This window comes from Sphaeramia orbicularis, chromosome 24 (assembly GCF_902148855.1).
Source record: "Sphaeramia orbicularis chromosome 24, fSphaOr1.1, whole genome shotgun sequence".
NCBI lineage: Eukaryota > Metazoa > Chordata > Actinopteri > Kurtiformes > Apogonidae > Sphaeramia > Sphaeramia orbicularis.
Window position 1 is genome coordinate 13,886,645 of NC_043979.1, and position 68,463 is coordinate 13,955,107.

The 68,463-nt window shown below is 39.3% G+C and overlaps 1 long non-coding RNA gene across 2 annotated transcripts; it reads right to left on the minus strand.

Moving 5' to 3' along the window:
- Positions 1–19,578: 19,578 nt before the first annotated feature.
- LOC115415429 (uncharacterized) lies at positions 19,579–34,163 on the minus strand. 2 transcript variants are annotated; one of them, XR_003934808.1, is made up of 5 exons: positions 33,970–34,163; positions 30,724–30,794; positions 30,392–30,468; positions 29,754–29,823; positions 19,579–19,620 (listed from the first exon to the last, which is right to left on the minus strand). It is a non-coding gene; the product is annotated as an uncharacterized LOC115415429 (long non-coding RNA). The 2 variants fall into 2 exon arrangements; XR_003934809.1 differs by lacking the exons at positions 19,579–19,620; positions 29,754–29,823 and adding an exon at positions 30,058–30,145.
- Positions 34,164–68,463: the final 34,300 nt, after the last annotated feature.

A 68,463-nucleotide genomic window follows, 5' to 3' on the forward strand; every position in this document is an offset into this window, starting at 1 on the left:
CCCTTATGAAAATTACGTCACGCCTCACCCCTCCCACCCCAAAATTCCACCTGAACGTTCTAAAAAAAAAAAAAAAAAAAAAAAACAGTAAGTAGTAAACAGTAAGTAAAATAAATAAAATAAATAAAGATTGAAGTAGCCAATCGCGGAAGAGCCTTTCTAGCCAATCAGAGGCAAGGGTACGTGCAAATTCATGTCTTTGCAAACGGGAGGAAATACCGGATTTAGACCAAAGCAACTTTATCATTTTCCTCAACACTACTTTTATTGTCCTCCATAACTTTTCCCCTCACCAAAATCTTATCCAGGGTGTCCCTAATCTCCATACATAGAAAATAAACGTTCTTGACATAAACCATTTTGATTCTACAATATCTCTATAGTGACTGCCATTTTGAGGAACACATTCAATGGTGTCTCCACTGCTGAAGAACTAGAAAGAGAATAGAAAGAAATACATGTTCGAACCATGGAATGGATTATGTCTCCTATTATGGACTATGGGCACCCTGTATGTGGAATAATCGGATATATGTTTCAAACATAAGTCGTTTTAAAGAATTGGGTTGATTACGGAACACTGCTTGTCTGTCAGTTGTTTAACAGGGGAAGGTCACTTATTTACTTACAGTGAATTTTGGTTGGAATATAAAACTCCGGTACTCCCTAGAGAATATGCAGTTGTGTTTGATGCTATCTTCTATTAGTCCTTCAACAACCCAATAGCCTCAAAACTGCACAATCACAATTATACACTGGAAATTTCATCCATTCTTGAGTAAAAAAAACTCATAATAAATGCATGCAGAGAAGTGATTCAAAGGGATACAATTTGGAAGCCAACTTCCATCTTTTTTTGAGTCATTATATTCTGATGTGGAATGGGAAAAGGTATGGTTATTACCAAGGAAGTTTCATTTCCAATAAAGTGACAGAGGTGTCTTTAAAACTGTTCCATAGGTGTTATCCAACTAATTCAGCTCTGATTAAGTAGAAGATCAGTGTCGACCCCTTTTGCTCATTTTGTCATAATTCAGATGAAACATTAACTCATTTGTTTTGGGAATGTGCCTTTTCTTCAACTTTTTGGTGTGATATCTTTTTTTTTTTTAATAGAAAGCTGGATATTTCTTTTAACTTCAAAATTGAAGATATTTTATTTGGTTTCTTTATACTGATTTGCCTGTTCGGAAATCGTTTTCTTAATCTCATTTCCTTATTAGCTAAATTTCATATACATACAAGTCTGCCAACCAGAAACCCAGCTCTGTGGTCTTTAAATCTTATTTGAAATCCTATCTAGACACACTTAACTTTTGCACTAACCCTAAAGCTGTGAAGACTAAAGCCTTATGTGAAGAGTTTAAGTTGTAATTTATTTTTATTTTTTTCTCTTTTGTTTATTCCTTTACTTTCATTTACTTACCTATTTATGTAATTGTATTTAATTTCTTCCTGCCTCACCTCGAGCAGTTTTTTTCTCCATGCCATGTTCTGGCCTATGTGTATACATATACATATATATATAATATATATATATATATATATAATATATATATATTGTAAGTATGAAAAATAGGAGAAAAATGAAAAAATAAAATAAAATATTTATAAATTAAACAAATATATGCAAAACTGTCTTTCATTTTGAGGTCAACAATCAACTAATAACCCTACACAAAACCTAATGCCACTGGAATAAACCTACCTTTTACATGACTGTAACCGAATATTTCATATTAGTTTGGGCTTTGATCTAAGTTTATGACCGGTGCGGTGCTTCTGTTTGGCTACAATAACGGTTTACGAGGGCCTTAAGCTCTCATTGCTGGCTCAAAGGAGTCACAACATCAACTCAACATTTTCAGTATAAAAAAATATAGTAATGGAAAAACAAATTTACAACAGCCTTGAACTAAATAATTCAGGCTTTTATGTACATTACAATAAACAGCATTAGATTTAAGTCCAAATTACAATATTATTGCATCTTTTTAAAACAAACATCTGATTGGGTTTGAATTCATGTTTTGACACTTATCTAATGTATGATTGTTCATTTCCATATTTTGAAGTTTAACATGACACTGAACTCCACCATAATAATTAGTTTACTATTTCAACAAAAACTTCCAAAGGCAATAATTAAATCAGTGGTATCTGGTGGCAAATATTTGATCCACAAGCACCAGGCTCATTGATTCCAAAGTAATTAACTATACAATAAATATACAATAGATGTAAACAATGTGAAAAAACCAAAAAAGTAGGACATACCTCTGCAGAAACTTTCATTTAATTCAATCAAAATCTTGCAATGAGAAAAAAAAAAAAGTAGTATCCAATTTGTAATGTCTGCTCCAGAAAACTACGGGTTCATCCATGGCCGACGCTCTACGCTTCATCCAGGTTTCATGAATATATGTGCAGGGATATTCAGAGAAATAAAATTAACAAGCAAATGGAGAGAAAATAACATCTTCAGAGGACTGAACAAAAATATGGCAGACAAAAACAGATTTAATGAACAAAACATTATGAGGGTGACTCAGGTGGTGCAAGTGGTTAGCACTGGTGCCTCACAGACAGAAGGTCTGGGTTCCATTCCAACACCGTCGATGGGGGGTGGGACCTTTTCTGTGTGGAGTTTACCTGTTCTCCCCCGTGTCTGCGTGGGTTCTCTCCAGGTACTCCGGCTTCCTCCCACCATCCAAAGACATGCACCGATAGGTTAACTGGTTAATCTAAATTGCCCACAGGTGTGAATGTGACAGTGATTGTTTGTCTCTATATGTTCAGCCCTGAGATGAACTGGAGACTTGTCCAGGGTGAACCCCGCCGTCGCCCCTGTGTAGCTGGGATAGACTCCAGCGACCTAGTGAGGATTAAAGCAGGTTCCAGAAAATGAATGAATGAAACATTATGATGGGCACTGAAGGCCACAATTTCATCTCATTTATATTCAGAATGAATGTCATTTTAGCTAAATTGTGTCAAAGTTATTCTTAAAGCAGCGAGCTAATAATTAAAACCATTTCACGATACAGTCTGAAGCCACAGACGTCAACAGGGTAACTGCTGATCCAACTAAATAATCTGCTACAGTGCTGTGTAAAAAGTTGGGCATTAAATCGTATCACCAACAGATATGACACAATTAAAGAAAAGCAGTTTCTGTGAATTACAGGCTTGTTATTTTAACCAGAATAACAAGCCAGGCATTGTAGTTTTGTCCTCCGTGAAGCTGTGACAGCAGCTCAGTCAACGTGAAACTGCAGAGAAGTTGTTCATCTGTTTGACTTTTCCTTCAGTTCATCAGCATGAGCTTCTCCTCGCAGACAGATGGGAAAGCACCACATTCCTCTTTATCCACCTTTCAGCGACTTTTAAAACTCACTTTTCTAAACAAGCATTTCATTAAATCCGGACAGTGTAGTGTGTGGTGTGTGTGTGTGCATGTGCATATATTTGTGTATGGAGGTTTGTTTCCATCTATATTGTGTCTGTGTGTTGTTGTATTCAGTGTTGGTTGTGGGTCTGTCTTAGGGGTTGTTTGTGACATATGTGACCATGGTGTTCGTTCAGTGTGTGTGCTTGTGCCAGAAAGTTTCTATCTGCATGTTGAAACTGTTTTCTTATTCTCGTCTTTCCTATTTGTTCTTATCCGTCTCCTTTATGTGAAGCACTTTGTAACATGTTGTTTTAAAAGTGCTATATAAATAAAACTTTACTTACTTACTACAGTGTTGACCCATTCAAACAAAACAGACACTATTGTGGTTGCATGTCATGTCACTTTAGCCAGTCCAGATCATAGTCTTCGTCGTCACTGAACGGGGCAGGTGGAGAAAGCCCCTTCAAGCTTTGAACACAAACAAGAGAGAAAAAAGAAATCAATATGAGTGATTGTATGAGGAAAGATCTGGCACAACGCTGTCTGACTGAACACATAAGACGGAACACAAGGCAGGGGTCGGGGTTTCAAGCGGTGTTTCCCACCAAATCTGAGAGCTCAGTCTGGACTCTACAGAGGGTTTCTGACCAGTTCCTCCTTCTCTTCCTACTCGCTGGCCGGCACAGGGGTTTGGCAGGAGTTGTGGTCTGGAAAAATGGCCCCCTCTCCATTTTCCTCACCCATTCCCCCAGTCAGACTGAGAGAACAGTAAAGAAGAAGGGATGACAGAGACACGAAGCGAAGTAGGGGGGTTAGACAGGCAGTTAGAAACACATGCAGAGAACAGAGTGGAGGGAGAAGATTCAACATTCCTTTTATTGTCACTGTATACACCAGGGGTCACCAACCTTTTCTCTTCTGTGAGCTACTTTTACCTAATGAATTTGCTAGAGGGCTACTCTAATTAGCAACGTTATTTGCATAGCTAATTTTCGTACATACGTATATTTTGTATAATACGTTTGTAACATTGTGTTCTTTATTTATTTATATTTCTTTGTTTAACATTTGCAATACTTAAAAAGTGTTAATATGAAACTATTATTTTACTTTAAGAAAATCAAAAGTAGAAAAAAACAAATACAAGCACTTGCATGCTGTATTCCTAAATATTTTAATATTCTGTCAAAAATCAAGAAATGGAATAATCCTGCATATTTTTATAGAATTATTAAAAACAAATAATACACACCTGTATGTGCATTTTTAATACTTTGAAATTGTGAAAAGGAATGTTGTCACTCACACAATAAACTTCACCTGGATGTACTGCTGTATTTCTGAAAGATTTGACCTTTTCTAATTCACACATGCTGTCAAAACATATCAGTTAAAACCAGAACTTTGTGCACAAAATCCACCATCCCCGTCACTTCTACAAGTCATCACACTGGAGTCAAACGCAGAGGGCACCTGTTAAGGTCCGACTCCAGCTGTCTGAGCGCCATGCGCAGATAGTGTACATATGTTTGCGCTTGTCCAGGATGTGAACCACTTTACTGATGCCTCTGTTGAAGCGCTGGCCTTGGTCAGTTTAGTGAACATGGACTGTTGTTTTTGGACTTTAGTTTTCAGCTCTTTTACCTTCTCTGTACGGAGGCTGATTCCCACTGGAGAATCTCCAGAAAGTTGCTGTGAACTTTGGTGAAATTCCGCTCCACGTTGCATCTTTTACCGACTGCCAGGCTCCACCCACAGATCACACACACACACTCGTCTTTCACATTTGTCAAACAGAAGTCCGTGTCTCACTGTTGGTGAAAATAACTCCCTGACTATATCAGCGGACATCGTTGCGGGGCTAAACCCACTACCTGCCTGGCATCCGGCTCATCCTGGGCCCCGCCCCTCTCCAATGACAGGCAGAAAACCAGCGCTAAAGTTTGATTGACAGCTAGTTGACCGTTTCATCTCGGGAGGGGAACAGGACACTTGTAATTCTGATTGGGTGGAAATTTAGACCTGTTCTACCAAATGACGAATCAACTTTGTGTTCTTATATTAGTGACCCTTGGCGAACCACCGGTAAATCGCGAGCAACGTGTTGGAGAACCCTGAACTAGTTCTAGTTTTAGAACAGGCCGGCGGGCAACTCGCGTGGTCCCTGCGGGCGACCTGGTGCCCGCGGGCACCGTGTTGGTGAGCCCTGGTATACACAGAGCATACACAATGACATTCTGATGTGCTTGTTAAAAACCAGTCAGTGTATCTTTTGGTAATTGGATTTTCTTTTCAGTAACAAAAGGAAAACTAGTGGGTAATTGATTCTCATTTTAAAACAGACAAATTAAAATGGAATTTCAAGGTGTTTTTCTTTTTCAGTGTCAAAACAGAGAAACCAAATTTAAAAAAACAGATTTTCATTTTCTTTCTAGTAACAAAAAGAAAGTCCAGAAGTGTCTAACGATATTAATTTTCCTAATTTCATTGTACACACAATGACAATAAAGGCTATTCTATTGTATTCTATTCTATTCTATTCTATTCGTTCATCTGGCTGTTTCTAATCTGTCTGTACATTTCAAAACCAGCAAAACATCAGTTTCACATCAGTTGCTCCTTTACTGTACTGTATCTTGGTTGCTTCCCAGACAAACTGGATTTAGACAATGTTTATCTCCTAAAGATTCTGTTGACATCAGCTAAAAGAGTCACAACAAAATGTTGGCTACAGAAAGAGTCACCCGCAACAGGCTTTTTTTATTTCTATCGCAGAAAACATTTGACTGATAGAACAGCTGACTTTTACCCTGCGGTTCCAGGAGGAGCCCTGAAAAAGGCGCTGGAGAAAATGGACAGACTTTACAAACAGTGACAGTACTAGTAATAAACGCATTTGATGTTGTATGCATGTTTGATGTTATAATCGCCATACCTAGACCTCAATTTCATGTTCATGTTTTGTAAAACTAAAATGTTTATAAAAGTGTCAAAAAAAAACAAAACTCAAAAACAAAAAAAACATTTTTGGGTTTGTGCTCACCGTTAACATAAAGCCTGGATGGACCTTGGCAGCGGTCACTTGTTTCTGATGGCTCAGATACAGAAGCAGCTTGTTCTGAAGGAAAGAAGAGATGCATTATTCATATAAATCAAAAGTTCATGTCAAACAAGTGACCGTCTGGCAAAGCTACCACCTCACCTCTTTTGTTGTGTGGCTTCCCAGTCCGGCTGCTCCCAGCTTCACATACTGTCAGTTAATGCTGCACCAGACACAACAATCTTTTAACTGGACTTCATTATGAGATGATTTGGTGGATTGTGACTTGATTGAAGTTAGAAAAAGTGACATCAAAGCTCCTGACTGAAATGTAAAGTGGAGTACTCACTACCTGAAGGCTCGAACGTCTGTGGCAAACAATAGAGGGTCTGCACGTGACGTCAGCGCTAGCGGAAGTCACCGCAGTTCCACCCACTGAGTGGCAGAGAGAGGGAGATGAGTGACAGCGTTGGCTTCAATCCTGTCTAAACTGAAGAACAACATTTAATTAAAATGGGGAAAGAGCTGTTGTGTGATTGATTGTATGAACAGGTTCTTAAAGCAGTCGGAGCTATCGTTTTACAGACACCCAAAGACGAATAAAAGAGAAGGAGATGGATCCACAAATCCAGGAAACCAAACCTAGATCTGTGGATCCTGTTTGGTGTCAGCTAACATTCATTGATGCTGTATTTTTGGGTAAAATTATACCTTAAATGACCTATTGTTTTGGCTAACGTTCCGTCTTAGTGCAGCTCTTGGTTTCATGATCAGATCTTTCCTGGTTTTTGTCTTCATTTTGTGATTGTGAACCTTGTGCTCCTACATGATAAGTAAACTAACGGAAACTGAGGCCAACCTAGTTTTACAAAAACATGGGAACTGGAGAATAAAGCTACGACGGAGTATTAGGACCACAGAAGAAAGAAAAACACTTTGTGACTACGAGTATAAAGTCATAAAACATCGATATAAACCTGTCATTTTATGAGAATAAAGTCGAATACAAAAAGAATCACAATGTCCTGAGAATAAAATTGTAGTTCTAAAAGAACTCAGAAAAATGTCATTCGTTTATGAGATTAAAGTCGTCATATTCCAACAATAAAACCATAATATTACAAGAATAATGTTGCCAATTTAAAAACAGGTGGTGTAAATCTGCTAATTTCCCAGAATCCAGTGGTGCCCTGCTGGTCCACAGCAGTAGTATCTGTGTTGGATAAAGGACTGGATCTGAACAAGACTCAGTAAATCTGCTCAGTCCAAGTAGATCATGCATATATTCACTGGGGTCAGTCCCACGATCGACTGGAAATGACCTTTGGATAAGCTGGTTCTGTGCCCTAGTTTTGGGAGCCTTTGGATCAGCTGGTTCTGGGCCCTAGTTTTGGAGCCTTTGGATCAGCTGGTTCTGGGCCCTAGTTTTGGACCCTCAGGATCAGCTGGTTCTGGGCCCTAGTTTTGGACCCTGGTTGTCAGTCCTGATGAAACCATGTATATCTGTTTCAGGTCCAAATAGCGATGATCCCCTCCCCCCTGGATCAGGTCTGGATCCTCTATTTGTGTCCACATGTCAGTGTTCACGGACCACTTGTTCTTTGGTAGCTCATACAGATCCATGTCCAGTCCAGTTGTCCTTCATTTATGACGTATGTGCAGACCCTCTATACTGTAGGAGCTCCAGGTGGTGGCGCTGGTGTCGTTGCTACAAAGAACCATAATGCTGTTCATTTATTGTTACTTCTTTGATGTTCGTTTTCTCTTTCTAGTAACAAAAAAGAAAGTTATTACCTGACAAAAATGGAAAATGGACCAAAAGTGCCCGTCTTTTTCATTTTCTGAGACCGGATGTTGTCATTTTCAAGGAAAGAGCGCTAATACCTAGGTCACAAAGATTCTTAAAAACGATGGGTTTGTACAAAATCTGGACATCGTAGACATGCCCCCTCCACAAATGTCTACAAACTCCAGATTTCATATGACCTGGAAAATTTGTACATTGTGTAGCTGTGTTTACTCTCATTTTTGTGCAGTGGAATGACTTTTGCTATTTTCATTTTATTTGGGAAACGACCTGAATGGAAGGATAAGTTACAGATATGGGTTAGAGGTTTTGCAAAGTTATTTATGACTCTTTTAACAATCAAGTCAATATCATGACAGTCAGTGGATAGCTTACTTTTGCACGTTAGAACAGTGTTTATCACCTCCTGCTCATTTGTTGCACACAGAAAAATTGAATATGGATTCCTTTTAATGGTTTCATTACATTGGTCATCACCTTGGTTGGGAATATCTGCAGCCAACTCCAGGCACACATTTACAAAAAAACTATTAAATCAGTTGACTATGTTATTCATGCTGTGATTACACTATTTTTATCAATAAAGTAGTCAGAATATGCTGCTTTAGTAGGTCCTTGTTTAATTAAGTTGTTCAATAAATCCCAAGTTCCTTTTATATTATTCTTACTTTTATATAATAATTTATTATAATATTGCTTTTTGGTAGTTCTGATTATGTTTGTTAATTTATTTCAGTAAGTCTTATATCTTTGTTCTGCTTCTTTAGTTTGTAACTTAATGAACGATTTATAGAGATTATTTTTCTTTTTACAAGCATTTATTATTTCTTTAATAAGCCATGGGTGTTTTTATTTTCTTTTTCTTTATGCAGAGTTCTTTGGCAGGGCAGTGTGTGTTATACAGAGAAATAAATACATCGAAGAAATTACCATATGCACTCTCCACGTCTGATTCCCTGTAGACTGTACTCCAATCCTTAGAGTGAAAACAGGGAAGTGATCAGTGATGTCACATATAAGCAGGCCACGGGTGGTTTGATTTCCCATGATGTTAGTGTAGATATTGTCTAGAATCGTGGCACTGTGTGATGTTATTCTGTTTGGTTTAGTTATTGATGGAAAAGGACATACTGTACATTATGTCCAAGAAGTCAGCTATAGTTTTTAGTTTAGTTTAGTTTCTTTTACAGGAGAAAATTGTTTCTCCATCCATTCACTGAAAAGTTCAATACTTGAACCAGGTGATCGATATACACAGCTTAGAATTACATTTTTCTTCTTTTCATTGTGGATCTCTACAGTCACACATTCCATCGTTTCATCTATTTCTAATGTCATCTCTGTTAAGACCATACATTTTACTGATTTATGAATATATAGTGCAACCCCACCCCCCATTTTCTTTTTTCTGTTCATATATCTCGATTCATAATCCTCTAGACAAAAGTCAATACCTTTATCAATGTCAAACCAGGTTTCTGAAATTACAATGAAACTGAATGGATGAGTGCTGTTGAAATATTCTTTGATGGAAATAAAATGTTTATACATACTTCTGCTGTTAAAATATATGATTGACAACTTACCTACTGATTCAATATCATTTTCATACTGCTCTTGGGTGAAATCATTGCAATCCGTTGCTATGGTAGAAAGAAAGTTATCATCAGGATCTATCTCTGGATGTGGATCCATTGTAGTTTCAATGTAGGCCAGTGTTTTTTTTGGCTTTGGCATTAGTTCTCTTTGTTTTATCTAAACAGCATCTGTGCGGCCTCGTTAATATAGATTTTCGTACCTCGGAGGCATTTGGCTCTCTGTAGTATCTCGGATTTATCCTTGAACTTCTGAAGTCGGACCACAATGGGCCTTGGTCTGTCTCCTTTAGGTTTTCCAGCACAGTGAGCCCTCTCCATCTCAACATGCTTCTGGAACTGGAACTTCTCACTTCAAAGCTTTTTCACTTTTAGTTCTGTGTCCGTCCAGCTTTCTCCAGGTGACTCTGTAACACCATCTATCATCAGGTTGTTTCTCCTGGACTGAGACTCCAGATACTCTATTTTATCAGACACGACCAGTATACTGTCACATACCTTGTACAAGTCTGTGTGGGTGGTGTTACTCTGTTGTTTTGGATTGCCCAACTGTGTCTTTGTATCATCCACATCCTTCTGTGTAAATTGCAAACTGATTTTCGGCCTGTAAGCTATTGTCGTCATGTGGCGTCTGTCATCTGTAACAAAAATTTCAATCGTCTTCTTCTCCGAAACTACTGTAGCGCCCCTTTGCTCTTCATTGCTTTGACAGGGGTAGCTAACCTGGGTTCTTGTTAAGTATGTAATCTCTTACAATATTAACGATTATTTAAACTATGGCAGTATTTTATTTTTTAGACCATTTTTAGTGCAATGTAACTTAATGTACTTTTTTTAAAACATTTACCCTTGAAATGAACCCTTTTATAAACACTGAGAGCACTTTAACCACACTGTATGCACTTGAAAATCTTCCATTTACAATGCAAAAACACACACACACAGTTTATAAGGGCTGTGCAGGCCTGTGCGCTGCAGCCTAAAACCAAATGCCTCTTCACCTCATAGGGCAGTAAAAAAAAAAACACAAAAAGGTACCTGTATCACCAGCTCCCGAGAAATGTTAATCCACACGTCCAGGGAAATGGAAATCCAGAATCCGGTAATCGGCAGTCCTCCTGTCCGTCAGCTCCAGTGTTGCTGTGGGCTCAGTCTGGGTCCTCCGTACATTCCTGCAGTTAGCGGTTAGCTAACCTGCTAGCTTAGTCCGTACATAGCTAGCCACATGCAGCTAACTTACTGAGGTCGCAGTCTGTGTGTGTTTTTTTTTTTAACGTTGGACTTCTAGTCGAAGTGCTGTTACAACACAGAGTCTCTCACCATTAAAGTCACGTTGTCATCTGTCCGACCACTTTCCTGAACTAAACTGGTGTTCTTTCTTCCTGAATACACTGTCTGTGTATTCCATATTCTCATACACACACGCGCCCGTCGTCTTCACCAGGTTTCCTCTCTTCTACTTCCTACTTCCTGTTCCCTTGACCCCGAACTATTCTCCAAGCTCATGAATACACATATCATAAAATATACATTTTCATTACTTTTTAACAAAACATAAACATTTGCGCAACTTTCCCATATTATTAATATGTTATTTTTAATTAAGTATTTTAACAAACACTTTGCATGTAACATCCTGTAAACAATACAATGCATAAACTCAACAAAGTTACATACCTTTTCACAAATACATGATCTTTTTAATACTCCCACACTGAAATGGTTTTAATTTTTAACCCTTTGTATTCCACTTATGAACTTAGGTATTATGTATTTATGCTTTTTTTTTTTTTTTTTTTTTTTTTTTTTTTTTTTTTTACTTTTTAACACACACCCATCCCCTTATTTCCATCGGGCTACACTACAATTCCAATTGACTTCAAACTTGGTATACAGCTTCTTTATGATGATGTCAACAAAAGTTAGTGAAATATTTGGATCTGGATCTGATTCTGGATTTGGTGCCACTTTGAAAAATGTCCCCATTGTCAGAGATAGGAAGTGGATGGATGCAGTAACTCGGTAAATCTAAATGATATCCAGTGTAAATTTCTCCAGTCCAGCCCTGATGGGGAGATGACCCAAACATAATGTCCACATGCTGATCAGGATCTTCTTCTGGATCTGGAACTGACACGAAATTTAACATGGGCTCTTAAGGGGAAAACATTTCAATCGTCTTTTTCTCTGAAACTCCAGTTCTGATCGACTTCAAACTTGGTATACAGCTTCTGTATGATGATGTCAACACAAGGGATTGAAATTATTTCGATCCGGATCTGATTCTGGATTTGGTGCCACTTTGAAAAATTTTCCCATTATAACAGATAGGAAGTGGATTGATCAATAAATCAGTATCAATGATATCAAATTGGAATTTGAATTTTTTACAGATCTGATTGGAATATGACCAAAACATGGGCTATTTCTGTAATAGAATAAACACACAGAACTGGATGAGAATAAATGGATCTGGATACATTTCCCAAAGCTTTGAGTAAAAAAAAAAAACAACAAAACAGTCCAATTCTGTAAAATGAAAATGTTTACATGTACAAGCTGTACTTGAACAGAACATGAACAAATATGAACGACCTCAACATTCTACAGAACGGTCAGTGCAATGTTACCAATATCCTGCCAGTTTATCATTTACACATGCATGTTCTAACTCACAGATCACAGTGGATCCACAACACACAAACATGTAATAACAGACAGAATATTATTCAGATTCCACATCCTTCTCTAAAGACATTTCAGTTGTTCATATTTGCTCTGGGTCACAGTTTTTGTAAAAGGGTTTGTCTAAATGTAAACATTTTGTGTAATTTGGCTTTTTTTTTTTACACTAAATCAAAAGAGGAAAATGAGTGTTTTTCATTATTTATAGGTTCTTATAATAGTATATATAATAGATTCTTCATCTTCATATCAGCTGTCTACACTGACGTCACACACCTACGCCAAGCACACACACACACTCACATGTTTTAAACAGCTGTCAATGATATCTTTAGGGGTTTTTTTGGTAAACAACTTCTTGGTAGATTTAGAAACTACAAGTTTAGTTTTATTGGGAACAGGGGGTTTTACTCTGATGAAAACTATCTGACAAACCCATCCTTTCTAAAGCAGCCAGTGGTGAAACAGTCCAAGTGTATTTCACTGAACCAATGTTGTGTTCACTGTCAGACATTTTTTTTTACACATAGATTTTTGTTTTCAACGGCATGCCACCCTTGAAAAAAAAAAACAAATAGATTGTGGCTCTTACAGACCCATCTCATTGCTTAATGTTGATTTAAAAATTCTGTCTAAAATTCTTGCAACACGTTTGGAAAGTATCTTGCCCTGTGTAATAAATACTGATCAAACAGGCTTTATTAAGGGTCACAATTTGTGTAATAACCTCAGACGTCTTCTAAACACAATTCAGTTCTGTCAGCAGCACGCTGTGAATGGTCTGGTGGTTTCCCTCGACGCAGAAAAAGCGTTTGACCGTGTTGAGTGGTCCTACTTGATTTACACTGTACAACAATTTGGGTTGGGTTCTAATTTTATCAGCTGGATTCAAATCCTTTATAATGGTCCTCTGGCTGCAGTTATTCCAAATGGGCTTAGGTCTAAAAACTTTGAGGTTGGGAGAGGAAACAGACAGGGCTGTCCTCTCTCCCCTCTTCTTTTTGTCTGGACATGCTTGTGTTTTCCATTTACATATGGTTTATAGAGCTGTGATTTCATTTGCATAATAGGAGCTCAAAGTGATATGCTGATGAAGCAGAAGGGAGGGCTCTCAGTAAACTTTTATGGGCTGGTGTTAAAAGAGGAGAAAGCAAATACCACACTACACCGTGTATAATCGTGTGTGTCTTCCTTCCAACACAGACATACAACACAACAGAATGTGATGGTACAATATAAAGGGGGAGCCTTGCATCTTTAGTCGCTTTCAGGCCCTGTGAACAAACAGAGGATGTCAATATCCTTCAAATGCCAAGAAAACAACTAAGAGTCAATAGACTGTCCATGTATACTGAAATACAAAACACACCAAGGACTGACGCTCATGTCTAGGAAAGTAAAAAAAAAAAAAAGAAAGAAAGACTGGCAACACAAAAATATTCCTTCTGCAATGCTTTATCAGGTTTATACCCTGTGCACAGCCTCACCACAACTGATTCTGTCACATTCCTTCAAACATTTCATAAAGAGGCAGCTTATAACTCAGTATAAAGTAAAGTATAAAGACATGTCCTTTTACTGTTTGTCCATATGTGTAGGTACAGATAAACACTGATATTTGTTTTTTTTGCATCTGCAGACATTAAAAGTTTTGGATAATCATGCAATATAGGTTTTATCTTTTTAAGAATGACCTGAAATGCTCCAATGGATGGATGCAACATGTATTACAGATGTTTGTACGCACTAAAGTACATAATACAACACATGACTATTATTCATCATTCCTCCAAAAATTATTTATACAGGGTGGGGAAGCAAAATTTACAATGAACATTTAGTTGTTTTTTCTCAGCAGGCACTACATCAATTGTTCTGAAACCAAACATATTGATGTCATAATCATACCTAACACTATTATCCATACCTTTTCAAAACTTTTGCCCATATGAGTAATCAGGAAAGCAAACGTCAAAGAGTGTGTGATTTGCTGAATGCACTCGTCACTCCAAAGGAGATTTCAAAAATAGTTGGAGTGTCCATAAAGACTGTTTATAATGGAAAGAAGAGAATGACTATGAGCAAAACTATTACGAGAAAGTCTGGAAGATACTATTAAAGAAGAATGGGAGAAGTTGTCACCCCAATATTTGAGGGACACTTGCGGAAGTTTCGGGAAGCGTGTGAAGGCAGTTATTGAGAAAGAAGGAGGACACATAGAATAAAAACATTTTCTATTATGTCAGTTTTCTTGTGGCAAATAAATTCTCATGACTTTCAATAAACTAACTGGTCATACACTGTCTTTCAATCCCTGCCTCAAAATATTGTAAATTTTGCTTCCCCACCCTGTATATAGTAGGTTATTATTATAAAATGTAAAATAAACTATTAGAGATCAATATAGTACATTTCAGTCAAAGTACGAACGCTGTGCAGCTTTAGGAGATGCCTTTCTGCTGCATGAATCACATATGAAATAGTTTTCAGAAACTAATGCAATGAAAGGAAAAGGCTTTTGCATCTTCTGCAGAACAGCACAGCAAGATGAAACTTCATATGATTTCACTCATTTTTTTTAGGTAATCAGACCCTCACTGTAAAAAAAAAATCTATAATTTAACAGAATTTTCACTGTTTATTTTACAGACTTTTCCTGTATTTTCAAGATACAGGAAAATAACAATGAAATGACAAAAATAGACTGTGATTTTACATGTCAAATGTAAAATAACACACACAAAAAACTGAACTGTGAATAAAAAAAAATTCAATTTTTTAAGAGAATTTTTTCTTTTTCACAGAAAAATACAGTTAAAATACATTTGCAAATGTATCATAATGTCACAAATTTTCTTTTCTATTTATGAGATTAAACTGTTAATTTAAAGTTTAATACTGTAAAAAAATAAAAAAAATAAAACAAGACAAAATTACTGACAATTAACCGTAAAAGAAGTATTTGATCTGTGAGTTTAACAAGACCTGTTGTTAATTAATTAACATGTATAAGCACTGATAAACTGTCCAAATACAGTTTTTATCAGTGGATTGTAAAACTTAGTCTCATTGAAAATTATTCATATATATATTTCTAGGTAATTTGATTGTTTTAATACATGAAAATATTCTTTATTAAACATTAAAAAGTCAAAAAAAAAAAAAAAAAAAAAAAGAGCAAAATCTCATGTAAAGTTAGAGCTTTAACTACTTAATTTCACTTTGTATTATTATGGAAATTGGAACTAGAATCACATTTAGAGGTTTTTTGTTTTTTAAATATCTTTTAGATTTAAAATATTTGATATAGAATAAAAATACTTGATATTTAATGTTTAAATACATTTCCTAATACACTGGGTCTCATTTTTAACCTTTAATGTCTGTAGTTGCCTTATTGTGTCTCCATGTTTCCAGGTAAGTTTGAACCCTTAGATCCCCTATGGACATAACATGGTCTCAGAGTGACACTTAGTGTTGATTAATGCAAGTACAGCTTTTCTAACTACGGTTTCTCATCAGCTTCATGAATACAGCAATTCTACAGTAGTCATTAGACTCAGAACGAAATTAAGATTATCTATTTTTGTATTAATTTGAACAAAAAGAAAAAACAAAACAAACATTTCATTAGAATGATTTTGTCCCTTCAGGATTTTAAATGTATCAATCCCTCAAGCAATAATCAGGATAATGACCAATAAGTAATAACCTTCTCAGTTAAGATATTAACATAATCAATTCAAGAAAACAAAGTACTAATTAGATTAGTGAAAAGATTTATTTGAACAAGTTTCATTAATGTTCTAATATTAAACTCTTAACTTGAAATTAATATATGGATATGGGTATCCTTATCTTTCCTTCAAGGTAAATCTAAACATTGGATCCCCATGGACATAACATGGTCTTAGTCTGACACCTAGTGGTCTTTTATGGTAACAACACTCTCACTACGGACCTATTCTTGAAAAGCATACAGATACTGTTTCCATCCCTATTTCAGCTGGATTGCTACAGGGTGGGGAAGCAAAATTTACAATGAACATTTAGTTGTTTTTTCTCAGCAGGCACTACGTCAGTTGTTTTGAAACCAAACATATTGATGTCATAATCATACCTAACACTATTATCCATACATTTTCAGAAACTTTTGCCCATATGAGTAATCAGGAAAGCAAACGTCAAAGAGTGTGTGATTTGCTGAATGCACTCGTCACACCAAAGGAGGTTTCAAAAATAGTTGGAGTGTCCATAAAGACTGTTTATAATGGAAAGAAGAGAATGACTATGAGCAAAACTATTACCAGAAAGTCTGGAAGATACTATTAAAGAAGAATGGGAGAAGTTGTCACCCCAATATTTGAGGAACACTTGCGCAAATTTCAGGAAGCGTGTGAAGGCAGTTATTGAGAAAGAAGGAGGACACATAGAATAAAACATTTTCTATTATGTACATTTTCTTATGGCAAATAAATTCTCATGACTTTCAATAAACTAATTGGTCATACACTGTCTTTCAATCCCTGCCTCAAAATATTGTAAATTTTGCTTCCCCACCATGTACATATATCAAAACATTTCATCCGTTTCAGTATTTATAACAAAATAAATAAATAACATTACTTATCCACTATTATCCTACTTTTGTCCAGTTTTGCTATTTCTAAAATAAATCATCAATTTATCGCAACTATTTTGACAAGATAATAAAATATCACTATAATCTTTCAGAATTAACTTTTTAGTTTATTTTTAGAACCCAGATACAAACTCAAAGTAAAAATCCATAACTCACAAATGCCCTTTACTGACTTTAGTTACTTCTAATTTTTCGTGAAGTTAACACAATTAGACACCCTTTTTAGCATAAATACACCTAACAAACCTAAACCCTGCTGGGACCCTTTTTGCGTGGGCCAATAATTTTTTTGGCCTGTTCTCTTTTTTTCACAGTGGATAATTTTTTGGGCTATTGCACCTCTGGACCACCGCAGGTTTGTGTTGATGCTTTGTGTTATTGTAAAAATATAGAAAAAAGTGGTCAACAAAGCAAAGGAAGCAGATTTAATTCAATTATTAGTTTGTAAAAAGGGGGTGGGAGTTTATGAGTTATACTTCTTCCCGCTCTTTCATGTGACGAAAAACTTTGTTTGACCATGTAGTATGGTTCTTTGTTATCTGATGATTCTATGTGCTCAACATTGAAATGCAAATCCAGTTTTTGGTTCCATGAAAGCAGAAAATACAATCAGAGCCAATGAATGGCTTTTTTAATGCCAATGATGCATTACTTTCTGTACTTAGAACAGCTTCCTAATGAAACAAAAACATGAATTAACAATGACCACAAAACACCAATAAAGATATGGTCCACAACAGTCTGAATGTGTACATGTATGTAAATGTATAGACACATCACTTATTCAAAGTAGCGTCTGTCCTTAAAACAGCTTCCTAATGAGAGACAGAAAAAAAAAATCTAAGGTATGTGTAAAAACTATGAAGGCTGAGGTTTGAAGGGCTGATTTGTGTGGAATAATTAAAACTTCTGCATTGGCATACGGTCAGATATAATAACTGGTCAGGAATTCCGTTTATAATGCTTATTTTCTCTTCACGCAGATTATTTACAGGTGGAACAGTTCAGGTGATGACATGGGTAGGATGATTTGGATGAGATGATTTTAAATCTCAACAAAGGGAAACAATAACTGATAACTAAAACAATTCGAAACATGTTCAAGGATATTCAACTAACAATAACACAAAATAACTCACTCAGGTATGCATCCATCCAGTCTGTGCATTTAAGTGATTGTTCTTCAGGCCACATGCTCTACGTCAACAAAGGGAAAAAGAGGATTGGCTGGGCCTGATCCTTCCTCTTAAAGGGTTGGGTGTGGCCTGATAGGTGAGGTGGAGGTCCTGCCCCTCCCCAACCAGGAAGTGGAGTTTTTAAACAGTATGAATGTCTGTGTAAATATATGTATGAATGTATGGACACACCCACTATTAGAACAAAGTACTGTCTGTCCTTAAACCAGCTTCCTACTGAAAACAAAACATCATAAACTAGAAAAGCACTCGGAGAGGCGCAGACCTCCGCCAAGGCAGATCAGTGGGCCCCCATGGCCCCCCCCACCCCCAATCACCACCAAAATGTAATCATTTGTTCTTGTGCCAGTATCAACATTTCCTGAAATTTTCATCCAAATCCGTCATAACTTTTTGAGTTATCTTGCACACAGACAGACAAACTAACGCCGGCAAAAACAGAACCTCCTTGGCGGAGGTAACAATGCATCACAATGGGGTATGTGCGGACAAAAACAAATGGCAATAATCACAACAAAGTAGCCTTCCCTTTACAATATCAACAATTGTTATAAAGAGCGTGGAGCAAAAAAACAACAGTCAGAGTAACACAAACACTTCTGACATCCAATTTGTACAGCACACGTAATAAACAAATATTACCAAAAACATACATGAAAGTAATGTGGCAATATGTGAGTTGCAACATTTCATTCCAGTACTAGTGCAATAAACAGTCCATATTCCAACGGACTAACATGGTAGACTGGGGTCCAGAAGTGTTAAAGCTAAGCAATGCTCCACGCAAGGCTCCCCATTTTTTAAACTAAATATGATGTAGCAAATATAAGGCAGTGCAAGTGAGTTCTGTCAGTGTACAAGCCATCATCAATGCAACCAAAGAGCAACAATGTTCTGTATCCAAAGGACCAAACCGGTGAACTGTTGTCTCACCCAACGTCATATCTGGCAACAGCTCACTGATACAGTTTTTTTTAAGAACTTGGGCTTCTTAGAGAGTGTCACTGTCGAGCTCCATCACAACTTTCTGGAGCACTTCAAAGGTATACTTCAGTTCAGTGGGGCAGCTGAGGTTCAAAGCATACATTAAGCCCAACAACATTGCAACACCAAAAGTAACATTGTCCAGATCCTGCAGTACCATCTGGCCTTCAGGACAACCCCGATGTCCTCTGGTTTATGGTGGCCTCTCCTGGTCTGACAATGTATCTATTCCTACCATGGTGTCCTCAATGGATCCTTGGAAGGCTTCATCATCAGCCTGCAGAGTGAACAGTCACAAAAGGCACAAGATTAAATCAAATAAACACATAAATATATGACTAGAAGTATTATGCCTGTAGTGGCCAGTTTAATAAGAATACTTGGTCAATTTTAGTCAGAAAACTTGTTTTGGGATGGCCTGCGTTAATCTTTTATTACTGCATTATGCTGTTAAAACAAATTCAACACAACATGTTTCAATTTCAAAGCCTCTACCTTAGTTTTTCAGTGGTAAGAATTCTAAGCTCTTAACGGGGCTTTATTCTGGAACAGTTTATGGTCTGTACCTTAACTCATTCACACCTGAGGCGACGTACCACGTGTATATGCATTTAAGATTGGATGGGACGCATATGATTTCTCCCTTTAAAGCCAGATGCATTTTGATGCCTGTAGCTCCCGAGAAGGTTTATAAAGTTCAGTGACTCCTCCAGTGCGTTGTAGGCCTGGCAGGGCCACCAGGCTTTTCTTGCCCCCCGCCCAGGCTAAGCATCACTTATTTATTTATTTTAAAGAATTTATACATGGTATAAATTTGCGGTATAAATAAGCTTGTGTTTTTATGAGAGGTACCTAAGGGATTGCAGATCTCAAAATCATCCACGTACAGATGCAGTGATATTCGTAATTCCTCAGCATTTAAAAGCTGTTTTCTTTCAAATGCAAACCATCTTCAGGGGACCTTAATTCATAAGAAGGGTCAAGTTTAATATCCTGGTGTCCTCTATGATTCTCAACAATCTTATCAAGAATGAAATCTGCAATTCAATATTTGCTGCAAGGATTTAAGCAGTGGGACCATTCTGAAAAGTGTGTTTCTTTTTATGATCACAGTATGTAGGTAATTGGTTCCACAACACTGAATTTTTCCTTGTAATATTGTTTACGCTGATATGAAGTACTAAGAAGGTGTTATGGAAATGTTCAACTGATAACCCACACACAAAGAGGAGGAGAGAAAGTTAGAGTTAAATAAATAAATGCATTTATTGAGAAGTCAATCACAGAGAAACTCTGTAAGTGAAGTCTGATTAAACAAGAGAAAACTAAAGATTTATATAGAACCAATCCAACCCCCTCAAACTATGATGTCATTCCTTACGTACATCGTACCACCCCATACTACTCCTTCTCTGCTCCGTGAAGAGGTCATGATGACCTCTCCACTCTAACCTTGCTTGGATCCAATCTGGAGTGCAGGCGCCATCCTCTATCTACACATTCAGACATTTAGGTGTTTGGGTTTTAACTCAAGGCAAGAACTCCGTTCCGGGTTGGGGGTGTTACAGAGTGGTAACATCACACATAATGAATAATGACTCAGCATTAAAAGAAGATGTACTAACAGTATAAAATATAAAGAGTATAAATATAAAAGTAAATTTTTCCACCACATTTCCTCCCTTTTGATTATTCAACCGAATCAATCATGCAAAAACATAAAATTTACATACGAGTATCAATAAACGATTATAAATGATTATCAACCCAAGACAACCTAATTAAGCCATATTTCTCCAGATAAATTATATGTAGCCAAATTTCAGACTTTGTGTCTTTTTTCTTTTTAGATCAGGTTTGACATTGGAGACAAATAGCAAAGTACTATGAAAAAAATACTATAAACATCCACCCATGATCTATCTGCTTTTGGACATCAGTCAGAACAGTAATTTCCAGCTTCACAATTTTTGTTAATTTGACAGGATTACACATTGCTTTCTTCATACACCATCAAATCATCATCAAGATCATCTAAGTCATCAAAATCATAATTATCATCATCATCATCAATCACTTCATGCTATACCATACTAAAAGTACCAATCACACTGCTAATCATTGAACGTATTATTGGAATGATGCAACAGGATAATCCGAGGAGTAATACAAACACACCAAAAATCACAGCAATAATTTTCATCAACATTGCTTCCATCCCCCAGACAGCAGCCAGCCCCAAAAATCCCAGCCTGTTGTAGTGTATGCAGTGTTTCCTCATGTAGGACTCGTCTAGGGTGATCAAACTGATTGTGGAAACATCAGGTACATAGGTACAACACTGGTCGCCAATAAGATGACAGACACCTCCCTTTTCAGCCAATAGGAGATCTAAAGCTGCCCTATTCTGTAATGCGACAGTGCGGAGAGCTTTCATCTCACTGGTCATTAAACCCCTGTTCAACAGACGCAGTGAGATTCTCTAGCTCCACAGAAGTTCTTCTATGTACCAAGCTAAACAATCAGGCCGTACATGGGAATAATACTGATTACAAACTTATGGCCACCTGAACTCTGATCCCGTTTTACACGGTGGTGAGGCGGTGACATAACTGGCTGATGGTCAATTTGGAGATAGCTGGAACCAAATAACAGAGGTGGACATGTACCTGCCCATCATGCTGGGAGATACAACTAAGAGTGTTGACCCACGTCCACACCATATTCTGTAGGACAGCCATACCATAATCAGAAGGAGTTAGAGCTACGGTGGCATTATATATGGTAGTAACATTAAAAATAAATAAAATAAAATAAAATAAAATAAAAATATGAGGTCTTAGCATCATAATGTGTCAGTGGGGATGGTGTACCTAGTAATGCCGTGAGATTGTAAAGGACTATAACTGGAGAAAAGTAAATTATCAGCCCTTTTTTCACAATTTGCTAACCCGCATGCTACCTTGAGAGTAATGTTACACCCAGATGTGTGTCCCAAATTATACCGTGTGTGTTCTGTGACTGGGGAATGGAAGCAAAACTGTGGAGTGAAAAAAAGATTAGACAGATCTCTGAGCCGAAAAAACAACATTTTTCTGTACCATAGTAATATTAGGTCTCTAGAGAAATTTCTTGGATTTCTGAAGGAAGGTCACGTTGGGTCTCAACCCCAGCCAGGGGTACGCCGTGACAGACGGCCACTGTCCACTTTATCATTGTCAATAGTGTGTGATTGATCAAGAGAGGATAAGGAGCGAACAGAGTATCTTCATGTGAGCTGTGTGGCATCAAACTACACACATAGCACGATTGATTAGTGACACGTCGTGTCAGATCACGTGTCACTCGCCACCATGTGTTATCGCTATAGTCGTGGTGATCAATGAGGTGGAGGTCACGTCTGTGACGTCCCCAAAGCTCCTCTGACCCTGGCTGTCCTCCGACAGACCAGGCGCAACAGGAATGTGATGCGGTGGTGAAGGATCAGATACCTGACAGAATGTGTCCATGTACCACATGTACAGGCACCAGGAGGGTGATGCAGATGACAGCTGACCCTTTGATCACCTCCATCGTGTCGAATCAGTGTATGTGTGGGGCAGGGGGTCTTCAGTCACTCGCCAGTGACCAGGCAAAGGATAAGTGTATATGAGACGTCACTGGGGTCGTTACCAACGCTAGGTTTCAACCAGTGAGTCTTGTGAGTGTGGGTGCGTGATACAGCTGTGTCCAGCTAGGGGTCCAGTTGTCCAGTCTACGCTGTCGATCGATTGCTCCGGCCGTCCTCGGCTGCAGCAGTCGGCGGTTCTCCAGAAACCGCTTACAGTGGATCGCGTGGATCCACATGGCACGTTCAGCAACCTTGACCGCTGTGTGCGTCGTCAGGAGCACCTGGAAAGGGCCTCGCCACCTGCGCTGTTTCCAGTGCTTTCGTCTGAAGCCCCGAACCAGGATCCAATCCCCCGGCTGCAGCGGATGGAGCAGCCCCTCTGCAGGAACCGGTGCTGATTTCACCAGTACCTGTACTTGAGAGAGTTCAGAGGAGAGTTTCCTACACAAGACAACATGTCATGCTCCAACAATGATGTCAACCCGGTTGGTTGGGGGCCTGGAGACCTGTATATGGGGTCTCCCAAACATAATCTCAAAAGGACTCAGCCCACTTCGACTCCTACGTCTCTTTCTCATTTGCATGAGAACCAGAGGTAGGGCCTTGACCCAGTTAAGACCTGTTTCCTCACAACATTTAGCCAGTTTTGATTTTAGGGTGCTATTTTCCCTTTCAATAGCCCCCCCTGATTGTGGATTATGCCAGTGTGTTTTGAGGTCAAAACCTAGCATTTCCCCTAACTCAGTTAGTGCGTGTTCACAAAGTGGGACCCATCGTCTGATGAGATCCTCTTTGGGATCCCCCAACAAAACAAAAAAACAAAATTTCAGTTACCAAAGCCTTAGCCACTGCAGAGCTGTCTGCATGCTTTGCAGGAAAACATTTATCTAACATTCCTCCCTTAGACACATGATCTACGCCATGTGTCAGCTTAGCAAACCAGGGGAAGAAATGTTTGGGCAGACAAGGTCGTCCATCAGCTGCCTCAAGTGAAACAAAAGACACAAGCCTGAGAAGAAGGACAACAAAGGAGAAGGTCATCAACATACTGTAAAGGAGCAACACCTGGTGGGAGGTCAAGGTGGGACAGCGAGTCGGCCAAAATCGAATTGTAAATGGTTGGGGCCTCGCAATACCCCTGAGACATGCGCGTCCATGTGTACATTTTGTTTCTAAACTGAAACGCGAACCAATACTGGCTATCTGCATGCACGGGAACAGATGTGAACGCGTTCGAAAGGTCAATGACAGAAAAGTGAGATGCAGACGGCGGAATTTGTGATAAAATCGTGTGTGGATTTGGGACCGTGGGTATGCGTGGAACCACGGCTTTGTTTACCGCCTGTAGGTCTTGAATAAACCTCCATGTGTCTGGGTCAGGAGGGGTTCGCACTTTTTTCCACAGGAAAAATTGGGGTCCTGACCGGTGAATCAGGACATGGAACTATAATTCCCACATTCAAATAAGCTTCGAACTCGGACTGTTTTTGACATGGCCTGTAATCAGATCGCGGGGGTAATGATGACCGGTGGCAGTTTCGGACGAGACCCACATCATGTGGACCAGTAGCCCAGACACCAGGTGGGATATCAGCCAGTTTGGGTGGCACGGAGACGGGTGAGAGGCCTGTGGGAGATGTAGACATCCAGGTCAGCGCTTCATCATTTAACAACTGTACAGTTTCTGACAGTGAACACTGTATCATGCTCTGTCTGTATACCCCCAGTCGGGGAGGCGAACATGATGGCAGGGTCAGAGGTGGGACACAAATCTGACACCTGCAAGGCCTTTTCCACAAACGGGCCCACGTCTTTCCAATCTGCATGGCATGGTTTGGAAAGAGCAACATGCGTGGTGCAGCACCCAAGCCTGTAAAAAGACTGTTGATTATCAGTCAGTGACACAGACAATGCACAAAAAAAATATGAATCCCAAAACATGTAACCAGTCGTGAGCTTATCAGACTATGTGTGAAAAACTTTTCCTCATATGTGGGGTCAGGGCCTCCAGGACTGAAATGAGAAGCACACTATAAATCATTTGGGGGTGAGACATAAGCGCCAGGCTGAAGTCTGCTGTCACTTAGCTCGACCCATTTTTCTGTAATTTGGGGGGAACAGACTTTCCAGTGGTATACAGAATCTGGTAACCCAGCAGCATACCTAACCATTGTGTGTGCGTACACACAATGTGAGTGGAGATCTGTGCCTGCGACTGTGTTTTGTTGAGTTATCGTTAACCCCTCTGGACCCGATTCAAGTTTTACCCCCAATTTGCACATCAAATCCCGCCCACACAAATTAATGGGACAGACGGGTGCGAGTAAAAAAGAATGTGAGAAAGTACATTCTTGTGAAACACATGTCAACGGAACAGTAAAGCTCTCTCTGTCCTGTTTACCACCAGCCGACACAGAAATAATAGTTTTTCCACTCAACTTTAGTGTAGGTGTTAAGTCTACATGTCTGATCACAGAGTATGTAGCTCCACTATCTACTAAAAACAATAACTTAACCTGCTTATAGTAAGATCAACCACAGGGAGCTTCTGATAGGAGTCAGTACACAGCTGAGCGTGTGTGTGTGTGTGTCTGATGTGTGTGTCTGATGTGTGTGTGTGTCACCTCCTCCTCCCTTGGGCAGTGCAGCAGAAGCTGTAGTGGGTGTGGAATCCGTGTCTGGAGACCCGCCCTCCAGGGCCGCGAGCCAATCCCCTGCCCCGTTCCCTCCACATGGCTGTCTCCGCCCCGCCTCTCTGTGGGCAGTCCCTTTACCCATGTCCTGGTTGGCCACAGAGGTGGCCCACCCCTCCACATGTCGGACCACCCCTTTCCGGGTGTAGGTGGGCCTCGAGTGTTCTCCGGTCCCCGCCCCGCCCACGCTGTTCCCCGGGGGGGGGGTCGGGCGGACCAGTCCGGAGTGTCTGATGAAAGTGACCCCTGCCCTGCGTCTGGAATCTTCCACTGTCTCATCAGGCCTGTTTCAGGTTTCTCCATGCAGACAGACAGCCTCAGGTGGGAAAAAACGTCCGGCAGAGGCTCGGGGTCATCTGCGCAGCCAGAAGCCGCCTGAGTTCGGACCACGGTGGGTCTGTGTTCATTGCAGAAAGTCCCTCGGGTGGATCAGGTAGATGTTTCAGTGAATGTCCATGCCCTGAACACCACAACAGGACCGTCTGGTCCGCTGACTTCCACCATGGGCATTTGTGCAGCTGTGCCAGCTGTGTCCTCCCCCCTGCCTGCAGCATCAGCAGCGGGGGTGGAGTCGGGTTGTGTGGAGTCCGGCTCCGGTGGGGAAAAGGCCGGGGGTCAGCAGACCTGGGGGGCCTGCTGGGGGCCCGCTGACGTTTGGCCGGTTCTGGAATTACGGCTGAGTGTTCGGGAGGGGGGGCGGGTTCTCACGGCGTCTTTGTGGGCAGGCGTCCAGACCCGGACACCAACTTCGCTGCCTGCACAGAAACACAAGGGGGGGGGCATATGGTATATGGTAAAGTGGCGGAGCTCAAGCTCCTTGACAATTGAAAATATAACTGTTTAATCTGTATAATCTGTTTTATATCTGTTTTTTATAACCAGCAGCATAATTTACCAGATCTTACAGACGTAGCACAGACGTCGCACAAAATACAAGGGAAGTATAAAGTTATGAATACAAAGAAGTGGTTTAAATGTTCTAACAAATTAGGCATAAAGGGAAAAAAACACAGCTAGATGGTGTCATCTACGGTTACACATACCTCAGTTTGTTTTTGCTTCATTCACCACATCTCAAAACATTTGTTACAAGGTTCCTATGTTTAAATTCCCTGACCTTGTTTTTTCTCTCTCTTTGCCTCCCTTTAACTCATTCAGTTTTTGCACACCCAAAGTTGGCGTTTTAGAAAAAATACCCATGTTTACCCAATAATCAGCACATTCAAGCACAATTTCCCCATATTTTCTTTTTACCCATGGGTTTTGGAATAGGGGCCTCTCTGTCCACACCCCCGTCACTGTGTCCCGGCGGTTTCCCATTTTTACACTTAGAACGTCTTCTAAGTGGTTTTTGTTCCTTGGCGAACAAATACTAAAAAACCCTGATTTTTCTTTTCAGTTGTCAGCGAAAAATCACCTAAACGCTTTCAAGTTTGTTATAAACTTTACTCTACTGTATTACATACAGTAGCAACCTTATACGATTTTTCTTTTTGGTTGAAGGCAGGCAAAAAAATCTCCCAAAAACGCCTGTACTCTATTGCATTACATACACTAGCAACCTTATACGATTTTCTTTTTGGTTGAAGGCGAAAAAATCTCCCAAAACGCCTGTACTCTATTGTATTTGCATACAATAGCAACCCTATACGATTTTCTTTTTGGTTGAAGGTGAAAAATCTCACAAAAACGCCTGTACTCTATTGTATTTGCATACAATAGCCACCCGACTCAGGTCTATACATATATATATATATATATATATATATATATATATATACTTATTCTTATTTTTTATTTTTTATTTTTTTATTTTCATTTTTATTTTTTTATTTATTTTATTCTCTCTTTTTTTATATATATAAACCCGAATCGCACGCCACTATTGTTTCAGTGACGTACCCAGTGACGTGAGTTTGGAACACAGAGAGTAACAGCCCCACACCCCAAACTGTAACTTTCTCACCGTGTGTGGCGTTGAACTCAGTTCTGATTCCAGTGGTGAGACGGGCGGGGCTCGGGGCCGGTCCCCCGTCTGCGGTGTCGTTTTACCACGGGGCTACAGCCGCTTTTTGGCCCGTAGGATGATCAGTCCACCAACCTCCGTTCCCCGCCCGACAGCACACATGGAATCCTGCCGACAACGCCAATCTGTTATGGAAATGTTCAACTGATAACCCACACACAAAGAGGAGGAGAGAAAGTTAGAGTTAAAATAAATAAATGCATTTATTGAGAAGTCAATCACAGAGAAACTCTGTAAGTGAGTCTGATTAAACAAGAGAAAACTAAAGATTATATAGAACCAAATCCAACCCCCTCAAACTATGATGTCATTCCTTACGTACATCGTACCACCCCATACTACTCCTTCTCTGCTCCGTGAAGAGGTCATGATGACCTCTCCACTCTAACCTTGCTTGGATCCAATCTGGAGTGCAGGCGCCATCCTCTATCTACACATTTAGACATTTAGGTGTTTGGGTTTTAACTCAAGGCAAGAACTCCGTTCCTGGGTTGGGGGTGTTACAGAGTGGTAAACATCACACATAATGAATAATGACTCAGCATTAAAAGAAGATGTACTAACAGTATAAAATATAAAGAGTATAAATATAAAAAGTAAATTTTTCCACCACAAAGGCCACCTTTTTCAATTGCCCTTTGTACTGGGTTAGCTGAGCAAACTGTTGTGGTGATTTCTGTAACTACACAGTCATCAAGCTGGAGATTGTGACGCTCAAGAATATCACTTACTAAACTTCTAGAGAATGGAACTGATGCAGAGTTTATCAAGTAATTAAGTTCTTGTAAGAATTCATCCATAGCTGTACCTGGAACATGTACTAAATATTCCAACTTTAACAAGGCTGCTGCTAGCTGTTGCTGAACGACACCAGGAAGTCCCTTGTGTTGGCCTTTCCAATCTAAGCAAGTAAGTAACTAAGTAAATTTTATTTATAGAGCACTTTCACAGACAGAGTCACAAAGTGCTTTATCAAATCAAATTTACAGACACCCAACAGAACCCTCCAGGAGCAAACACTTGTGACTGGTGACAGTGGAAGGAAAAACTTCCCTTTACAGCAGAAACCTGGAGCAGACCCAGACTCCTGAAGGATGGCCGTCTGCTGGAGTGCATGTAACACTGTAAAGTAGCAACTTTACATTGCGAAAAACGAATAAAACAGTACAAATAAAATTTCATTAGAATACCCGTGAAACACAATAAAAATACCATTAAAACAGTTTAAAATATGATGAATGCATAAAGTGCAATCAGTTTGTGGTGGCCCTGACTCAGTTGGGAAATTAAAAAGCCTGTTTGAACAGGAGTGTTTTGAGGTGTTTTTTTAAAACTCTCTACAGAGTCCATGGACCGTAGGTGTAGAGGCAGGTCATTCCACAGACGTGGTGCTACAGCTTTAAAGGACCTGTCACCGTGTCTGCTAAAAACAGGTGTGTGGAACCGTCAGCAGGTGCTGTTCTGAAGACCTCAGGCTACGAGCCCAGCTGTAGGGCTGAATCAGGGAAGCAATGTATGCAGGGGCCTGGCCACGTAGAGCCCGGAAACTTAGCACCAGAATTTTGAAATGAAAACGATATAAAATAGGGAGCCAGTGGAGTGAATCTAGTGATGTATCAGAAACTTCCTCTTCCACGCACTCCTCGTCCTGGCAATCAGAAAAAGAATCATGCAATGGTGGTGATGCTAATTTAGTTGTTTCCACAATACTTGATATAAAATCACTTAGGGTGTGAGGTGTATGTCTGCGCCTCTTATGAGACTTAAACGTTCCATAAACATTGGTTTGAAAACTACCGCCCATAAACATGCAAGAAATATTTCCATTTCTCCTTAGATGTGTGTTGATACGAACAAAGTACTCCCTTTCGTTAGCTAAATTCTTGCATGCATATAAGTGACAGCTGAAAGAAGTCAATTCTTTTTGAAAGTGAATAACCTGTGTGGAATGCACTCTACTTTGATGTACAATTAAAGTATTCCATGTCTTAAATGTGCATGGACATTTGGAATATGTACATGGGTGGTGTGTCCAAAATGTGGATGTTTGAGTTTGTAATGGTTAAGTAGTTCTAACGTACTTGAAACGACTACTGAACACTCCTTACACCACCACATCCACTGGGGGGGGGGAGTTACAGGCAAGCCAACCTAAAACACACCCAACAGAGCTTCCTCACTGAACAGATCCACACTTCTTCAAAGTTATTTTGTTGTGTTACTCAAATGCATACTCACTTATCAAGCAAAAACGACTGCAGTCAAATACAACAGTATTGCAAAAAAAAAAAAAAATCCTACCTTCATGAAGGTTATCATATACAGTGTTACAGTGCTAAAACAGTGAGATGTTGATTCAGCTGGTCATTTTGGAGGCTGTAGTGTGTGGTGCAGTTGAATTGTTTTGTGAGAGGAATTTCTTCTTTTTCCCATTTAGGACAGCCACTCTTAATATCGACATACCTCTTTGAAACTGTTAAGAAGATCACACAATAGCCTTTATGAAGGTAGGATTGATTGCAGGCTTGTCGTATTAGGCTATATTTGCTAAGCTAAAAATGTGGATCCAGTAAATTGGATAATGTGTATATTCTGGACATTTTAGCACACTATACAAAATCTTTAGGTGAATATTTCAGAAACTGATAGCAACATTGTCATATACATAAATTTTGAAAGTCTGTGTAATCAAATCAAACAAAATAATTTGAATACTCACCATTTACTGCAGAGCCTTTGGAACAGTGCACCAAGCAAAGTTGTCACAGGTCTCTGAATAAGAGGAACACCAAATACCTATTCAGAAAAAAATATTATACATTACAGACAGTGAATGAATACTATGACCTTCATTATGGTAGGAATGATTATAGGACTGTTGTATTAGACTGTGTTAGTTTTAGCTACGAATGTTGAATTGTATTGCAATTGTAGCAAACACAAAATGTTTTTGTTTTTTTTTGTTTTTTTTTTTCAAAAATTAAAAGCAACATAGTTAAATCAAGTAAAACACATCACGTAAATCATCAAAATCATTTTAATAATACTCACCAATTACGAAAGCGCCCATGAAACTGCTCAAAGCAAGTGGGTCAGTCACCTGGTTTTCAACTATCAGATACCTATTAAAAAAAAATAAATGAAGAACAGAAAAATATATTTTTTAAAATTACTTAATCATATCCCATTCCTTCAGATATTCAATTTAGCCTGAGAAATGAAAAAGAGAATTACATTTTGTTTTTCTGTATAAACTGAACTGTGAAAAATAACATTTGTTTGTCCATTGTCTGCTTGAAATTAAAAATTGAATAAGTAAGAACACAAAAACAACAGGTCTGTGAGTGTGTCTACTTAACCCATAAAGACCCAGTGTGACTTTGGTGGCAGTTGCTAAATGAATTTTTCTTTCTATTTAACTTTTCTTAAGCGATTTATCACGACTTATTTTCACATTATTCTCTGTATTTTGCACATTCTCTGTGAAAATCCAGTACTTTCTTATATTTAATTCACCGATCATGTAGATGTTCATAAAAGCCCAGATTAAAGCTGAGGGTTATTTTATCAGAAACAGACAAAACTGAAGAAAAACTTACTTTTTTAGCAATGATATCAATAACTGAACATAGACCCAGTGTCTCCATCCACTGTCATTGATCCATCTCCATGGGTTTTACTGGTGAACCAATATTGAAGAAGATCACAGTGTTTCCACAGTAACTATGGATACTCTGAACATCTAAATGGGTCATATCTGATGACCATGAAAAGATGACAAATTATTTTACACCAATTATTTACATGTATTGGTTGGATTACTGGATCAGAAGTTATTAAAAATGTTATACTGGTAGATGATTTTGGTTGCCAGTACATGTTTGGGTCTTTAAGGGTTAATGGACACAGCAGACAGACAGGTGTAAACTTCAGCTGAATTCACACTGTATCCAGCAGTGAGGCAGCTTCACACAGGTTTGCTTTAGTACTTTTACTGTAACCCCTGTGACAAAGTCAGAAAACATCGTTTTATTCTTCTAATTAACTGCATTACTGATGTTACTGGCGCTCTCTCTCCTCATTCAACCTACAGCTTGCTTGCCCCCCTCTCTCACTTTCTCTGAGCTGGGGACACTTTTGCCAGCTTTGTTTTTATCAGATTTTATAAAAGACAATCGACACATTCTACACAGCCTGCTCCCAAATTGAAGACTAACCCTTTCATGCATAGTGGTCACTACAGTGGACAGTTCTTCTCCAGCTGTTCTCTTGTATATTCATGGGTTTTGTTGTTTTAGTTCCATATCAGTCAACACAGTGGACACTTAAGAATCATTCCATACACTGACATTCATACCATTACTGTACCTTTCCTGTTCTTGATAAACCTGATCTGCAGTCACATATTTGAGTGTAAATTATTTGCTACTTGTTATTAGACTGTAATTACCAGTTGTTGTTTTTTTAACAAGTTGTTTTTTGTTGCATATTATCTGAGTGAGTAATTAGTATTAGTGTGTTAAAATGTGAGAACACATAAGATTAGCAGCATTAAAAATGTTATTTCATAGTTTTCACAAAGTATGTCAGTAAATGCATGTTTCTTTGCTTAAAAAATGTAATTTTTAATCTGTTCTGTTGTTTGTACATATAACCTGTGCTGCTACTCATTCTGTTTGTGTGCTGCCTCTTAGCCAGGTCGTTATTGTAAATGAGCATCAGTTAACCACTAACTTACCTGGTTAAATAAAGGTTAAATTTTAAAAAAAAAATAAAAAATAAAAAATAAAATGCATGGTGTCCAGCTGAGTGGACATTTTTGTAACTCCATGAAAAGTAGGTAAAAAAAAATTTCAATCACATTGTTTTTTGTTTTTTTTTTATGCATAAAGAAGAATAAAATACCCTGGGGGGGGGGGGTCTTGATTTAAATTCTCATAATTCATGCATGAAAGGGTTAAAAATCCAGAGGGCCCAGTGTCCCTCCTCCATGCTAACAGTCAGCTGGTCTGTCCTCTCACTGTCAGTAAACGGTCTATGTCAGGGGTCAGTAACCCTGGTCCTACAGAGCCACTATCCTGCATGTTTTAGATGGTTCCCTCTTCCAGCACACCTGACAGTCGTTATCAGGCTTCTGCAGAGCTTGATGATAGGCTTATCATTGAATCAGCTGTGTTGGAAGAGGGACACATCTAAAACATGCAGGATAGTGGCTCTCTAGGACCAGGGTTGCTGACCCCTGGTCTATGTCATGTCACAGTGACCTAACCTCGGGAAAAAACGGAGAATTGACCCGCCAGCTTAACAGTAAACGGCTAAAATTTGCTTAGAGGTCTTATTTATGTCTTTGTGCATAAGAAATCAATAGAAGTGAATCCCCAAAGGAACTTTGTGTTGGTAAATGCAAGTTCTGCAAATGTACAGGATTTCAGTTCTGTTCAACATGTGGATGGTCATATGAACTATGTTTTCAGCTCAAAATGTCCAATTTCATCACAATTAATGCTATATTTTCATGTCACAAATGACCAAGTTATATTTGAACTGAATTTACCTGAAAAACAAATATTCTATTCTTTTAGACACATTGAGTGTTTTTGTGTCAACTGTTATTGTTTTAGATCCACAATACTAACATGTATGAATAAGAGGAGAATTAGCAATAGTAAGTCCGTAAGTTTATTACTAATGAAGTACTGGTACTGACCAGATCATCATGCGTAATGTCACGTCCGTCCACCAGCAAAAGTTTTCACATATACCTGCTATTAAAATCCAATATTTATGAAAATATAGGTTCCACTGTCAAATAATATCAGTAGTCTGTGCACAATGGATTAGCATTATTTCAACACAGTTCTATGCATTTCTTACAACTTTCTTTTGACAAAAATGGCCACTCATTTGACCCCCTAAGGAAATTTTAGCCGTAATGTAAATGTAAAGAATGATGTTTACCAGAACCATCATGTTAGCTCTCCTCTGCACCGCTTCCAACTGCCTCTGCCCCACTAAACTAAGCTCAGTTGTCAACAGCCCTCTTGAAAGCACACACTTTAGACTGAAGTCGACACAAAACATACGCTGTGTGTACATTTCAAGAAATATGACCGCATATAAAACACTACTCGCCAACAGTCGTGTAGCTAACGTAAGTGGTAGCTTAAGCTAACCTTAGCATTGACACTGACAGATTCATGTTGCTCGGTTGCTAATAGCATAGAACAGCTTGGCTCTGTGAAAACAGTGCATAAAGTCATTCTGAATAACGTTGCATAAGATTAAATTCATCCTTACCTTGTACAGAGTGGTCCAAAGCAGCATTATTCTGAGTCCCAGCGAAAAACTGTCCGAGTGCAGCTGAGCTTTTCCTCCTAAAGCAGGAGCCCAAGAGTGTTTCTAAGAAGTCAACATGACTGACATGTTAGGAGGAAGAATAGAATTAAACTGTTGTATATGTTATGAATTAAATGCTCTTTGGTCAGCTGCCCAGACTGTCTGTGCCAACGGTCACATAAGCAGGTCCCGCTCCATGAAGAAAACAAACAGAGGATCCCTCTACAAAACATGGACAAATGACTGAATATGGGAATCCCTGTGGCGGTGCATCCAGGAATGCTAAAACTAGAGCTGCACAATTAATCCAACTTAAACTTACAAGAAATACTACTTTGATATTTACCCTAAAAATGATTGACAACTTGGCATTTATGTCAGTCACAATATGTCAAATAACAAAATGTCAAGTTCTACAAGCTGTAGATGTGTCCTGATATTTTGACGTCTATTTTTCTATTTTAGAAAAGAATTATTCAATATAATTATAAATTTAACATAATTTTAAATTTAATATAGTGTAATTATAAATTTAATATAATTATAAATGTAATATTATTATAAATTTAATATAATTACAAATTTAATATAATTATAAATTTAATAATATAATTATAAATTTAATATAATATAATTACAAATTTAATATAATTATAAATTTAATAATATAATTATACATTTAATATACTATAATTACAAATTTAATATAATTATAAATATAATATAATTTATTAGGTTAAAACATAGAAACATACCTCCCATGCATTCATTCATTCACCCCTATTAAGGCGTCTGTACAGCATAAAAAAAAAGCATTCTCTATTTCTATTCTAGAATGTGGATGACGTAATTTTGGACGCACACCCAAAAGGACAACACGCCAGCGCAGCGACCCTCACCCATGCTCACCCACCCACGCACACAGACACGCACGCACGCACAACCCCTACTTGGACTCGACACGCCCCACGTCATTCCGCTCGCACCCTCCCTCAGCATCTGCGTCTACACCTACGTCTGACCATAGGGGTTCCCACCTGGACTCGTACCCACAACATCTGCTTCGCGAGACATGAGCTTAGACCACTGAACCAACGTGCTGTCCCAACTGTAGTCAGCTCGACACTGTATTTAACCCTTATGAAAATTACGTCACGCCTCACCCCTCCCACCCCAAAATTCCACCTGAACGTTCTAAAAAAAAAAAAAAAAAAAAAAAAAAAAAAAAAAAAAAAAAACACTACTGACAGCCTGCCTTGGAAATGAGTAAACGCCTCAAATCAAGTCAAATAAAGATAATAATAATTAAAAATAAGTAAAAGAAATAAAAGAAATAAAGATTGAAGTAGCCAATCACGGAAGAGCCTTTCTAGCCAATCAGAGGCAAGGGTACGTGCAAATTCATGTCTTTGCAAACGGGAGGAAATACCGGATTTAGACCAAAGAAACTTTATCATTTTCATCAACACTTACTTTTATGTTGGTCCTCCATAACTTTTCCCCTCACAAATCTTATACAGGGTGTCCCATAAGTCTCCATACATAGGAAAAATAAATGTTTCTTGACATAAACCATTTTGATTTCTACAATATGCTCTATATGACTGCCATTTTGTCGGGAACACATTTCAATGCGTGTCCTCCACTGCTGAAGAACTAGAAAGAAGAAATACAAAGAAATACATGTTAGAACCATGGAATGGATTATGTCTCCTATGTATGGAGACTTATGGGACACCCTGTATGTGGAATAATCGGAATATATGTTTCAAACATAAGTCGTTTTTAAAGAATTGGGTTGATTACGGAACACTGCTTGTCTGTCAGTTGTTTAACAGGGAAGGTCACTTATTTACTTACAGTGAATTTTGGTTGGAATATAAAACTCCGGTACTCCCTAGAGAATATGCAGTTGTGTTTGATGCTATCTTCTACTATTAGTCCTTCAACAACCATTAGCCCTCAAACTGCACAATCAGAATTATACACAGGAAATTTACATCCATTCTTGAGTAAAAAAAAAACCTCATAATAAATGCATCAGAGAAGTGATTCAAAGGGATACAATTTGGAAGCCAACTTCCATCTTTTTTTGGAGTCATTTATATTATGATGTGGAATGGGAAAAGGTATGGTTATTACCAAGGAAGTGTTTCATTTCCAATAAAGTGACAGAGGTGTCTTTAAAACTGTTCCATAGGTGTTATCCAACTAATTCAGCTCTGATTAAGTAGAAGATCAGTGTCGACCCTTTTTGCTCATTTTGTCATAATTCAGATGAAACATTAACTCATTTGTTTTGGGAATGTGCCTTTTCTTCAACTTTTTGGTGTGATATCTTTTTTTTTTTTTTTTAATAGAAAGCTGGATATTTCTTTTAACTTCAAAATTGAAGATATTTTATTTGGTTTCTTTATTACTGATTTGCCTGTTGGGAAATCGTTTATTCTTAATCTCATTTCCTTATTAGCTAAATTTCATATACATACAAGCAAGTCTGCCAATCAGAAACCCAGCTCTGTGGTCTTTAAATCTTATTTGAAATCCTATCTAGACACGCTTAACTTTTGCACTAACCCTAAAGCTGTGAAGACTAAAGCCTTATGTGAAGAGTTTAAGTTGTAATTTATTTATTTTTACATTATTTTTTTCTTTTTGTTTATTCCTTTACTTTTATTTTATTTAATTTACTTACCTATTTATGTAATTGTATTTAATTTCTTCCTGCCTCATCTCGAGCATTGTGTTTTTTTTTCTCCATGCCATGTTCTGGCCTATGTGTATATGGTATTTTGTAAGTAAAGTATGAAAAAAAGGAGAAAAATGAAAAAAAAAAAAAAAGAAATAAAAATTTAAAAAAAAATTTAAAAAATATATACAAAAGTGTCTTTCATTTTGAGGTCAACAATCAACTAATAACCCTACATCAAACCTAATGCCACTGGAATAAACCTACCTTTTACATGACTGTAACCGAATACTTCATATTAATTTGGGCTTTGATCCAAGTTTATAACCGGTGCGGTGCTTCTGTTTGGCTACAATAACGGTTTACAAGGGCCTTAAGCTCTCATTGCTGGCTCAAAGGAGTCACAACATCAACTCAACATTTTCAGTATAAAAAAAAAATAATGGAAAAACAAATTTAAAACAGCCTTGAACTAAATAATTCAGGCTTTTATGTACATTACAATAAACAGCATTAGATTTAAGTCCAAATTACAAATATTATTGCATCTTTTTAAAACAAACATCTGATTGGGTTTGAATTCATGTTTTGACACTTATATCTAATGGTATGATTGTTCATTTCCATATTTGGAAGTTTCACATGAGACTGAACTCCAACATAATAATTAGTTTACTATTTCAACAAAAACTTCCAAGGGCAATAATTAAATCAGTGGTATCTGGTGGCAAATATTTGATCCACAAGCACCAGGCTCATTGATTCCAAAGTAATTAACTATACAATAAATATACAATAGATGTAAACAATGTGAAAAACCAAAAAAGTAGGACATACCTCTGCAGAAAGTCATTTAATTCAATCAAAATCTTGCAATGAGAAAAAAAAAAAAAAAGTAGTATCCAATTTGTACATGTCTGCTCCAGAAACTACTGGGTTCATCCATGGCCGACGCTCTACGCTTCATCCAGGTTTCATGAATATATGTGCAGTGGATATTCAGAGAAATAAATTAACAAGCAAATGGAGAGAAAATAACATCTTCAGAGGACTGAAAAAAAATATGGCAGACAAAAACAGATTTAACATGAACAAAACATTATGATGGGTGACTCGGTGGTGCAGTGGTTAGCACTGGTGCCTCACAGACAGAAGGTCCTGGGTTCCATTCCAACACCGTCGATGGGGGGGTGGGACCTTTCTGTGTGGAGTTTACCTGTTCTCCCCGTGTCTGCGTGGGTTCTCTCCAGGTACTCCGGCTTCCTCCCACCATCCAAAGACATGCACCGATAGGTTAACTGGTTAATCTAAATTGCCCTCAGGTGTGAATGTGACAGTGATTGTTTGTCTCTATATGTTCAGCCCTGAGATGAACTGGAGACTTGTCCAGACCCCGCCTTCGCCCCTGTGTAGCTGGGATAGACTCCAGCGACCCTAGTGAGGATAAAGCAGGTTCAGAAAATGAATGAATGAAAACATTATGATGGGCAATGAAGGCCACAATTTCATCTCATTTATATTCAGGAATGAATGTCATTTTAGCTAAATTGTGTCAAAGTTATTCTTAAAGCAGCGAGCTAATAATTAAAAACCATTTCACGATACAGTCTGAAGCCACAGACGTCAACAGGGTAACTGCTGATCCAACTAAATAATCTGCTACAGTGCTGTGTAAAAAGTTGGGCATTAAATCGTATCACCAACAGATATGACACAATTAAAGAAAAGCAGTTTCTGTGAATTACAGGCTTGTTATTTTAACCAGAATAAAAGCCAGGCATTGTAGTTTTGTCCTCCGTGAAGCTGTGACAGCAGCTCAGTCAACGTGAAACTGCAGAGAAGTTGTTCATCTGTTTGACTTTTCCTTCAGTTCATCAGCATGAGCTTCTCCTCGCAGACAGATGGGAAAGCACCACATTCCTCTTTATCCACCTTTCAGCGACTTTTAAAAACTCACTTTTCTAAACAAGCATTTCATTAAATCAGGACAGTGTAGTGTGTGTGTGTGTGTGTGTGCATGTGCATATATTTGTGTATGGAGGTTTGTTTCCATCTATATTGTGTCTGTGTGTTGTTGTATTCAGTGTTGGTTGTGGGTCTGTCTTAGGGGTTGTTTGTGACATATGTGACCATGGTGTTCGTTCAGTGTGTGTTGCTTGTGCCAGAAAGTTTCTATCTGCATGTTGAAACTGTTTTCTTATTCTCGTCTTTCCTATTTGTTCTTATCCGTCTCCTTTATGTGAAGCACTTTGTAACATGTTGTTTTAAAAAGTGCTATATAAATAAAACTTTACTTACTTACTACAGTGTTGACCATTCAAACAAAACAGACACTATTGTGGTTGCATGTCATGTCACTTTAGCCAGTCCAGATCATAGTCTTCGTCGTCACTGAACGGGGCAGGTGGAGAAAGCCCCTTCAAGCTTTGAACACAAACAAGAGAGAAAAAAGAAATCAAATATGAGTGATGTATGAGGAAAGATCTGGCACAACGCTGTCTGACTGAACACATAAGACGGAACACAAGGCAGGGGTCGGGGTTTCAAGCGGTGTTTCCCACCAAATCTGAGAGCTCAGTCTGGACTCTACAGAGGGTTTCTGACCAGTTCCTCCTTCTCTTCCTACTCGCTGGCCGGCACAGGGGGTTTGGCAGGAGTTGTGGTCTGGAAAAATGGCCCCTCTCCATTTTCCTCACCCATTCCCCCAGTCAGACTGAGAGAACAGTAAAAGAAGAAGGGATGACAGAGACACGAAGCGAAGTAGGGGGGTTAGACAGGCAGTTAGAAACACATGCAGAGAACAGAGTGGAGGGAGAAGATTCAACTTTCCTTTTATTGTCACTGTATACACCAGGGGTCACCAACCTTTTCTCTTCTGTGAGCTACTTTTACCTAATGAATTTGCTAGAGGGCTACTCTAATTTAGCAACGTTTATTTGCATAGCTAATTTTCGTACATACGTATATTTTGTATAATACGTTTGTAACATTGTGTTCTTTATTTATTTATATTTCTTTGTTTTAACATTTGCAATACTTAAAAAGTGTTAATATGAAACTATTATTTTACTTTAAGAAAATCAAAAGTAGAAAAAACAAATACAAGCACTTGCATGCTGTATTCCTAAATATTTTAACATTCTGTCAAAAATCATGAAATGGAATAATCCTGCATATTTTTATAGAATTATTAAAAACAAATAATACACACCTGTATGTGCATTTTTAATACTTTGAAATTGTGAAAAGGAATGTTGTCACTCACACAATAAAACTTCACCTGGATGTACTGCTGTATTTCTGAAAGATTTGACCTTTTCTAAATTCACACATGCTGTCAAAACATATCAGTTAAAACCAGAACTTTGTGCACAAAAATCCACCATCCCCGTCACTTCTACAGTCATCACACTGGAGTCAAACGCAGAGGCACCTGTTAAGGTCCGACTCCAGCTGTCTGAGCGCATGCGCAGATAGTGTACATATGTTTGCGCTTGTCCAGGATGTGAACCACTTTACTGATGCCTCTGTTGAAGCGCTGGCCTTGGTCAGTTTAGTGAACATGGACTGTTGTTTTTGGACTTTAGTTTTCAGCTCTTTTACCTTCTCTGTACGGAGGCTGATTCCCACTGGAGAATCTCCAGAAAAGTTGCTGTGAACTTTGGTGAAATTCCGCTCCACGTTGCATCTTTTACCGACTGCCAGGCTCCACCCACAGATCACACACACACGTCTTTCACATTTGTCAAACAGAAGTCCGTGTCTCACTGTTGGTGAAAATAACTCCCTGACTATATTCAGCGGACATCGTTGCGGGGCTAAACCCACTACCTGCCTGGCATCCGGCTCATCCTGGGCCCCGCCCCTCTCCAATGACAGGCAGAAAACCAGCGCTAAAGTTTGATTGACAGCTAGTTGACCGTTTCATCTCGGGAGGGGAACAGGACACTTGTAATTCTGGTTGGGTGGAAATTTAGACCTGTTCTACCAAATGACGAATCAACTTTGTGTTCTTATATTAGTGACCCTTGGCGAACCACCGGTAAATCGCGAGCAACGTGTTGGAGAACCCTGAACTAGTTCTATTTTTAGAACAGGCCTGCGGGCAACTCGCGTGGTCCCTGCGGGCGACCTGGTGCCCGCGGGCACCGTGTTGGTGAGCCCTGGTATACACAGAGCATACACAATGACATTCTGATGTGCTTGTTAAAAACCAGTCAGTGTATCTTTTGGTAATTGGATTTTCTTTTCAGTAACAAAAGGAAAACTAGTGGGTAATTGATTCTCATTTTAAAACAGACAAATTAAAATGGAATTTCAAGGTGTTTTTCTTTTTCAGTGTCAAAACAGAGAAACCAAATTTAAAAAACAGATTTTCATTTTCTTTCTAGTAACAAAAAAGAAAGTCCAGAAGTGTCTAACGATATTAATTTTCCTAATTTCATTGTACACACAATGACAATAAAGGCTATTCTATTGTATTCTATTCTATTCTATTCTATTCGTTCATCTGGCTGTTTCTAATCTGTCTGTACATTTCAAAACCAGCAAAACATCAGTTTCACATCAGTTGCTCCTTTACTGTACTGTATCTTGGTTGCTTCCCAGACAAACTGGATTTAGACAATGTTTACCTCCTAAAGATTCTGTTGACATCAGCTAAAAGAGTCACAACAAAATGTTGGCTACAGAAAGAGCCACCCGCAACAGGCTTTTTTATTTCTATCGCAGAAAACATTTGACTGATAGAACAGCTGACTTTTACCCTGCGGTTCCAGGAGGAGCCCTGAAAAAGGCGCTGGAGAAAATGGACAGACTTTACAAACAGTGACAGTACTAGTTAATAAACGCATTTGATGTTGTATGCATGTTTGATGTTATAATCGCCATACCTAGACCTCAATTTCATGTTCATGTTTTGTAAAACCAAAATGTTTATAAAAGTGTCAAAAAAAAACAAAACTCAAAAACAAAAAAAAACATTTTTGGGTTTGTGCTCACCGTTAACATAAAGCCTGGATGGACCTTGGCAGCGGTCACTTGTTTCTGATGGCTCAGATACAGAAGCAGCTTGTTCTGAAGGAAAGAAGAGATGCATTATTCATATAAATCAAAAGTTCATGTCAAACAAGTGACCGTCTGGCAAAGCTACCACCTCACCTCTTTTGTTGTGTGGCTTCCCAGTCCGGCTGCTCCCAGCTTCACATACTGTCAGTTAATGCTGCACCAGACACAACAATCTTTTAACTGGACTTCATTATGAGATGATTTGGTGGATTGTGACTTGATTGAAGTTAGAAAAAAGTGACATCAAAGCTCCTGACTGAAATGTAAAGTGGAGTACTCACTACCTGAAGGCTCGAACGTCTGTGGCAAACAATAGAGGGTCTGCACGTGACGTCAGCGCTAGCGGAAGTCACCGCAGTTCCACCCACTGAGTGGCAGAGAGAGGGAGATGAGTGACAGCGTTGGCTTCAATCCTGTCTAAACTGAAGAACAACATTTAATTAAAAATGGGGAAAGAGCTGTTGTGTGATTGATTGTATGAACAGGTTCTTAAAGCAGTCGGAGCTATCGTTTTACAGACACCCAAAGACGATAAAAAGAGAAGGAGATGGATCCACAAATCCAGGAAACCAACCTAGATCTGTGGATCCTGTTTGGTGTCAGCTAACATTCATTGATGCTGTATTTTTGGGTAAAATTATACCTTAAATGACCTATTGTTTTGGCTAACGTTCCGTCTTAGTGCAGCTCTTGGTTTCATGATCAGATCTTTCCTGGTTTTTGTCTTCATTTTGTGATTGTGAACCTTGTGCTCCTACATGATAAGTAAACTAACGGAAACTGAGGCCAACCTAGTTTTACAAAAACATGGGAACTGGAGAATAAAGCTACGACGGAGTATTAGGACCACAGAAGAAAAGAAAAACACTTTGTGACTACGAGTATAAAGTCATAAAACATCGATATAAAACCTGTCATTTTATGAGAATAAAGTCGAATACAAAAAGAATCACAATGTCCTGAGAATAAAGTTGTAGTTCTAAAAAGAACTCAGAAAAATGTCATTCGTTTATGAGATTAAAGTCGTCATATTCCAACAATAAAACCATAATATTACAAGAATAATGTTGCAATTTAAAAACAGGTGGTGTAAATCTGCTAATTTCCCAGAATCCAGTGGTGCCCTGCTGGTCCACAGCAGTAGTATCTGTGTTGGATAAAGGACTGGATCTGAACAAGACTCAGTAAATCTGCTCAGTCCAAGTAGATCATGCATATATTCACTGGGGTCAGTCCACGCTCGACTGGAAATGACCTTTGGATAAGCTGGTTCTGTGCCCTAGTTTTGGAGCCTTTGGATCAGCTGGTTCTGGGCCCTAGTTTTGGAGCCTTTGGATCAGCTGGTTCTGGGCCCTAGTTTTGGACCCTCAGGATCAGCTGGTTCTGGGCCCTAGTTTTGGAGCCTTTGGATCAGCTGGTTCTGGGCCCTAGTTTTGGACCCTCAGGATCAGCTGGTTCTGGGCCCTAGTTTTGGACCCTGGTTGTCAGTCCTGATGAAACCATGTATATCTTTTTCAGGTCCAAATAGCGATGATCCCCTCCCCCCTGGATCAGGTCTGGATCCTCCATTTGTGTCCACATGTCAGTGTTCACGGACCACTTGTTCTTTGGTAGCTCATACAGATCCATGTCCAGTCCAGTTGTCCTTCATTTATGACGTATGTGCAGACCCTCTATACTGTAGGAGCTCCAGGTGGTGGCGCTGGTGTCGTTGCTACAAAGAACCATAATGCTGTTCATTTATTGTTACTTCTTTGATGTTCGTTTTCTCTTTCTAGTAACAAAAAAGAAAGTTATTACCTGACAAAAATGGAAAATGGACCAAAAGTGCCCGTCTTTTTCATTTTCTGAGACCGGATGTTGTCATTTTCAAGGAAAGAGCGCTAATACCTAGGTCACAAAGATTCTTAAAAACGATGGGTTTGTACAAAATCTGGACATCGTAGACATGCCCCCTCCACAAATGTCTACAAACTCCAGATTTCATATGACCTGGAAAATTTGTACATTGTGTAGCTGTGTTTACTCTCATTTTTGTGCAGTGGAATGACTTTTGCTATTTTCATTTTATTTGGGAAACGACCTGAATGGAAGGATAAGTTACAGATATGGGTTAGAGGTTTTGCAAAGTTATTTATGACTCTTTTAACAATCAAGTCAATATCATGACAGTCAGTGGATAGCTTACTTTTGCACGTTAGAACAGTGTTTATCACCTCCTGCTCATTTGTTGCACACAGAAAAATTGAATATGGATTCCTTTTAATGGTTTCATTACATTGGTCATCACCTTGGTTGGGAATATCTGCAGCCAACTCCAGGCACACATTTACAAAAAAACTATTAAATCAGTTGACTATGTTATTCATGCTGTGATTTACACTATTTTTATCAATAAAGTAGTCAGAATATGCTGCTTTAGTAGGTCCTTGTTTAATTAAGTTGTTCAATAAATCCCAAGTTCCTTTTATATTATTCTTACTTTCATATAATAATTTATTATAATATTGCTTTTTGGTAGTTCTGATTATGTTTGTTCATTTATTTCAGTAAGTCTTATATCTTTGTTCTGCTTCTTTAGTTTGTAACTTAATGAACGATTTATAGAGATTATTTTTCTTTTTACAAGCATTTATTATTTCTTTAATAAGCCATGGGTGTTTTTATTTTCTTTTTCTTTATGCAGAGTTCTTTGGCAGGGCAGTGTGTGTTATACAGAGAAATAAATACATCGAAGAAATTACCATATGCACTCTACACGTCTGATTCCCTGTAGACTGTACTCCAATCCTTAGAGTGAAAACAGGGAAGTGATCAGTGATGTCACATATAAGCAGGCCACGGGTGGTTTGATTTCCCATGATGTTAGTGTAGATATTGTCTAGAATCGTGGCACTGTGTGATGTTATTCTGTTTGGTTTAGTTATTGATGGAAAAAGGGACATACTGTACATTATGTCCAAGAAGTCAGCTATAGTTTTTAGTTTAGTTTCTTTTACAGGAGAAAATTGTTTCTCCATCCATTCACTGAAAAGTTCAATACTTGAACCAGGTGATCGATATACACAGCTTAGAATTACATTTTTCTTCTTTTCATTGTGGATCTCTACAGTCACACATTCCATTGTTTCATCTATTTCTAATGTCATCTCTGTTAAGACCATACATTTTACTGATTTATGAATATATAGTGCAACCCCACCCCCCATTTTCTTTTTTCTGTTCATATATCTCGATTCATAATCCTCTAGACAAAAGTCAATACCTTTATCAATGTCAAACCAGGTTTCTGAAATTACAATGAAACTGAATGGATGAGTGCTGTTGAAATATTCTTTGATGGAAATAAAATGTTTATACATACTTCTGCTGTTAAAATATATGATTGACAACTTACCTACTGATTCAATATCATTTTCATACTGCTCTTGGGTGAAATAATTGCAATCCGTTGCTATGGTAGAAAGAAAGTTATCATCAGGATCTATCTCTGGATGTGGATCCATTGTAGTTTCAATGTAGGCCAGTGTTTTTTTGGCTTTGGCATTAGTTCTCTTTGTTTTATCTAAACAGCATCTGTGCGGCCCTCGTTAATATAGATTTTCGTACCTCGGAGGCATTTGGCTCTCTGTAGTATCTCGGATTTATCCTTGAACTTCTGAAGTCGGACCACAATGGGCCTTGGTCTGTCTCCTTTAGGTTTTCCAGCACAGTGAGCCCTCTCCATCTCAACATCCTTCTGGAACTGGAACTTCTCACTTCAAAGCTTTTTCACTTTTAGTTCTGTGTCCGTCCAGCTTTCTCCAGGTGACTCTGTAACGCCATCTATCATCAGGTTGTTTCTCCTGGACTGAGACTCCAGATACTCTATCATTATTTTATATAATTATCAGACACGACCAGCATACTGTCACATACCTTGTACAAGTCTGTCTGGGTGGTGTTACTCTGTTGTTTTGGATTGCCCAACTGTGTCTTTGTATCATCCACATCCTTCTGTGTAAATTGCAAACTGATTTTCGGCCTGTAAGCAATTGTCGTCATGTGGCGTCTGTCATCTGTTACAAAAATTTCAATCGTCTTCTTCTCCGAAACTACTGTAGCGCCCCTTTGCTCTTCATTGCTTTGACAGGGGTAGCTAACCTGGGTTCTTGTTAAGTATGTAATCTCTTACAATATTAACGATTATTTAAACTATGGCAGTATTTTATTTTTTAGACCATTTTTAGTGCAATGTAACTTAATATACTTTTTTTAAAACATTTACCCTTGAAATGAACCCTTTTATAAACACTGTGAGCACTTTAACCACACTGTATGCACTTGAAATCTTCCATTTACAATGCAAAAACACACACACAGTTTATAAGGGCTGTGCAGGCCTGTGCGCTGCAGCCTAAAACCAAATGGCCTCTTCACCTCATAGCGCAATAAAAAAAAAAACAAAAAGGTACCTGTATCACCAGCTCCCGAGAAATGTTAATCCACACGTCCAGGGAAAAGGAAATCCAGAATCCGGTAATCGGCAGTCCTCCTGTCCGTCAGCTCCAGTGTTGCTGTGGGCTCAGTCTGGGTCCTCCGTACATTCTGCAGTTAGCGGTTAGCTAACCTGCTAGCTTAGTCCGTACATAGCTAGCCACATGCAGCTAACTTACTGAGGTCGCAGTCTGTGTGTTTTTTTTTTTTAACGTTGGACTTCTAGTGGAAGTGCTGTTACAACACAGAGTCTCTCACCATTAAAGTCACGTTTGTCATCTGTCCGACCACTTTCCTGAACTAAACTGGTGTTCTTTTCTTCCTGAATACACTGTCTGTTATTCCATATTCTCATACACACACGCGCCCGTCGTCTTCACCAGGTTTCCTCTCTTCTACTTCCTACTTCCTGTTCCCTTGACCCCGAACTATTCTCCAAGCTCATAATACACATTACATAAAATATACATTTTCATTACTTTTAAAAAAACATAAAACATTTGCGCAACTTTCCCATATTATTAATATTGTTATTTTTAATTAAGTATTTTAACAAACACTTTGCATTTAACATCCTGTAAACAATACAATGCATAAACTCAACAAAGTTACATACCTTTTCACAAATACATGATCTTTTTAATACTCCCACACTGAAATGGTTTTAATTTTTAACCCTTTGTATTCCACTTATGAACTTAGGTATTTATGCTATTTTTTATTTTTTTTTTTTACTTTTTAACACACACCCATCCCCTTATTTCCATCGGGCTACACTACAATTCCAATTGACTTCAAACTTAGTATACAGCTTCTTTATGATGATGTCAACAAAAGTTAGTGAAATTATTTGGATCTGGATCTGATTCTGGATTTGGTGCCACTTTGAAAAATGTTCCCATTGTCAGAGATAGGAAGTGGATGGATGCAGTAACTCGGTAAATCTAAATGATATCCAGTGTAAATTTCTCCAGTCCAGCCCTGATGGGGAGATGATCCAAACATAATGTCCACATGCTGATCAGGATCTTCTTCTGGATCTGGAACTGACACAAAATTTAACATGGGCCCTTAAGGGGAAAACATTTCAATCGTCTTTTTCTCTGAAACTCCAGTTCTGATTGACTTCAAACTTGGTATACAGCTTCTGTATGATGATGTCAACACAAGGGATTGAAATTATTTCGATCCGGATCTGATTCTGGATTTGGTGCCACTTTGAAAAATTTTCCCATTATAACAGATAGGAAGTGGATTGATCCAATAAATCAGTATCAATGATATCAAATTGGAATTTGAATTTTTTACAGATCTGATTGAAATATGACCAAAACATGGGCTATTTCTGTAATAGAATAAACACACAGAACTGGATGAGAATAAATGGATCTGGATACATTTCCCAAAGCTTTGAGTAAAAAAAAAACCCAACAAAACAGTCCAATTCTGTAAAAATGAAAATGTTTACATGTACAAGCTGTACTTGAACAGAACATGAACAAATATGAACGACCTCAACATTCTACAGAACGGTCAGTGCAATGTTACCAATATCCTGCCAGTTTATCATTTACACATGCATGTTCTAACTCACAGATCACAGTGGATCCACAAACACACAAAACATGTAATAACAGACAGAATATTATTCAGATTCCACATCCTTCTCTAAAGACATTTCAGTTTGTTCATATTTGCTCTGGGTCACAGTTTTTGTAAAAGGGTTAGTCTAAATGTAAACATTTTGTGTAATTTGGCTTTTTTTTTTTTTTTACACTAAATCAAAAGAGGAAAATGAGTGTTTTTCATTATTTATATGTTCTTATAATAGTATATATAATAGATTCTTCATCTTCATATCAGCTGTCTACACTGACGTCACACACCTACGCCAAGCACACACACACTCACATGTTTTAAACAGCTGTCAATGATATCTTTAGGGGTTTTTTTTGGTAAACAACTTCTTGGTAGATTTAGAAACTACAAGTTTAGTTTTATTGGGAACAGGGGGTTTTACTCTGATGAAAACTATCTGACAAACCCATCCTTTCTAAAGCAGCCAGTGGTGAAACAGTCCAAGTGTATTTCACTGAACCAATGTTGTGTTCACTGTCAGACATTTTTTTTTACACATAGATTTTTGTTTTCAACGGCATGCCACCCTTGAAAAAAAAAAACAAATAGATTGTGGCTCTTACAGACCCATCTCATTGCTTAATGTTGATTTAAAAATTCTGTCTATCTTCCGGCCTAACCCCATCATGGCGGCAGCATAAAATGTGAGCTCCCCGACACTGAGATTAAAAAGGCCCTATAAACCTATCATCTTGAGAAAGTGAGTAAAATTATGGGAGTGTGAAAGTAAGGGCAATGATCAAGACTAGAGGAAAAAATCGAAAGTCGAGTAAAAACGCGGTTTTTGATCTCGAACAAGATAACGAACCAGCTAAGCTAATAGGCGAGGTAGCTGAACTAGCTGAACAGTCAACCGAGTCAAGAAGTGATAGAGTGAAAGTTAAGCTAGCAACGCAACCGAGCCAAGAGGGAGAAGAAACACAACAACCGGCTAAAAATATGGCAGACTTGGAAACAATCTTACATGAGATACGAGAGTTCCGTCGTGAGAACTTTGAAAACCTGAAAGAAATCAAAGACGATATCAAAAAGACAAACAACAGGATAGATGACGCCGAAAAGCGGATCGTGGAAACAGAGCAGCGAACTCAAAATCTAGAGGAAGCCACTTTGGAGCTCATGGAGCTGCAGAAGCAGGTTGAGGCCAAAATGACGGATTTGGAGGGCCGTGCGAGGAGAGAGAATGTCTGGATTCACGGAGTGAAGGAAGGAGCAGAGGGAAACGCTCAATCGATGACCACTTTTGTCGAAAACCTCCTCAGGGAGAAGTTGGATTTACCCCCAACATTTGAGTTGAAGATTGAAAGAGCCCACCGGGCGCTAGTCTCGCAGCCTCCCAAAGAGTCCCCACCTAGATCCATTGTGATGAAGTTACAAAGTTATCGGAGTAAAGAAGAACTTATCAAGGTAGCGTGGCAGAAAAAGGGCTTCATGTACGAGGGGAGAAAGGTGTTTCTAGACCACGATTATGCGCCGGACATTCTGAGAAAACGCAAAGAATACATGGAGGCTAAGAAGGTACTAAGAGAAAAGAATATACGCTTTCAGACGCCGTTTCCAGCGAAACTCCGGGTCTTTTACGAGGGAGAGACGCGCCTCTACAATACAGCCAAGGAGGCGACGAAGGACATGGTGGCCAGAGGGTTCCAGGTGGAGGTCGTGAAACCGGCGGAGAACTGGGCAGAGCGCATCAAGCGGCTAATGTGGACGACGAGCCGTGCGAAGAATGGTAACGGGACAACGGAGACACAGCAGAGGTATAAACAGAAACTACAGGTCTTCAGGAGAGACCGGGATAACTGACGGAATACAACATTCTAAGGTGAAGATTAGACTGTTTCCAGGAAATATCCCAAGTCTAGCAGGATAACTGAGGTGAGATACATGAGACTTTATCTTTTCAAGATTGTAGTGACTTGTTCGGGTTTTGGTTGAAAAACTTTTCCTCCACAAATTATGGGAGTCGGGGCAGCACTTAAAGCTGTTGTGGACTTATGAACAGTACTGACTTTATTAATGAGGGCCCCCTGCCCTTCAGGAGCAGAGGACATCCCTCAGAGTGGACTGAACATCAGAGCTCAGAGAGGGTCAATAATATGACCTCACTTAAGGAAGTTTGTTTAGTACGTTGTTCCTTGTTAAACTTCTGTAATGCGTTGTTTATTGTTCATTGTTGTTTCTGTAGCAAAAGGGTTAAACATGAAAGGGAGGAGAGGAGAGAGACACAAGGCAGGAGAAAAGAGAAAAATGGTAACACCCCAAGGCTGCATTAAAGTAGCCTCATATAATGTAAATGGTGTACTCAACCCAATCAAAAGAAGTAAGATACTAAGTAAGATGAAAAAAGAGGGAGTTGGAGTGATATTGTTGCAGGAAACCCACCTGACGGAAAAGGAACATGAAAAGCTTAAGAGGAATGGTTATAACCAAATATTCTCAGCCTCCTATAAATCAGGACATCGGAGAGGGGTTGCTGTTTTAATTTCGAGGAGGATTTCATTTGAAAAAATATCTGTTACAGGGGATAAAGAGGGAAAGTTTATTATGGTTAAGGGGAAACTAGAGGGAGAGATGGTAACTTTTCTTAATATCTATGCTTCACCAGGCTCAGATTGGAGATTCTATAGACAGCTGTTTGACCTGATGACATCAGAGGCAGAGGGAATTTTGATTACTGGAGGTGATCTGAATCAAAGACTTAATCAACAGCTAGATTCCTCAGCAGGAGGAATACAAAAAGTGCAATAAGTAAAAAAATTAAAGATCTGATGTCTGAACTGGGAATTGTAGATGTATGGAGGGATCTGAATCCCACGAACAAGAATTATACCTATTACTCGTCACCACATAACATATATTCAAGGATTGATTACTTCTTGATGTATAATAAAGACATGCATAGGGTACAAAAATGTGATATAGGAATAATGGACTTATCAGACCACTGCCCCCTTTATTTAACATTACGTCTGGCGAGCGAGAAAAAAACAACAATCTGGAGATTAAATTCAAATATATTAAAAGGACACATGAAAGAAGAAATAGTGAAGGAACTTCAGACATATATAGAAGAAAATGATAATGGTGAGGTATCTCCGTCAGTGCTGTGGGATGCGTGTAAGGCTGTGATGAGAGGGAAGATAATAGCCAAAACAGCATATATTAAAAAGGTAAAACAGTTAAAACTTGACACACTAAAATCAGACCTAAAAAAACTAGAAAGTGAGCATAAGGATAACTTGAAAGGACACATAAATCAGGAAATTAAAAAAAAGAGAGCAGAGATAAATGAGATCTATGCGCAGGAGATCCAAAAAATCTACTGTTCACAAAACAAAGATATTATGAAGTGGGGGGCAAATCAACTAAATTGTTGGCATATAAACTGAAAAAAACAGCAGGCAAAAAACAATATTTACAAAATAAGGGACCCACATACAAGAACAATAGTGGATAAAACAGAGGAAATTAAAAAGTGCTTTGAAACTTACTATAAAAATCTATATGTTCAACCAAAAACTTGTAATAAATCCCACATGGAAAAATTCTTAGACAATTTAAATTTACCACAAGTAACAGAAGATCAGAATGAGGCGTTGACTGCCGAAATTACAGATGAGGAAATAAATAAAGCAATCTCAAAACTCAAGGCCAACAAGTCACCGGGTGCTGACGGTTACACCGCTGATTGGTACAGAACACTAAAGGTATCATTAATCCCACTTCTGCGAAAGGCATTTAACTGGGTGTTAAAGAAGGGAGAAATTCCCCATTCATGGAGAGAAGCTATTATCTCGGTAATACCGAAGGAGGGCAAGGATGAGAAGGAATGTTCCAGTTATAGACCTATTAGTGTCCTTAATCAAGATTATAGATTGTTTACAGCTATTTTAGCAAGACGTTTAGAAATAATTCTGCCAGAAATAATTCACTTAGACCAGACTGGATTTATAAAACGAAGACAGACACAAGACAATATTAGGCGCACCCTACACATAATGCAACATGTAATTAAAAATCAGATAGAGACTGTGGTGGTGGGAATAGATGCGGAAAAAGCCTTTGATTCCGTCAGGTGGGGTTTTCTATATGCAGTGTTGGAGCGGTTTCGTTTCCATGAGACATTTATAAAGGTCATACAGGCCCTGTATAATAAACCGATAGCTAGGATCCGGATCAATGGGAGTCTTTCAAAAATTATCACATTAGAACGAGGCTGCCGTCAGGGTTGTTCAGCGAGTCCTCTTCTCTTTGCCATTTTTCTGGAACCCCTGAGCACTTGGATAAAACAAAATGAAAATATAACAGGGATAGACATGGGGGGTGGGATACAAAAAATAGCATTATTTGCGGATGACGTATTAATATATTTAACAAACCCGAATAAGTCAATTCCTGCTCTTATGACAACTCTTACAGAATATGGGCATTTATCGGGCTACAAAATAAATATACAGAAAACTCAGGTTATTACTTTCAACTACAGACCAAACCAAGCGATTAGGGACAAGTACAAGATCAGTTGGGATTTAAAATCAATAAAATATTTGGGAGTTAACCTACCTCAAGACTTAGGACAATTAAAATCCATCAACTACGATCCATTGCTCAACAGAATTAAATCTGACATTAGCAGATGGAATCTGATACCTTATATGAGCATTACACAAAGAGCGGAGGTGATAAAAATGAACGTGCTGCCAAGGCTTCTGTACCTGTTCCAGAGTCTACCAGTGGAGGTAACAGAAAATGAATTCAGGGACTGGGATAAAATGATCTCTAGATATATCTGGCAGGGGCGGAGACCGAGGATCAGGTACAGAACACTGCAGTTACCTAAAAACAAAGGAGGGCTAGCACTTCCTTGCCTGAAGAGCTATTATCAAGCCGCACAAATAAAAATATTGTTGAATATATACGACCCTTCCTACTCAGCAAGATGGAAAGAAATTGAGGCCAGCACAACAGATGGAACTCCTATACAGGCTATAATAGGGGACAATGACTTAAGAAAACATATTAGAGAAGGGACAAACCCATGGTTGGATGTATCATTGAAGATTTGGTTTGAATTAATTGTGAAAAATGACTTGAGAATACAAAGTAGACTATTAAGATGGATTGGATTTGACTCAGAATTCATACCAAACAGAACAGATAATAGTTTTAAAAACTGGGATAGAGGACCTACGATACTCTGGGAGCTTTTAAGAAAGAAGGAGATTAAAAGTTTCCAAGAGATAAAAGACCAATATAGTCTAACGAATCTGGATCAATACAGATACGTGCAATTAAGGCATTATTTAGAGCAAACAATGAGGGGAACCACTAGGGGGAAGGGGTTAGAACTCATTAAAATGTTTACTTTAGCATATGAGTCAAAACTGAAAAATAAATTGATTTCAAAATTATATAAGGGAGTGGAAGACTTAAAGGGAAATGACACGGTGTATATAAAAAAGAGGTGGGAGAGGGAGGCAAATATTGTCATATCAGAGGATGAATGGGATGAGATAAATGAACAGCAGTGGAGAACAACTTGCTCATTATCATGGAGAGAACACGGGTGGAAGAACATCATAAGACTCTTTAGAACACCAGCACAGACAAAGTATCATGACACAAAGTGTTGGAGATTATGTGGGGCTGATAAAGCTGACCATTTCCATGTATTCTGGAGTTGTCCCTCCATTGGTAGTTACTGGCAGGAGCTGAAGAATTGTATGGGAAAAGTACTGAAGGTGGACCTTCCATGTACATTTGAGGTACTATATCTGGGGAAACTGGACATAAACTTTTCTAGATCTGGGGACAAATATATTTATAGAATAATGCTGATTGCAAGCAAAAAAGCAATTACCAGAAAATGGATGAAGAATGAGGTACCTAAGGTTGAGGACTGGGTTGAGGTAATACACAATATTTATGTGATGGAAAAGCTAACTTTTTCTCTGAGACTGGAAGTGGATAGATTTAAAAGAATTTGGGAAAACTGGATAGAGTACATAAAACCAATTAGGTCTGATTTTATCTGAGATGTATATTGTGGAAAAAAAAAAAAAACCCTAGTTCATGCTACAGAGGTTTAGTTTTGTTTTGTTTTTTTCTTGTTAATTATATTTGTATAATTGTTTTGGTTTAATATATTCCCTGCACTGGTAACATAGTAAAACCCTGTTAGAGTAATCAGGCAAAATGTATGGTGGAAGGTATAGAACCACGAAGCCCCGGGCACAATTTTATTTGCGTACTTGGAAAGGAATGGTAATTCCCAAATTTGATTTAAAGTAAAAGAATGAGGATGTTTTTATATATGTATGTATGTATGTATGTATGTGTATGTGTGTATATATATAAATGTATGTGTATGTGTGTGTATGTATATATGTATGTATATGTGTGTGTGTATGTATGTATGTATATATATATATATATTTATATATATATATATATATATATATATATTTATTTTTATTTTATTATTATTATTATTTTTTTTTTTGTTTTGTTTTGTTTTGTTTTGTTTTGTTTTGTTTTTGTCCTATATTTTCTATTTTTTTTGATTGTCATGATTAATTTAAAGATATTAAATTTGGAGGAGAGTGGAAAGAGATGGAAAAAAAAAACAAAAAACTCAGCCATTGTGTACCAGCTGTATGTGGAATCTATTTTATAAATGTTCAATAAAAAGATAATTAAAAAAAAAAAAAAAAAAAAAAAAATTCTGTCTAAAATTCTTGCAACACGTTTGGAAAGTATCTTGCCCTGTGTAATAAATACTGATCAAACAGGCTTTATTAAGGGTCACAATTTGTGTAATAACCTCAGACGTCTTCTAAACACAATTCAGTTCTGTCAGCTGCACGCTGTGAATGGTCTGGTGGTTTCCCTCGACGCAGAAAAAGCGTTTGACCGTGTTGAGTGGTCCTACTTGATTTACACTGTACAACAATTTGGGTTGGGTTCTAATTTTATCAGCTGGATTCAAATCCTTTATAATGGTCCTCTGGCTGCAGTTATTCCAAATGGGCTTAGGTCTAAAAACTTTGAGGTTGGGAGAGGAAACAGACAGGGCTGTCCTCTCTCCCCTCTTCTTTTTGTCTGGACATGCTTGTGTTTTCCATTTACATATGGTTTATAGAGCTGTGATTTCATTTGCATAATAGGAGGTCAAAGTGATATGCTGATGAAAGCAGAAGGGAGGGCTCTCAGTAAACTTTTTATGGGCTGGTGTTAAAAGAGGAGAAAGCAAATACCACACTACACCGTGTATAATCGTGTGTGTCTTCCTTCCAACACAGACATACAACACAACAGAATGTGATGGTACAATATAAAAGGGGGTGCCTTGCATCTTTAGTCGCTTTCAGGCCCTGTGAACAAACAGAGGATGTCAATATCCTTCAAATGCCAAGAAAACAACTAAGAGTCAATAGACTGTCCATGTATACTGAAATACAAAACACACCAAGGACTGACGCTCATGTCTAGGAAAGTAAAAAAAAAAACAAAGAAAGACTGGCAACACAAAAATATTCCTTCTACAATGCTTTATCAGGTTTATACCCTGTGCACAGCCTCACCACAACTGATTCTGTCACATTCCTTCAAACATTTCATAAAGAGGCAGCTTATAACTCAGTATAAAGTAAAGTAAAGTGGGGAGGTGTTCCGGGCATGTCCCACCGGGAGGAGACCTCGGGGAAGACCCAGGACACGTTGGAGAGACTATGTCTCTCGGCTGGCCTGGGAACGCCTCGGGATCCCCCCGGAAGAGCTGGAGGAGGTGTCTGGGGAGAGGGAAGTCTGGGCATCCCTGCTTAGACTGTTACCCCCGCGACCCGGCCCCGGCCCCGGATAAGCGGAAGAGAATGGATGGATGGATGGATGGAAGTAAAGTATAAAGACGTGTCCTTTTACTTTTTGTCCATATGTGTAGGTACAGATAAACACTGATATTTTTTTTTTTTTTGCATCTGCAGACATTAAAAGTTTTGGATAATCATGCAATATAGGTTTTATCTTTTTAAGAATGACCTGAAATGCTCCAATGGATGGATGCAACATGTATTACAGATGTTTGTACGCACTAAAGTACATAATACAACACATGACTATTATTCATCATTCCTCCAAAAATTATTTATACAGGGTGGGGAAGCAAAATTTACAATGAACATTTAGTTGTTTTTTCTCAGCAGGCACTACATCAATTGTTTTGAAACCAAACATATATTGATGTCATAATCATACCTAACACTATTATCCATACCTTTTCAGAAACTTTTGCCCATATGAGTAATCAGGAAAGCAAACGTCAAAGAGTGTGTGATTTGCTGAATGCACTCGTCACTCCAAAGGAGATTTCAAAAATAGTTGGAGTGTCCATAAAGACTGTTTATAATGGAAAGAAGAGAATGACTATGAGCAAAACTATTACGAGAAAGTCTGGAAGATACTATTAAAGAAGAATGGGAGAAGCTGTCACCCCAATATTTGAGGGACACTTGCGGAAGTTTCGGGAAGCGTGTGAAGGCAGTTATTGAGAAAGAAGGAGGACACATAGAATAAAAACATTTTCTATTATGTCAGTTTTCTTGTGGCAAATAAATTCTCATGACTTTCAATAAACTAACTGGTCATACACTGTCTTTCAATCCCTGCCTCAAAATATTGTAAATTTTGCTTCCCCACCCTGTATATAGTAGGTTATTATTATAAAACGTAAAATAAACTATTAGAGATCAATATAGTACATTTCAGTCAAAGTACGAACGCTGTGCAGCTTTAGGAGATGCCTTTCTGCTGCATGAATCACATATGAAATAGTTTTTCAGAAACTAATGCAATGAAAGGAAAAGGCTTTTGTATCTTCTGCAGAACAGCACAGCAAGATGAAACACTTCATATGATTTGACTCATTTTTTGTTATTAGGTAATCAGACCCTCACTGTAAAAAAAAAAAAAATCTATAATTTAACAGAATTTTCACTGTTTATTTTACAGACTTTTCCTGTATTTTCTTTTTTTTTTTTTAATTTTTTATTTATAAAGAGCATTTACAAATGGCTATGCCACAATCTGTTACATTCTTCCTCATACATATATATATATAAATATATATATATACATATATTTATACCATAACATTTACATATGAGCAGTCACAGATCATCTGAGTATTTCTCGATGTAGCTCTTTCAGATGTTGTTTTTTTTTTTTTTTTTTAATACCTTTAGGTAAATATTGGTTAGAACAATTTTCAACAAAAACATTGGAAGCTTTCACAATGGAAGGTTTTTCAAAGACAAAATTCCTGTGTAGCAGTATAATGAAATAACAAAGGTTCGGGTTAAAGGTCATAGGCAAAAGAGAGAAAAAAATAAAAATGTCTAGATCAATAAGACACTGTTTCCAGATTATTTTCAAAAATTCAAAAGAAGTCTGGTCTTATAGGTTTGACATACTCAGTCCATTTACTCCAGATTTTGTAAAATTTCTCTTTCTGGACTCTAAGGGAATACGACAGCTGCTCCATCATGTAAATTTCCTGGATAATATCGATCCATTCATCTATAGCGGGTAGATGGGGTTTGAGCCAATTTCTCGTAATAACTTTTTTACTTCCAGCCAGGAGAATTTGGACCAGCTTTTTATCGTTATTTCTCCATCCGTCAAACTGAATATCTCCCATATAAACTGTATCAAAAGTAAAAGGGATATTCACTCCTATTATATTATTACTATGTTTGTGGATTTCCTGCCAGTAAGGGACGATGACTGGGCAACTCCAGAAAATATGGTAATGATTGGTGTTGACCATCCCACATCGTCTCCAACAGCTGGAAGCCCCTCCCCTGTGTCCCTTTTGTAAAGGTGTGATAAAAAACCTAGCAACATTTTTCCAACAAAATTCGCGCCAAGTAGTCGAGCAGGTTGAAGTCCATTGTATGAGACATATTCTTTTCCAAGCATCCTCTGTTATAACCAAATTGCCCTCTTTTTCCCACTTTTCTTTTATATACCAGGTATTTTCTGATTCAGAATTGAGTATATTTTTATATAGTTTAGATATTATCTTAGAACATGGGGATTCTGATACTGACAAAAGGATTTTCAGAATTCCAGTTTCTACTTTACCTATATTTTGTCTTAGAATCTGGTTGAAATAGTTTCTAACTTGAAGATATCTATAGAAGTCCTTTTGCTCAAGATTGTGCCTTTTCTTTAAGAATTCAAAACTATGGAATATCCCCTCCTTAGTAAATGAGTAATAATTTGTTAGACCTTTAGCAGTCCATGTCTTAAATCTACCATCAGATCTATTTGGAATAAATTCAGTATCATAAGCACACCATCGCAGTAGTTTAACTGGTTCATTTAAATTACAAGTTTTCATAATTTCCTGCCAAGTTCTCAATAGTAGATTTAAACAAGGACTGCCTATGCTCATCTGTCTATTTAAAAGTTCATTATCTGCAATAGCAGCTTCAATGGGTATCCCTTCTAACATCACATTTTCAATTTCTTTCCAGCGTGCAGAATAAGCAGGGGTACACAAGCAAATCAATGGCCTCAACTGTGCTGCTATGTAATACTTTCTTAAGGAGGGGAGACCCATACCCCCACTCTCTTTACTTAGTTGTAGGGTCTTAAACCTAATCCTGGGTTTTTTCCCCTGCCATAAATCCCTGGATATCATCACATCCCATTCATTGAATTGTTTGGCTGGTATTGACACTGGAAGATTTTGGAAAAGATAAAGCAGTCTTGGTAAAATATTCATTTTAATGGACTCCACCCTAGAGCTTAAGCTCAAGAAAGGGATAACATTCCAACGCGAAATATCAGATTTCAACTGGGAATTTAAGGGGTTATAATTTAATTCAAATAATTTTGTGATATCCTTTGTTAAGTTTACCCCTAGGTATTTGATTGATTCTGCATCACAGTTAATTTTATATCTGTTTCTGTTAGGACAGATTGTACGAGTACTGGACCCAGATGCAAGACCCTCAGACAGGAGTACAATTAAAATGGATTTATTAGAAATAATCAGAGTAACAGGTTCACACAGAATGGTAATCAATGTATCTTCAGCTGGACTGAGATGGGGAATCGTCTCGGCTTCGGATCTTAAGTGAACCTCGTTACAGCCCAGGTCGGGAGCACACGAGGGGAACCCGACTAGGAGAGAGCAAAGGAGAATCAGTGGACAGACCAGGTCATACACGGGCAGACTATCAGACAGGCAAACGTACATAGGGTCAGGCAGGCTCACGTACCAGTAGTTCAGGCAGGGGTCAAACCAGGAAAAGGCACCAAGGCAGAGGAACAGACAGGGGTCAGGCGTATACTCAGGTGTGATGACAAACCAGGTCGAAGACAGACGAGCAGGCAGACGAGGAACAGGCAGAGTCGGAGGTCGAGGGGCAAAACAGGTCACAACAGGCAGGCAGGATCAAAAAATGCTGGTAAGTAATCACACCAAGGGTTGAAAACGAACTGGCAACGAACAGGGGGAAACACAGGGTTTAAATACACAAGAGGGCGGGAAGACAATTGGACACAGGTGGAGACAATCAGGGAGGAGGCAGGTAATCAGGGCAAAGGTGAACACAAAGAGGAAGTAAAGACACCAGACAAGACACATGAGGGAAACTTAACAAAATAAAACAGGAAACACACAAAACAAGAAAAAGTCCAGGGACTGATATGACAGAACCCCCCCCTCAAGGGACGGCTCCAGACGGCCCAGGAACCTCAGGGTGGCGATGATGGAAATCCCTGATGAGCTCCGGGTCCAGGATGAAGGACGCAGGGACCCAGGACCGCTCTTCTGGTCCGTACCCCTCCCAATCCACCAGGTACTGGAATCCTCTTCCACGGCGGCGGGCCGCTAGGAGACGTCGTACTGAGTACACCGGGTCACCATCGATGAGCCGAGGCGGCGGTGGAGGTGGAGTGGGGGGTACCAGCCGGCTCTCCCTCGCAGGCTTGACTTGACTTACATGAAACGTGGGATGGATCTTCATGGTTCGGGGCAGCCTTAAACGGACTGAAACAGGATTAATAACCTTAGATATGGGAAATGGGCCAACAAACCTGGGCGCCAGCTTGCGGTTCTCCACCCTTAATGGGAGATGGCGTGTGGATAGCCATACCCGCTGGTCTTGCTGATAGGCCGGCGCCGGGGTCCTGCGACGGTCCGCCATGGTCTTATAGTAGCCGGCCGACTTTAATAAAGCCTGTCTGGCCCACATCCAGGTCCTCCTACAACGTCTGATGAGGGCCTGGGCAGAGGGAACACTGACCTCTCTCTCCGAAGACGCAAACAGGGGCGGTTGATATCCATACACGATATGGAACGGAGACAAACCAGATGAGGCACAGGGTAGCGAGTTATGTGCGAACTCAACCCAAACCAGCTGACGGCTCCAGGAGGCCGGGTTATGAGAAGCCAGCACACGCAGACCGGTCTCCAAGATCTGGTTGACCCTCTCAGTTTGACCATTGCTCTGTGGGTGATATCCAGAGGAGAGACTGACAGATGCCCCTATGAGGGCACAAAAAGCCCGCCAGAAGCGGGCCACAAACTGTGGGCCCCTATCAGACACCACATCCTTAGGGAAGCCATGTAGTCTACACACATTGAATAACAGGGCCTCAGCCGTTTCCTTAGCAGAAGGGAGTTTAGGCATGGCGACAAAATGAACCATCTTAGAAAACCTATCCACAATGGTGAGTACAGTGGTGTTACCGTCTGAGGGGGGTAGACCCGTCACGAAGTCCAGGGAGATATCCGACCATGGCCTCTTAGGAACTGGTAGGGGATGTAGCTGACCAGCAGGAGCTACGTGGGATGGCTTACAGGATGCACAGGTGGGACACGCGGCCACATATTCCGCCACCTCTTTATCCATCCCGGACCACCAGAACCGCTGTTTAATGATGAACGTCGTGCGTCTAACACCTGGGTGGCATGCCATCCTGGACGTGTGAGCCCACTGGATCACCTGCGGACGGAGACAAACAGGGACAAACAGCCGCCCCGGCGGTACCCCCTCCGGGACGTCACAGTCTTTAAGGGCCTCATTAACAGACTTCTCAATGGCCCACTGAAAAGCCCCCACTACACAGGACTCCGGTAAAATAGTCCCAGGTTCTATGACAGAGTCAGTGGCAGAAAACATTCTGGACAGGGCGTCCGGTTTGCCATTCTTAGAGCCCGGCCGATAGGACAGGGAAAAATTAAAACGGGTGAAAAAAAGAGCCCACCTGGCCTGCCTGGAGTTGAGACGTTTAGCAGAACGCAGGTATTCCAGGTTTTTATGGTCAGTCCAAACCAGGAACGGGACCTCTGTGCCCTCCAACCAGTGCCTCCATTCCTCTAGCGCCACCTTGATTGCCAACAGCTCTCGGTTCCCGATGTCGTAGTTCCTTTCTGCTTGAGACAGCCTCCGTGACAGGAAAGCACAGGGGTGAAGTTTATTGTCCTTCTGGGATTTCTGTGAGATGACCGCTCCCACCCCCACATCAGAAGCATCCACCTCCACCACAAACTGCAGGGCCGGATCAGGGACGGACAGGATCGGAGCTGATGTGAAAGCCACCTTAAGGCGACCAAACGCCTCCTCGGCTTCGGGGCTCCAACTGAAAACAGTCTTCGGAGAGGTGAGGCAGTGCAAGGGGGCAGCCACATTGCTGAATCCCCGAATGAACTTACGATAAAAGTTAGCAAATCCCAGAAACCTCTGTACCTCTTTACGAGATGTAGGTGTGGGCCAGTCCCTGACGGCGCTGACCTTCTCTGGGTCCATCTGGACACTCCCCTCACCAATGATGAACCCAAGAAAGGAGACAGAGGACCGGTGGAATTCACACTTCTCGGCCTTTACATACAGTTGGTTCTCGAGTAGCCTCTTCAGGACTTGACGGACATGCTGGACGTGAGACCTCTCATCGGGGGAGAAAATCAAAATGTCATCCAGATAGACAAAAACGAACAGGTTAAGCATATCACGGAGGACGTCATTCACTAGGGCCTGAAAGACAGCGGGAGCATTAGTCAAACCAAAAGGCATTACCAGGTATTCATAGTGTCCGCTGGGAGTGTTAAATGCAGTCTTCCACTCGTCTCCCTCTCTTATTCTCACCAGGTGATATGCGTTTCTGAGGTCCAGCTTGGTGAAGATCCGGGCTCCATGCAGGAGCTCAAAAGCAGATGACATCAGAGGTAATGGGTATCGGTTACGGATAGTAATCTCGTTAAGTCCTCTGTAATCAATACAGGGTCTAAGGGTCTTATCCTTTTTATCTACGAAGAAAAAACCCGCCCCAGCAGGGGACGAGGATGGTCTGATTAACCCTGCAGCCAGTGACTCATCAATATACTTTTGCATTGCGGCGGTCTCCGGACCCGACAGGGAATATAACCTCCCTCTAGGGGGACAGGTTCCAGGCCGGAGGTCTATGGCGCAGTCGTAGGGTCTGTGTGGGGGTAAGGAAGTAGCCCGGGTCTTACTAAACACCAGTTTCAGGTCATGATAATGTTCTGGTACTTTACTGAGGGCCGGGAAATCCGCCTCGTCCACCTTAAAGGACTGGACAGAGGCCACCGTGGTGTGGGGAACCTGGGCTACTGGCTCAGACTGAATACCTCCCACTAGACAAGAGGCGCACCCCTCCCCCCATGCCCGGACCTTCCCTGTGCTCCAGTCCATACAGGGGTTGTGACGCTGGAGCCAGGGGAAACCTAAAATAAGGGGATGAGCCTCAGACTGGTACACATGGAAGGACAGAGATTCAGAGTGTCCGTCAGGGAACCGGACAGTAACAGGTTGGGTGCGCTGGGTGATACGGCAAATTAACCTGTCATCTAGAGCTTTAGCCTCCAGTGGTCTTTCAAGGGGCGTCAGACCAAGTCCCAGCTTCAGGGCGAGGCTGATGTCCATAAGATTGGCGTCTGAACCGGAGTCTATTAACACGGGGTGCTGTAATGACAGGGAGGTAGAACTGAGAAGAATCATAGGTTGCAAACGGGAAGAATCTGAAACACACACAGTTCGACTAATTAATCTGTCCTCACCAGTGGTCGACTTGTTCTTACTGGGGCAGTTAGCGACCCGATGACCCCCTTGACCACAGTAGAGGCAGAGCCCTGCCACAAGACGGCGCCGATGTTCCTCCGCAGAGAGACGGGTGCGACCCAGCTGCATGGTCTCCTCCTTAGGACCGTCTCCTGCCTCAGTGACCGGGAATGGTAGACTTGCCGTCGGATTGCCTTCAGTCACCTGGGACAACGGACGGAACCGTGCAGGTTCCGCGTTCCAGAAGGTCATCTGGTCGGAGGTCTGGATGGCAGATTCGATGACCTCCTCCAGGGTCCTTAGCTCCTGACGGAGCGCCATCTCGCGTCCGATGGATCGAGTGAGTCCTGACTGAAAGGCAGTAATTAAGGCTTTCTCGTTCCACTCAGACTCCACCGCCAGAGAACGGAACTCACACACGTACTGTCTAATGGACCGCTCCCCCTGCCTCAGTCTCATAAGCTGTAAGGCAGCCTGCGGTCCTCGAACGGGGTGATCATACACACGTTTAAGTTCAGCACATAATCTGGAATAGGAGCGAGCCACTGGGGATTCCTTTTCCAACAAGGCATTGAAATAACTCAGGGGAGGACCCTCCAATAAACTAGCCACGTATGCTATTTTAGCAGAGTCATTGGAAAAACGCCGTGGCTGAGCCTCTATGATTAACTGAATCTGAGAGAAAAAATTCCTACAAGTCTCTGGGTTACCTGAGTACTTGTTCGGCGGAGGGATATTAGGTTCGTCCAGGGCTCGGGCAGACGAAGCAGGAGGCACAGACTCAACAGACTGAACCGGTACCGCAGTCTGTGTTAGGGAGGACTGGGCGAACTGGGCTGAGAGCTGGTTCATCTTGTCGAGGAGACTGTGTAAAACCTGCTCGTGCCGCCCTAAACGCTGCCCCTGTAACCGGATAGCCTCCCGGACCTGGTCAAGGTCTGCTGGGTCCATATCTGGCCAGTTCGTACTGTTAGGACAGATTGTACGAGTACTGGACCCAGATGCAAGACCCTCAGACAGGAGTACAATTAAAATGGATTTATTAGAAATAATCAGAGTAACAGGTTCACACAGAATGGTAATGAATGTATCTTCAGCTGGACTGAGATGGGGAATCGTCTCGGCTTCGGATCTTAAGTGAACCTCGTTACGGCCCAGGTCGGGAGCACACGAGGGGAACCCGACTAGGAGAGAGCAAAGGAGAATCAGTGGACAGACCAGGTCATACACGGGCAGACTATCAGACAGGCAAACGTACATAGGGTCAGGCAGGCTCACGTACCAGTAGTTCAGGCAGGGGTCAAACCAGGAAAAGGCACCAAGGCAGAGGAACAGACAGGGGTCAGGCGTATACTCAGGTGTGATGACAAACCAGGTCGAAGACAGACTAGCAGGCAGACGAGGAACAGGCAGAGTCGGAGGTCGAGGGGCAAAACAGGTCACAACAGGCAGGCAGGATCAAAAAACGCTGGTAAGTAATCACACCAAGGGTTGAAAACGAACTGGCAACGAACAGGGGGAAACATAGGGTTTAAATACACAAGAGGGCGGGAAGACAATTGGACACAGGTGGAGACAATCAGGGAGGAGGCAGGTAATCAGGGCAAAGGTGAACACAAAGAGGAAGTAAAGACACCAGACAAGACACATGAGGGAAACTTAACAAAATAAAACAGGAAACACACAAAACAAGAAAAAGTCCAGGGACTGATATGACAGTTTCTGATGTGAATAGTTGGGTCATAGTTAAAGGTGATTACCTGTGTTTTTTGTATATTAAGTTTATATCCTGAGTACATCCCATATTGCTCTAGCAGCTTCATAAGCTTTGGGAGTGACTGTGTAGGTTGTGATAAATATATCAATACATCATCTGCAAATAAAGCCAGTTTATTTTCTCCTGATGACATATTTATTCCCTTAATGTCTGTGTTTTGCCTAATCCATTGAGCCAAGGGCTCAATAAATAAAGAAAAGAGAAGAGGTGAGGCACAGCAGCCTTGTCTAGTTCCTCTTTCAAGGATGAATGGATTAGATCAGTCACCATTAATTTTTATTTTTGCAGAGGGTTTGTCGTAAAGGGCTTCAAATACTTCAATAATAGTTTTATGAAAACCAAATCTTTCTAAAACTTTGTACAGGAAAGACCACCTGACCGAATCAAAAGCCTTTTCGGCATCTAGGCTAATAATGGCTGTTGCTATTCCTTGTTTGACAATTTGATCTATTATATGCAAAGTTCTCCTAATATTGTCCTGTATTTGTCTTTGTCTTACAAAACCAGTTTGATCAAAATGGATTAATTCTGGTAGTATAGTATCGATTCTTTTGGACAGTATAGTTGTAAATAATTTATAGTCTATATTCAATACACTAATCGGTCGGTAATTACTGCACTCCAACTTATCTTTTCCATCTTTTGGTAACACAGAAATAATGGCATATCTCCAGGAGGCCGGAATTTCCTTCTTCTTCAACACCCAGTTAAAAGTTCTCAATAATACTGGAGCCAGTGTTTCTTTCATAGTCCTGTACCATTCAGAGGTGAAGCCATCTGTGCCCGGTGACTTTCCTGTTTTCAATTTACTTATTGCTGCATTTAGTTCTCCTATTTTTATTTCAGACAATAATTTGACATTTTGTTCATTAGAAATGGTAGGTAAATTAAGGGTGGCTAAAAATGATTCAATCTGAAGATCATCATTTGTTTTTGGCTGGGAATACAACGATTTATAAAACATTGCAAAACTTTGCTGAATTCTCTCTGTTTGTGTCTCAGTGTTCCCAGAATAAGGATTTCTTATTTTATGTATTGAATTGTCTGCTTGTTGTTTGCGTAATCTGTAAGATAAGAGTTTGAGAGATTTTCCACCCGCTTCATAGTACCGTTGTTTTGTAAATAACAACAGTTTCTGTATTTCTAAAGTATTGATTTCATCTATTTCCTTTTTTATTTTATTCATTTTAATCTAGTTTCCTTATTTAGAGTCTCAACGTGGTCTCTTTGTAATTCCTTTAATTTTGCTTCCAAATTAATGAGCCTTTCTTTTCTAAGTTTCTTTTCATACGATGAGATAGCTATTATTTTCCCCCGAAGTACCGCTTTAAGTGCGTCCCAGAGCACAGATGGCGTCACCTCCCCATTATCGTTTAGCTCCAAATATGTTTTAATTTCCTTCCTAATTTTTTCTTTAATCTGTGGGTTATTTAGAAGATTTGAATTCAGGCGCCACGGTAAAGATCTTGGTTTATTGTTTAAATTTATTGACATGTATATAGGGCTATGGTCTGATAAGACAATTGGACCAATTTCACATTGTTCTATTCTGTGAAAGTCTCTGCTAAAGGTGAAAAAATAATCTATTCTGGAGTAAACTGCATGAGGTGAGGAGAAGTGGGTAAAATCTCGGCCAGATGGGTACAATTCTCTCCAAACATCAATAATTCCCACTTCCCTCATCAAAGCATTCACTTTCTTACTGATAGCATTTGAGTCTGACTTTCTATTGGAAGAGTCTAGTCTAGGATTCAAACGAATATTAAAGTCTCCTCCACTGATTAAAGTGCCCTGGCTTTTTGTAGTCATTATTTCGAATATTTTCTTGTAAAATAGCCAGTCACTTCCAGGGAGGGTATAAACATTTAGGAAGGTTATTAAGGATCCATTAATTCTCCCAGTAATCAAAACAAATCTTCCTTCTTTGTCCCTAATTTCTGACACGTGTTCATATTTAACTTGACCAGATATCAGTATAGCCACTCCTCTACGGCGTCCTGATTTATGAGAAGATGAGTATATGTATTTGAAGCCCATCTTATTTAGCTTATTATGTTCTGTATCACTTAGATGCGTTTCCTGTAGGAAAGCGATTTGAATTTTTTCTTTTTTTAATTTGGACAAAATTTTCCCTCTTTTGAATGGACTGTGTATACCATTGACATTAAATGAAGCTACTTTTAAGGTTTGACCTTGCATGTCTGCAAACAAAAATCAGCATCTATATACTTCCTAGGAAAGCTCCCCCTCCCTGACAGAACAAACAGGGAGCAAACATAGAACAGGAATATTAAACCAGAAATATAAAACAAATAAACATATAATTTAACAAAGCTGTGTGTGACTTCCACTTCAGAGGTCATTGTTGTGACCCTACTCAAGCCTTTAGGGAAAGCCCCTCCCCGTAACCCCAAAAGGGGGCCCTAACTCAAGATATCAGCACCAAAACACCCCTTACTGCACCCTGTGATTCTTAAATTTAGTAATTAACATTATTTCAGAATTACCAGGTAATACAGCCATTTCCCCGTCTAGATTTAGGTTTTTATATTTGTAACTGTACCTGCTCAATCACTCAGACATTGGAGGGGAAAACATCAAAAGATGGGGCTCGTTCGTCTACCAGAAAAGCATGTCAAGGCTTAACTTAAGTTGTTGGAGTTGAAGCACGCCTGAAAGACTGTAGTCTCTCCTTGAAGTTAGACTCTCGTCTGGAGTGGGATGTGCGTTTCCCCTTTCGCCAGCTGCTCTTCTCCCAGGTCAGCTGCCGCAGTTTGTCCATCAAAGTCTCTGGGGGGCTGATGATTTCTACGGGGTATCCTCTGTTTGACATGTCAGTTGAGGCTTCCTCGGCGCTCTCATAGATCCGTGTTTCATCATTATATTTAACTTTCAGCCGCGCTGGGTACAGGGTTTGGAACGGGATCTGGCGGTCCTTCTTTTCCTGTATTTTCAAGATACAGGAAAATAACAATGACATGACAAAAATAGACTGTGATTTTACATGTCAAATGTAAAATAACACACACAAAAAAAACTGTAACTGTGAATAACAAAAAATTCAATTTTTTAAGAGAATTTTTTCTTTTTCACAGAAAAATACAGTTAAAATACATTTGCAAATGTATCATAATGTCACAAATTTTCTTTTCTATTTATGAGATTAAACTGTTAATTTAAAGTTTAATACTGTAAAAAAAAATAAATAAAACAAGACAAAATTACTGACAATTAACCGTAAAAGAAGTATTTGATCTGTGAGTTTAACAAGACCTGTTTGTTAATTGACAAATATCTTGTGTAATTACGGGGGATTTCACAACAAAAATGTTAAATAAATGTATTTTTGTGAATGTATAACATGTATAAGCACTGATAAACTGTCCAAATACAGTTTTTATCAGTGGCTTGTACAACTTAGTCTCATTGAAAATTATGTATATATATATATTTATAGGTAATTTGATTGTTTTAATACATGAAAATATTCTTTATCAAACATTAAAAAGTCAAAAAAAATATGCAAAATCTCATGTAAAGTTAGAGCTTTAACTACTTAATTTCACTTTATGTATTATTATGGAAATTGGAACTAGAATCACATTTAGAGTTCTTTTTTTTTTTTTTTTTTTTAAATATCTTTTAGATTTAAAATATTTGATATAGAATAAAAAATACTTGATATTTAATGTTTAAATACATTTTCTAATACACTGGGT